A 72089-nucleotide genomic window follows, 5' to 3' on the forward strand; every position below is an offset into this window, starting at 1 on the left:
TCTAGCAAACCGAAAATGTTTCCTTCCAAGAATCATGAATTTTTCGCCTTAATTTTTCTTATAACTATTTTTTAACTTATTGCATGGTGTGAAGTTTGTTATTTTCAGAACATGAAGGTCTTCAAGTACTTCTTCACTACCGGACAGGAATATGAGGCTAATTTTGTCTGCTTCCTTGATGAGTTCAACACCAAGAATTGTGGTTCAAGGATCGCCTATTCTTATGTATTTGTAAGAGATTGGGCTGTGACATTCATCTACTTGAAATATTTTGATCAATTGAGATTTGGATAAATGGTGTGAAATATGACACTTGTTTCTTTCTCTCTATTGTGGTGCAAATATTGAAGAAGTTGTGGTCTTTATATTATTTACAGTACTTGTATTATTTCTGGACTACATATAAAATATTGTTATTCTTTTAAAACAACATTATCATTGATGCTAAAACTAGCGTCAATGATTCCAGCAATGGTGTTTAGCTCAAACAATACATGCACAGAGATGGGCCTCACAGATAATGGTAGAGAACTATTTGACCCTAGCACTAACCTTTGCAATAACAGCGGTCACTCGTTGGACTAAGACTCAGCGCTGGTGCTTATGTAATGCCCGTTGGACTAAGACTCAGCGCTGGTGCTTGTGTAATGCCAGTGAACACTTTGAGTCTGGCAGTTTTTTTAATGCTAGAGTTGTGTTCAGGACAAGTGCTAGCCATTTCTACCCTTGAAAGCATGTATGGCAGATACATATCTAGCACACTTTGTGGCGATAAAATAGCACCATTCTTCTAGTCCACTGGGACCCTTTATGTGAAGAGTTTAACATAATTGTACTGTGATATTTATTTTCTGCATATTATTTATTTATAAGGTTTAAAGGTTCCTAATAACTATGTAAGTAATATATCATGACATGTAAGTGTGTAAATGAAAGCAAAAATTGTGACCCTAAAGAGTTAGGGTTGTCACAGATTACATCAATTTTTCCTTTAGCTGTGAGAAAAATGTTGCCACGTAAAGCTAGTTTTATTTTCATTGAACTATACATGTATTTTAGAAAAATACATTCTAAGGTATTATAAAAAACAAAGTTAAACCAATTACAAGAACATATTGCACTCATACTATGTCACAAAAAAAATGAGCTTCTCGTTATCTTATCTTGACATCATGGTACATTTAACGATTCATATTGTTGAGAAATGCAATTAGGGGGACTAGTGCACTATCGTTGGTACCCAATTGAGAGGTATATTGTATTACTGATTCATGTCATATATCAAATTTATAACAACGACTATTTTGATTTTACGTTCAACATACTATGCAACAGCTACTTAATTACACTATGAAGTTATGTGTGTAACCAAAGCTAAGTGGAGGGTCAATCGCTGAGAATTATTGCGAATAATTTCTTCAATTTTATTCTACATACTTGAATACATTGTAGACTAAATTCAATAGACCTATAAGAAATAATAACAAGATTAAAAGAGTCTGACCGAACATGTTGGGGTTCCCCTAATGGGTCGTGCACTTGGAGTAGTAGAAATTTAAATTTTGGATAATACAACTGTCTTAAGAGGCCGTTTTATAACAGTCCCATTGAACAGAACAGGTAGGACATCCTGTCCACCACACCTTCATCATGTCCATTCTGTTATTAGTGTTTTATGTTCATTGTTTGATCATTTTAAGAACAAAACACAATGTTTGTTCTGTCTGATGTTTGTTTTATGTTTGTCTATTTTGTTCATCATCTCTATTTTGTCTGGCATTTGTTTTCTTTGTACACTGTGTGGTCCATTTTGTTTGTCCTGTCTGTTCTGTCCATTATTTGATAACAAGAACACTCCATTTGGTAATGTAGTTTGTTTTAAAATATTGCTCCTAATATGAACTTGTTTTTAAATATATCATATAAAATAAATGCAAATAATACAACACATTTGGTAATAATATTGAATAAAACTACAAAACATCAAAATAGAAAATGACTTAAAACATTTAACTATTGAAGGTCATACACTGGCATACATCGATACAAAATGCGACATAAAAGTTCATAGACCTGAAAACGACATGACCAAAACTACCGCAAGCAAGCTAACAGCTATGAGAACTCTCTAACAATAAGTCATTTTAGACATGTTGCTCAAATTGCATTTGACTATTATAAATTCATCTCGTCCTCCCCTTAAAAACCACAAGGTATGACCATCTAGTTCCTGCATTTTGAAATTAATAGGATAATGACATAGTTAGATCAGTTGCATGAACTACGAATATAATGATGATATAAATTTTTAATAAAATCTTACTTGAAGCATCATCATTCCACATATAAATAGAAATACAACACAGTTAAACCTACAAGCCAAAAACCTACATGCTACAACAATAGAACATAACAATTATTATCATTATACAACATACATGTGCTGTTTTATATTATTACTTTTGTTTAGAATGACACGATTTTGTGATTGATAATCACTTTAACAAAATTTTAATTAAAACTCTACGCTATTGAAAATTTTACCAACTCAAAAAATAAAATATAAAAAAGATAAAGTTCTATGAGAGAATGACAAATGCAATGTCAAGCACAGTCACTAAGTTGTTGAGGGTTTACCCTCAATTTCATTCTAAGTAAAAGGAGAAAGTAAAACATGATTTCTTCCAAAATACTAGAAGGGACTACAATATGGTGAACCAACCAGTTAAATGCACATTCAAGTGAGCAGAATGGGATCACCTTTAGTTCCAATCTAGTTTCTGCAGCCACTTATTAGAATTGCAGCAGTAACTAAACTTGGAAAATAAAAAAGAGCACCTTCATCATCTTAAATCCCGGCCTAGCAAGGGTTTGGCATGGATTAGCTTCTCCATGGAATAGGTAATTGATTAGCAACAATCTTTTTCTCTGTTGACTTTATAATTTAATTATTATGGCATCGATTGAACTAAAGTTTCGAAACAAAAAAGAGCACCTCCATTGCAATTCATTTGCACTAATCATTTTTCAGGAAGCACTCTTCTTTTATTTGAAGTAGGAAAAAAAAAAGTAAAAAATTTCTTGCTCTCCCAGCTTCGATCAGGATGCATTTGATATTGCCCAATGAAATTTCCATTTTTTTCTCTCTCTAGACCTTGGATACTTTGCATCGAAAGGATGATGTATGTTGGGGGTACATCTTCTTAACATGGAATATCACTGCAAATTAATGGGTCCAGTGTTGTAGAGTTGAAGACTAACTCAATTGAAGCAAACAACAACTAAGTTCTACCTCATAAGGACAAAAAAGTGCACTCACTTGGAAATAAGGAAAATCAAAGGAAAAAACGAAGCAACAAAAGCAACTCATGAGATTTAACCGTGAATTGAAAGAAAAGAAATGAAGAAAATCTCCAAAGATTAGCTGTCTGGAGATGGGAATTTGACAGCCAACCCATCTTGTGGCCTTCCACCTTGGCCAAGGATTCCTACATCAAGTGTCAAGAAGTTGTCACAAATGTCTTTGATGGCATATTCATGATTAGTTTGTTCTACTGAGGCTTCAATTGCTCTAATGGTATGTTCTCACGTTGATTATTTAGTCGGTTCTGCAAATTATTGAACTTCTTGTATACAACTTTAAGACTATGCCTCCAGTTTCTCCACAACCTAGCATATTTAGTCAATACTCATTTCTTGAACTTCCCATCATTGGCGTAATATTGCTGCATTGAATGCATATAAAGTTAAATCAACAAAAATTAAGGTGTTAAGATAAAAAAATAAACATAAAACAACATAACAATGTAACAATACTTTAAAAACTCAATAAGAACTATGTAGAATTTAGCAAAACATGAGATCAAAATTTGAGATTGGGATATTCTAGTTCCCAGACTAACTAAAACAACAATGAAGAGGTTGATTGGACAACCATAAAATTTTGGAAAGTTCACAAGTAACTATCTCCCTAACTATGAATGGAAATTTCACAGATTGAACCACTAGATTAAACAAACATTTTCATGAAAATATAAGAAAGATTAGCAACAAAAGACAATTGTAGCATGTAAAATTCTGTATATCAATACATAACTAATATTACCTTAAAAGGATCCCATAAAGCTTCCTTGTAAGTAGGAGGAAGTTTTTCTCAACTCAAAGTAGTTTAGGGGTGTCTTGTGAGGAACTCGAGCTATTGTCCCGATAAATGTGGTGAGCTTTTGTGCCACATCATCTATAGGTTATGTTGACCATGCAAAATTTCACAATCTTACATGTCATGACCATTTATATGGAATGAACAAAAAATAATCAAAATATTTATTCGCCTCTATATTCTCACTGCGGGAACCCATGAGAGATAGGACTCGACTCGTTGGTACGAGTTCTGACTGTTACTGCCACCTTTAACAGGGCTAAACAGATCAAGGACTAGATTAAGTGTTTAAGGTCCCAAAGTGGGATCATCATCAAAACTAAATGCAAAGAAGGCCCTGACTTTTTAAATAAGAGTATTTAGAATTCTAAGTGGATCATCAATATTGGAGAGCATAAGCTGAAAATTCTTGAATCAAATAACATAGTGCATGATCTATGTCATAATAGACCCAAGCAAGATTTAAATCCTAAGTCTAATATGAATGCATGCAAAACTAGATTCTTTATATAATCGAGATCAAGTTTCTAAGTTTGGGATGTGGACCTAGGAATATTTTGATTCAAAATTCATATCCAAATATTTAGTAAGAATAGTCCAAACATTCAATATTTGATCCAAATATAGGGTTTAGGTTTAGGGTTATTCTAATAGAGTATGAAGTTCAAATCCTAAGCTGAGGGCAGATCCAATTCATAAATGAATCTTTAATTCAAAATTCATAATCTAAATTCAAAATGAGGTATAACGTTATAATTTCAGGGTTTAGATTCTAAAATCCAGAATAAGCATTTCAAATATTGATTCAAATTGTCATATAATCCAAAAGATTGATATGAAATTCAAATCAAGAATCCAATTCTTATTAGGTCTGAATTCAATAATCTGATTCTTCTAATGCAAGTTGTATCCAAATCCGATCTCATATTTAAATATCAAATTTGATATTTAAATACAATTCTTCCAAGATCCCCACGTCTAGCCTTATTATGGTTTGGCTCAAACTTGGCTAGGGTTTGAGTCTAACTTGACTAAGGTTTCGTTTTAGTCTAACGAGAGTATAGATGTATAACATCGAAGGTTCAAAGTTGGGTACAAAATCGTGGACTCAATATTTGGTCTTGGTTAAAATATTGAGAGAATGGTTTAATACTATGGATTAGATACCAATTACGAATGCATCTAGGTTTTATAAAAATCATGTTTGAAATGGCTAGTTTGAAAATATGCATTTGAAAACTACAATTCTGAATTCTGTATTTTTCATATAATCAACTTAAGTACACATATGGGATATCGCTGCAAATGTATAGTTGCTGACCTTAACTTGCTTAATATGAAACCTAAATGTATGTGTATTTATGAAATCAATGAATGCATTACGAAAGAAGGCTATATGAATGCACATAACTAACCACATTATTGAAAATAAAACTAACAAAACAAATATATATGCATGAATGACTGTTTGCATCCCAAAATATTGGTTGGTTTTGGAGTGCTCCAGAAAAATGAGGTTTTTGTTTTGAAAGAGGAAAGAAAGGGACTCGCCCGTCGGTACGAGGATCGACCGTTCCCGGCGCCTTTACCGGGGGTAATCAATCCAAGGGCTATGTTTATCATTGATGCATTTCGTTTTAACTTAAACATCTTTTTGATTCTATATGCGGTATAGAAAATATTGAAGGTTTGAAGTTTCAAACTTTTGAAAAGGTTCCTGAAGAGTTGCTTGAAAATGTGAAATATTTTGAGGAAAAAGTGGAACTAGTAAATATCATTTGAGAAGCTTGTGAAATCATTTTGAAATTACTTTAATGTTCTCTTAAGACTTTAAGTAGGTTTGAGATTTTGCTCTAATTCGATTACCACCTAGCTAGAGCTCCATCTCTTCTTGCTTAAGTTCTTTTGGAGAGGTGTTTGTGATCATAAGTGAAATAAAGTGGGTGAGAATGCATGGATGCATTTACCCTATATGATTGAAATAATGTAAAACATTCCTACCACAACATTCATCTAAAGTCATTCCTACCACAACATACATCTAAGATTTTTGTTTTTGTAAATATGTAAATATCATATATATGAAGGAAAAGTTTTTGAAAATGGATTGATATTGTAGACCGTCAAGCATGATTCCAACATTGAGTCATTACTTGGTTTGTGGTCTTAATGAAGTTGATAAATAGAAAGTTCGTGAGAGGAGAATGTTAAGAAGAATACAAGAGATAAAAGCACTCTTATGAAAAGACAGAGAAAGACATGCATACATGTGTACATACCATAACATATACACATATATGAAAGCTTAAGAGAAAAAGATGTATTGATTTGAAGAAAAAGAGAGATTTTAGAGGAAAAGAAAAATATCATACGTATATATGGGGATGAGAAATTTTATAAGAGAAGATATTTGTCTTGAAAAGAGGAATAAATATTTGAAAGAGAGGAAATGGAGCACATGTACATACGTATTCATGCACATATGAAAATTTATAAAATGGAAAGTGAAAGCATAGAGAGAGAAAGATGGGGGGTCATCATGTTGGCATTGATGTATATAACATGTATATACATCCATACCTTCATAAGATTAGAAATAAAGGAACAACTTAAAATTACCAACTTCAAGTTTAATGTGGGCCGGAGGGGAGCTTGGACTCATGCAAGAGTTTAAGCTAAGTCCCTAAGGCCATATTAGAAGGTTCCTTTTGAAAATATTTTCGAAAATATGATTTATATAAGCATAAAATGTTATTATTTAGTTTGTTGTAAGAGATATATTTTTTCCACCGTTGGGTATGGAAGAAAACAAGCAACATAACGAGACACTCATTAGGGTTCCTAATGGGATGATTAATAAGGAAATTAGCGCAAAATGACATGCAAATGCATATTAACATGTACATTTTCGTGAGGGTATATCTCGGGTTGGAGAAGTCTTAACCTTAAAAATTAATATAAAATAAAGAGTCCCCAAACCACACTCTCATTCTCACCATACATTCACATATAAGTAGCAAGCCAAACAACTATGCATGGATAATATATAGACAACATTCAAGGAAGGAAAGAGAGAAAGAGGATGATAGAAAGTACAAGGTTCAATTAGAAGGGACGACATGATATAACTATGAAATGATATGTCACCTCATATTCTCATGTTCCCGGTGCACTTGAGTATAGCCTCTTGACTCTAAAATAGAGATTGAAAGCTATCTCCTTTGGCCATGGGGAAATAAGAAATAGAGAAAAATAAGAGGAAGCAAAAGAACAACAAGAATGTATTCATGAAAAGAAAGAACATGATTAAAATGAAAGATCAACTCATCTTTCCATGCTCCCGGTGCACTTGAGCATAGCCTCCTATTTTTAAAAAGAGATTGAGTGCTACCTCCTTTAGCCATGGGGAGATGAAGATGAGGAGAAAATGTAGAAAGAAAAATAATACTATATTTAATAAAGGAGAGCATGATTCAATAATGAAATGAAAGATCCTCTCATCTTTTCATGCTCCCAATGCACTTGAGCATAGCCTCTTGTCTCTAAAAAGAGATTGAGTGCTATCTCCTTTGGCCATGGGAAGATGAAGATGAGAAAAGAAAATAACAACAAGTCTATATTGAAGAAAGGAAATAATAATAACAACGATAATATATTCATGAAGGGAAAGAACAACAACAACAAGAATACTTGAAAAGAGCATGATTTAATCATAAAATAAAATATCATCTCATCTTCTCATGCTCTCGGTGCACTTGAGCATAGTCTCTTGTCTCTAAAAAGAGGTTGAGTGCTATCTCCTTTGGCCATGGGGAGATGAAGATGAGAAGAGAAAATGAAAACAATCAACAAGACTATGTTCTAGAAAAATGAATAGCATAATAATAAGAACATGTTAATGAAAAATAACAACAATAAGAATACTTGAAAGAAGCATGATTTAATCATAAAATAAAATATCATCTCATCTTCTCATGCTCCCGGTGCACTTGAGCATAGCCTCTTATCTCTAAAAAGAGGTTGAGTGCTATCTCCTTTGGCCATGAGGAGATGAAGATAAGCCTTCAAGTGAAAATACACTAGAGTTTCTCCCAATGACCAATCTTTCCCAAGAGGGAGGATATGGGGGTATTTATAGAAGATTTTGGAGCCAAAACCCAAAATTTAAATTTTTTTTACCTAAAAAGACTAAAATCATCCTCCAAAAGAAGATTTTTTGGTCAAAATGAAGGGCAAATGGCTCTTGTCCACCCAAAAAGACAAAAATTACCCCCTAAAAGGAGGTTTTTTGGTTAAAAGAAAGGGCAAATGGGTCTTGTCCATCCAAAAAGACTAAAGTCACCATCTAAAAGGAGGTTTTTTTGTCAAAAGGAAGGGCAAATGGGTCTTGTCCACCAAAAAAGACTAAAGTTACCCTCTAAAAGGAGGTTTTTTTGTCAAAAGGAAGGGCAAATTAGTCTTGTCCACCCCAAAAGACTAAAGTTACCCTCTAAAATGAGGTTTTTTTGTCAAAAGGAAGGGCAAATTAGTCTTTTCCACCCAAAAAGACTAAAATTACCCTCTAAAAGTAGGTTTTTTGGTTAAAATGAAGGGCAAATTAGTCTTAAATGATTGATTTGGATCTGAACTTGGGTTTTGGATCTGAAAGTAGTATTTTAGATTTAATTTGGATCTGAAAGTAGTATTTTAGATTTCATTTGGATCTGAAAGTTGTATTTTGGATTTAATTTGGATCTAAGAATAGTATTTTGGATTTAATTTGGATCTGAAAGTTGTATTTTGGATTTAATTTAGATCTAAGAGTTGTATTTTGGATTTGAATCTTGTGCCTAAATTTGAATTTCGCACTTGGATAAAACATCATAGTCCTTTAGAAAAATTTGGGGTGATTACAATGACATGTTATCTTGAAACAATTATGAAATTCAGATTGAAAATAGCGCTTTCACTTGATAAATCAAGCTTATTGAGAAAGGCATATTGCTGCAAGCTCATTCAAAACCCTAAATTTGTCTACAGAAGTCCAAATGCAATATTTTTGAAATAATTCCCATTTAACTATGCATGTATACAATTAATCAGATAAAAACACATCTTAAAGCCCTAAAATGATAATTCACATGATAGTCATGTCAATTTGAGATTTTACCACCAAGAAAGTAAAAATATTTAAGTTAAAGATAAAACTTCGGACGAAAAATATCTATGTAAGAAACAGAAATTTGGCCAAGTCCTAGAAAACTACTATTTATTCTCTACAGCTAATTTGATTTGTCTTAAAAGACAAACAAATGAAATCCAATCTTCACAAAATTTTTTGTATGGATCTCCACATATCATATAATCAGTTCAAAGTGATAAATCAAAAAATAAGATATTGATCAGGAAATCCGGTGCAGAAAACATATTTTTTTTACAGAAAACAAAGTAGAAAACAATTTTACTACCATAAATTTCGCACGACTCAAAACATATCTAAATAACTTAGATTTACTTGCAATTTAGTCTGTAGCTCCGTGACAAAACAGAGAATCAGTAGGAATTTGTAAGTCTGAAAAATAATGAATGATGAAAAAGTTATTGATATGCAAACTTGCTACAAAATTAACAATTTACCGACAGAGTCAGAAATTTGGCCAAGTACTAGAAAATATCAAAACAATTTAATAATCCATGTAGCACGTACTCAAAAGTTGATGTAACAATGTCCAATGAGCACGAAACTTATTATACATACTCTCTATATTTCAAGCTTCCAACCAAATTGAATGAGTTTTTAAGAACAAAAAGATATAGGCTCAAAAACATGGCTATAAAACAGTTCTGTACAGGAAATTAGATAATAAGAAAATAAATCAAATCATGAATTTCAAAGATATGTAAAGTAGGGTTAGGAAACTTATATTGATCTGAAATTTATATTTTAGGCTGTCAACATACTAGAGAATCTACACAAACTTACACATCTAAAAAAAATCTACAACATTAAAATAAGAAAGTGACAAACTTAGTAAACTTCATTTTTTCTATAGTGAACTGTTCAAGCACCCGATTTCGTGATCCCATTTAGAACATATAGGAGATTCTTTTTGGCTAAAAATTTGAAGATGGAGTTATGACAAGACAAAAATACTAATGAACTTGTAAGCATTCGAAAAGCTTAACTACACAAAAAGTAATGCATGTGCAAAGTTGAGAAGAAATAATGTTTTCTGCAGAGTTCTTCAAAAAGTTGCAGAAAATAGATCTGACCAAAACATTGAATTAAGAGGTCAAATCAATATGAAATCATATGAGATTTTGGGTGATGAAACTAGACACCTACGGTGAACTCTTTTTTCTTACAGAACTTAATTTGTACAACTGGATTGAGAGAACTAAGTTGATTAAACCAAGAAAATTTCAAGACTTAATTCTGTCAGAAATTTAAGACATAAAAACCAATTTGTAAAATCGACATGATTGTGAGGTCAAATCATAATGACATACTCAAAATTTGGTAGGCACACACTAGACATATATACAAAATTAGATGTTTTTATGGATAGCAAAAATGATTTCTGGTTTGAGAGATATAGTTATTTGAAGTTAACTAAAAAACTGACTTATGACAGCAAGTCTGATTTTGACCTAACTCAAAATTTAACATCTCTTAAGCTATATTTTATTGAAATCCCCAAATATGACGAAATTAACCATATGAATCAATCAACTAATCACATTAGAACTAAAAGCAATGAAATAAAATAACATCTAAACACATAAATCAAACTAAACACAAATTAAATCAAGCAAAGCAAATATGTATGCATCAAAATCAAGAACTAAGTGCATGTGTATGTGCATTGTGACCAATGTACAAGAAAAAAGCTAATAAAGAACAAAGGATATGGAAGAGAGGGATGATATCCAAGTGAGATCCATAGAAGAAAATAGAAAGAGAGAGAGAGAAAAAAAAAGACAGAAATCATGCCTTTTTCTTCTTCTTCTCATTTTCCTTCTTCCTTCTTCATTTTCTCTTGCTGGTCCACGTCCTAACTCTTTGAAAAACCTTGGAAAAACCATAAAAAAATATATGCCAAAGAAGGGGAATCTAAGTTACCAAAAGAATAAGGAATCAACTAAGTAAAACAATAGAGAGATTGTTGCCCTTACCTTATAAAAATATACCAAAGACGTGGAATAGGGGGTAGCGCGACCCCCAGCTCCTATTTATAATGATTTTAGCTGATCTTCATCTGAATCTAACCAATTAAAATTTTAGAAAATGACAACAAGGATTTATGAGGAGTCAAACAGATCAACAGTTTAGATCTTCGTAGAAATCTGGTCAAAGGCCCACATTTTATGAAATAATTTTGATTTTTGAAATAATTTCAAGAAAATGGGAGTGGGGGGAGTGACACTCCTAGGGTTTGTTCTTTAAAAATGATGAAAAACCCTAGCCAGCCCTAAGATGGATGGCTAGGATCGATCTAGATCAAGATGTATAACTTCATATCTCTGGATTGAAGACCTGATGCTCAATCTGGATTTTGATCTGAATTCTAAGTATGGATTGGATTTTGGATTTAGATCAGATGTTTAGATCTTGCTTCGTATCAAGAAAAATGATTTTGGATATCAGATATGAGATCCAGATCTGTAACAATGCTGATTATAGATCTAGATTGCATATTTGGAGTTTAAATTTAGGATCTGAGATTCATGTATGGGAGCTGGGCACAGCTTGGGAACAAATGAATTTAAGCTCAATGTTAGAAGGTTGACTAGGCTTGTCCTAGGTCTGGGATAGGTTGGACGTAGGTCCAAACAAGGCTTAGGTCAACTGGGTTCAGTTTTTGGTCAAACTGACCAAATTGACTCCATGTTGGGTTCAAGGTGGGTTTAGGCTCTGTGTGAGCCATACTTAGTTCAATCTTGATGCATGAAATATTTAAGTTAGGTTTATGTGGTTCCTAACTTAGAAAAATGTGAAAATAATGCACATTTGGCCAAATGATGATTTTTCCTTTGGTGCAAAAACCATGTTCTCTCGTAGCTGGTTGGCATAGTTGGTTGGGTGAAGGGCAAGTCAAAAAGTAGGTATCTCGTTTGATTTCCATAAGGAGTATTTGCCGGCATTCAAGTTCAATTGTGCACCGCTGCCAACGTTGCTCAGGACCTCAGGGGATAGGGGCCTTTGGGCCTCATTCTAGTCAATAGGATGAACCTCTCTTTTACTGGGACATTTCATAAGCGGTCTAAGTTTCCCAGTAATTTTAAAGTAGATTTTTTCCAATGTTTGTAGGTACTTTACGTTTTATACTTAAAATTTGACAATAATGTTAAGCAAGGTTGTTTATAACAATGTTTTCATGTCTCATATATCCATAATAGGAGAAGTTTGATTTTCTTAGTGACATAAGGTGGTCATGATAAAGTGCGCATTCCAAGAATACTCATACTTCTTCAAATAAGGTATATTGAAGTCCGTCATGGAGGTGTATTCTATTCATTTGTGGATTACTCACTAGGTCCTTACGACTCATGATATTTTTGTTCCATTATTAGGAGTCCGACCTGCATGCCAGAGCACACAAGTGATGCTTGGGAGGTTCTCTCCAAACACTCACGAGGGTTTCGACGAGTTGCCCCTTACAACACTCATTTCTATGCCACCATGACCATGATTTACAGATACATTGGAGAAAACTCGACCCTTCAAGTTTTAAAAATTGAAAATTAAAGAAGAAGCAACTGTAAAATGTAGATACACTTATCATGAACATAGTTCTCAAACATGGAGGTGTTGGGGGGACAAGAAAACGGAGGCTACATCTTCTAGAAGACTTAAAATAAAAAACTCAAACACTTAACCATGATTTGCATTAAGCTCCATCAACTATCTAAATTTCCCAAGCTAAAAGAAGACGTGGACATTTCAAATTATTGATTGCTGCATAGTACCCACACATAGATATAAACTGGTGTAACACTTTATTCATTGGTAAAATTCATAATAGCATTGCTCATCCCCTAAGAGGAGGAGTTAGGAAGCAAAAGGAACTATGCAGGAGAATGTGGCTTCTTCTGCAGAACAAAGAATGCAGTTGGCGGAGGTGAAGGTATGGAAGGAATTAGAGCAGAGAAGTGTTGGTACACTTTGTTTGGGAACCTTTGGAAAAGCTCATCCAAGATGTCAGTGCCAAAATGGTCGCTCAACATTTTCTCACAAATTGCCCTCGAGTTAATGCTCATGCTTTGTGCTAGCTGCTCGAGATCAGCCTCAGTCCCTTCATCTCCTCCCCCTTTCAATCCCCACCCTTGATTCACATGTTCTGCCACATGGATGGTAAAGCACCCGTTCATCTCTACCACCTCTTTGAACTCCTCGATGCTCGGTGCAAACAATGGCATTTGGAACGAATCCAGCTCCTCTTCCTTCACTTTACCCTTCAAATCAAATTAGAAAGCCACAAGTTCATCTCATAACCAGTCGTCAAAGCAAGGACAATAAGGAACATACGTTTTAGTGCATTAATTAGCACTTTCATTGGCGACTGCTGTCTTTTTTATAATTAATTAAAAACAAGGGTATTTTCATATTTTTCTTATTATTTTAATATTTTTACTGGAAGAGTGTTCTTGAGAATATGAGGCAAAAGTTTGTTCTTTTTATTGAATTTCAAAAGTTAGACGCTTATTTGTTATTGGATCTTTTGTTGAGAGCCTACTTATAATTGTTTCTAAAAAGATAGGTTGCTTCACCTCATTTCAGTCTTCTGGTATGACCCAACCGAAGCAATCATTCATCAAAATGGTGCACGTAAATCGGTTGGCATTAGTGAATCTTTTTCTTTGTGATTACGAGATTTCTAATTTTTTTCCAAAAGGAATTATACGAGAATCACATGGAACTTTGGTCCTATAACTAGTTACTTGTTCTTATAACTATCGGATGCATCTCAAACATCATATTTACTTGATTTTGACAATGTCACACTAGCAACATGAGACAATGACCACACATCGGTCCGTTGGGCAAAATAACTTGTGTGATCTGCTCTGGACTCATTTCATGCTATACGATTATAATACCTCGAGATTCAATTGTTAGTTCTCTAGTTTGTTTCTTACTTCGTGCCAAATACTTGAGCTTCATAATGAAATAAAACAGCAAGACACAGCCCCACATGGTTTTTTTTGGGCATTAAAAAGGAAATGAAAAAGAAGCTTCTCTTAAAACCACAAGAGGTTATGTCTCACTCGGTGGCAAAGTAGTTCACTTTCTTAAGGGGCTTCTGTTCAAATCATGAAGTAATCATTGTCACATCTCACTTCCCAGTGTGCTCTTCCTCTGAGCCGTAATCGGTCTCGAAGTATGTTGTGTGAACCTTGAGGTTGGAGGGCACAAGGGGGCAGTGGCCACTTTGAGGGGCAGTGAAATGAACCACTCACCTTAAAGAAAGGTAAAATAAAAAGAAAGAGCTTTCTTGATGCTAGCTAAAACAAAGGATAAATTTCAACCATGGCCTTAGGACTTACCTCCATAACAAATTCTCGAAGAATCGGCTCAACGAAGCTAATCACGATATCATAGCGAGCGGCATCAGGTGCCATGCATTTAGGGCGACACAAGAATTGAAGAATCAGCAGTCCTCCGGTCACTAGTTCCTCTGCCCTTCCACTTAGAAATGCCATCATGTCCAACCTGAACTGTGCAATATAAGCATTTAGAATGTCTGGCCCACCGCCAAAATAGAGTATCCTCCCCTTGTTGGCTACACCATCGGGAGGCTTGGATAGCCAATGCAGCGACATTGAAGAATTAAAGCAATGGATTGATGCTCGGGGAAACAGCCGCGAATAAAACGATCCAGGCACTGCTGCCACACAGTATGTTTGGTCGGAAGGGATGGAATTGAGGAGCAAGTTAAAATCATTCCTGAATTGGTCATTGAAGAACCCCTGGAATTCCACTCCATCCACTTGATCACAGCAAGTTAGTTTTTTCAGTTTCAGCAAGACTGCATCAACAATAGTTTGCATGGTATAGAATGTGTTTGGTCCAACTGAACAGCCAAGGTCTGCGATTCGAATTGTGCCCCCATGAACTGGGACATCAAATTTGTCAACAATTGCTTTACGTACCATATCTTTGACAGCCAAAAAGCCGTTTTTCTGCAAGTTGTATGTAAACTTTCATGGAATATTAATTCTAACACATTTTGAACATGCGAAGAGTTATTAACTGAAGGCAACTTAGACAAGGGGAACTGAATGTCGCACATGTGAATGTAGATTAATGAAACAGTTTACCTCATATTTGGTCATCAATCTTCCTTGAAGCATATGCAAAATATGGCCTTCCATGGCATGACTGTACACACACATATATTTATATTTACATTTATATGTATTTATATATGTACATCTACATCATTGGAAGTCCCTTGTTCTTTTTTGCTTTCGAGTCTTTAGTGATGTTTTACACTTAGATGTCAGTGAAGGTCCTTACTTTAGTGACATCTTTAGTAGAATGTCACAGAAGCTTTTTTTTCAGTGATGCCCTTAGGAAATGCCAATTAAAGTCTGAAATCTTGAGTGACGACTTCTCAATTAACATCAGTACAAGTCCCCTTTCTGGTGCATCTCTAGTGACATTTGCTCAACAAATGTCAATAAAGGTCCCCAGGACAAGCAATGGCTAATCGGGAAACCAGCTACACAGTGCCCGGAATCTACTCTAGCCCAAGTTGATTGTCACAAAAAAAAGTGTGTTTCAGTTTGCTTGGACATTTTGCTACTGAGCTAAATATAGTAACCTTTTTTTTTAGTTGATCATACTCAAGGTCCAGTTAGTTGATTCAACCACTTTGAATGGTTTTATTGAACATGAGATGCTAATAGAATTTGTGTGGGTCTATTGCCACACAACAATATGATTGTGTCTAATACTGTATTGAACACATGCTCAAAAGACTGAAGAATATAAGTTGAAGTTAATATCCATTTCCAATATTGAAAAACTAGATATTATAGTTAATGTGGCTTCTCAATTTTCAAGCTGATGCTAGTTGAACCTGCAAAGTTAATAGTAGACACATGCTTTCAGGTTTCTATATGTCAGTTTATAAATGGAAGACTCCACTCTAAACCGCTCTTCGTAATTGGGAATCCCATTTTCTCTTCCTTGTGCTTCAATTATTTGTTCTCTAAGTAGTAACCAGAAGTTTATCTTTTCATCATTCTGACCAACGTATGTCAGATAATATAGATTTTGTTTTGGATTCCTGTGCAAAGAAACTACATCTACATGAAGGTAATCATTCATGCTACATAGCTTCCAGAAAAACTAGATTTTTTGCACGCTAACTCTTTCTTGTTCTCTTCACTTCTTTTTCTTTTTTCAACTAACTGGAAATTTTGCTTGTTTCTTTGGCCAATACCAAACCTTTACTAACAAAGGCTCCTTTTATCACTATGTAATTCTAGGTTTACATAAATTGCAGTCTTATTTTGCAAATTTTTGCCAACATACCTATAAACTATATCATATAAACTCCATATAGGATTTGGATCCTATGGTGTGCATGATGTCTTTCTTGTTTTGCTAGTAGTTTTCGAAGAAGCATAATGGATCACATGGAGCCCAGTTAGCTCTTGATCAAGGCTTGTCGCATCCTAAAGATACCAGCAGTAAAAATCTCTCTTTTGGAACTGATTTCCAAAAGATTTTATTTGGGAAGAGGAAGGCAGGGAATCATGTTCTATAGCTAAGTTAAGGCAGGACTGAGGCGCCCATAAGAGTCTTTGATTAGAGATGATTTGAGATTTACGTTTTTTAGATCTTCTATTGTTTAACAAGAATCTTAGATATGCTTATGAAAAGATGTTCTGATAGGACATTTACTTGCAGTTGTTGCTTCTTTAAAGCGTAGACCACAAGCCAAACTCCTCCCCTTATGTCTAGAAACTCACTCATGCTTGCAGTTTCCTAAAAGCATATCTTTAATATAGGTCTCATGTAAGACTCTCTTCGAGTTTAAAACCTTGATCTCTAAGACAGATTCCTAACCATTTCAATTACAACAATGATTTGAGACACATCTTTAATCTGCATTAGGAGAAATCTACAGTTGAAGCAAGTTGTGAATTTTACAACTACAGATTTTAGACCCATCTTACACTACATTGTTTGGCATAATTTAAACTGAATACTAATGACTCCATTGTCACAATTTTTTGAAAAGATCAGTAGTAGCATGAAAATTTGAGTTTAGAAGTCATCCATGCACGACTGCGTGCATGCACACACTTACACACATGAATCACAAAATATTTTGGTTTTTCTCATCAAAGGTTTTGTTTGATTTTTACTACATCCATGTGAAAGGGAAAAAATATCTTTCTATTTCACATCATGCACGACCTTTTCTAGTAACTTATTTTTCTTTTTCTGCAAGTATCTTCTTTTATTTTCTCACTTATGTACTTGTTTGTTAAACATATCTTGCTTCCAACTTCCTATCCATTTCATTTTTTCTTAAACATTTATTTTCCTCTTCAGCTTGTTAGAGTCCAGTTTTAAGGCCTATCCATAGTCCATTGACATTATTTATATTTTGTGTAAAGTTTATAATAATATATAGGTAAGAATGAATTAACCAAAACATTAGAATGAATTAACCAAAACATTATGTCAAATCAGATCATTTAATGGCCAAGATACAATAGTTCACATGTTTAATAATTATGAATCATTAAGACGATATATATATATATATATATATATTATATATATATATATATTAAATTTCCATTTTCAATACCAGTTCATAGAATTGACTTCATCGATAATTAATAGGTTCTTAGATTTTTTATTTAGATTGAAGAGATCTTTCACAATATCTAATGTTGCATGACAAATGTCATGGTATGGTGACGCTCGAGTGAAAGATGAAGTGTTGAGACTCCAAGTGGATAGTCTTGCATGGATGAACTTTGATGAAATGCATCTGCCATTTGTAGTAGACTCTCGAAATATACGACAGCATGAACTAGTTTTATTTGAAGTCTTTTTCATCTAACAGTTATATCTTCAATGTGATAGGTTCATCAAACACATGACAATCAAAGTCTACATATATCAGAAGACACTGTACGGTTATTTCAATTCTTGAGAAAATTTTTGTTTAGATATAAAGGTTTTATAACTAATGGATTTAGATCATTTAAAAGATAATGATAAAAATATGAAAAGCTTAAGAGATAGGAAGCCTGTGATTGACGAAGTTGCATATTATGGATTTCCCATGGACATTATAAAGGACTATTACAATAAGAGGCTAACATATATGCTATTGAAATGTGAATGGTATGATGTACTTAGTTTACATGACCCTGACATTAAAGATGAATTTGAATTACATTCATCAAGATCAACTTCAGATGTATGAAAGATGAATTGCTCATTGTACCATCTCAAGCAGGTTTTATGTAGAAGACCACATTGTCAATGATTGACATGTTATTGTGAAAACACTGCCTATAGTTTGTATGACCTTTTGAAAAGAGATGGTATTAAGGATAATAATAGTTGTGATATTGATCTACAAAATTCTCCAAATGTTTAGGTTAATGATGTTGATGATGATGTGACTTGGGACATGGATGATGTAGAGGAGATTCTACATAATCATTCCCTCTGAATTAGGTTAAGAAAATTCATTTGTTGCTTTGTTCTTATATGTTTTCATAAATAGAATAGGTTATGTAAGCAACATTGTATATTTTGTGTTTATTACTTTGCTAGATGACTTCCTAACAATTGTTTGTACCACACAAGTTGATACTTGGGATGAAGTTTGTTTAGGTAATAAATTTATTCATTTATATGAAATCTTCATTGCAAAATAATTGAGTTGGTTTTAATGATGCTTTCTTTCAATTTTTTACAATATCCCCAACAGGAAACATGTGTGGACTGACTCAAGCTCTTGCAACTACAAGTTTGTTGAACAATAAAAAGCACCAGCTCTATGTAATCTTACTTGGTCAATCAATCGGTAGAGAAGCAAAATTTTATACAACATTCATCGGAACACTAGGTCAAGATCCTGAATGTATAACATTGACATTTCATAGGTATTCTGAGTTGCCAAGTAACTTTAAAGCAGATTCCTGGGAATGGGTGCAGGTAATTTATGTTTTATATTTAAACTTTGTCACTATTGTTATGCAACATTGTTCATATCGATGTTGACATGTTTTATATATTCATAATAGCAGAAGTTTGACATTCTTAACAAACATAAGGTGCTCATGAAAAACTGCGCATAGCAAGAATTACTCATACTTCTTCAAATCATGGAGGTATGAATTGAGGAAAATATAAAAGAAGTATCATAGGTTTGTATTTCTTATGCAATGTTACTTAAATTCATTCATAATGTAACTCTTAAAAGGGACACTATATCATATATTATGTTCGGAGTTAAAAAAAATTATGTAAAAAAAAAAATACTTAGGTGCATGAAAAGTGGAAGTACCAACACACTATGTATGCAAAGTTTTCCACAATTTAAGACAAAAAAGTTAGGTTAACATTTGTTGGATTTAATCCATATAATTTTTCATTCAATAAGATTTCATTGTGAAGACTAAAAATATCTATTTTAGTGTGTAGTTTGGAAAAGAAGAACCAGAGCTTTCACGTTTAAGTTTTTTATTGCAACTCGAAGCAGCACTAACTAAAATTATTTTAACCCTGAAACTATTAGTGTTATCGTAAGTATTATAGACTTTTATTTGTCACTTTTGACTATATATATGTGTATATGTACATGTATAAATATATACTAACTTTGTCTGTATGAAATGTGATAGGAAAAACTAAAGGAAAGTAGCTAGTTTGTCTGAAGGAGCATCTGATTTACTTCAAAGGTTATATGCTATCCCAAGTGATGGCAGAAGATAGATAGAAGAAGATAGACATGGATGGATACCCCCAATGGGGCTACTATGTGTCAAGTGTTCACAGTTCTCTAATGCAGGTACAAAAAAGAGTAAAGTTGAAATAGAAAATTCAACATTAAAAGAACAAATCAATCCTTTAGAAGGATAGCTAGTGTGCTTAAGGAAGATATAATGTTGTCAAAGCAACATGTGATATAGTCTTTGAGCTCACAATCTAAATGTGCAAGGGTGGATACGCTTGAAGATCATATAATCAGATTGTGGCATCATTGCTGCGATTGTTTAATTAAGTTATATACATACTATATGTTCTATGTAGGCTTGCCAACACTTCCTTATTTCTACCAATGATACCTGTGGTCCAACCTTGAAGACTCAGTTCATGGACTTGATTTTTGGTATTGATATTCATGTAGAAATACCATCTTCTTATAGAAGTTGGTTCTTGTACTACATTAGTTTAGAATTGTATAAAATTTATGGAAGATGGTTGTTGAATGATGTAGTTATCATCTTATTATCATAAATAGTTGTTGAACTTTTACTTTCATTCTTTTTCTTCTTCATGTCCTCTTACCCTTGCTCTTTGATGTTGAATCTGAATAAAGGTATCAGGCTTTCAAATGTTGAAGATAACTTTAATTTTGTTTCATATTATAAGCCTACTGTGACTGTTGTTGTAAACCATTTCGAATATTTTCCTTATATGCTTCTAAGATGCTTTCCAATCTAATGTAATAATGTTTGAGCCTATGAGAATACTCTAGTTACTAGATAGGTTCTTTGGTCTTCAGTTAATCAATGGCTGTAATCATGTTGAAGCTGAGATGAATCCACTACATTGAACCCATGGTGTCAAGTACTTAGAAGGTAAATTGCAATTATACTCTTACAATGTTTAATTTCCAAAAGTAGGATAACGTTGTGTTCTCTTGTTTACGAAAGAAACTTGATTCATAGGTTCTTCACTCCATCATGCTTATGGTTTGAAGCATGCTATTTGATGATCAATAAGAGATGCATCTTTTCTCCTATGACCTAGATCCGGCTACAGTTTTCATCTTTTCTAATGAATTGCTTTTCTTGTAAACATTTTGTTCTTCTCTTATGAATGGCGTTGAGTAATTAAGGTTATGGAATATGATCTAGTGAAGTAAAGTTTATCTTAAAGAGTACTCCAAGACTTATGAGAGGCAAATGAAGATATCCTTAAGGAGTACTTCAAGATTTAAGATGAAGCTGTAGAGACTGTGACCACGAAAAATAGCATGACAGTGCGTGCCTGTGGATCTAGTTTCATAGCATTTGTAGGCCAAGCATTTGTAGACAAAATCATTTTGGAAAGCTTGATAGGTATCTGAATTAGCTGGACGGTATGTTATTATTTGTAGGAACGTAATCTATTTTGTATATTTCCATTTTTAGAATTTGTCAATATTTTTGACTTAATGAAAAATACATTACCTTTACCTATAGGAAAATAATGTTGATAAAACAGCCTTTACTAATGCTCAAAATCTAACATCGGTAAAGGTGTTCAATCAACACCAACAGAGATAGCATCAGTAAAAAGATGTTATAAACCACAATTTTTACCGGTGTCAATCTTTAGTAAAAGATTAATAAACACCGACATGGCTTTGCATCAGTAAATTAAGGTTACCATACACGAACGTGAAGAGTCATGGGTGAAACTGAAGGTTTATTCACATTAGCGCAAACTCAATGTAAAAGCTTCAACAAACGCTTTACTGACGTTCCATCCAAAATGTTGGTTTAGATTTTACTGGCAATTTTAAAAGTTTATGCCGATGTTTTTCTTGTGTCAGTAAAGATGGTATATTTTTGTTGTGTCTATATATTTTAACACGTTAAAAATAATCTAAACAAGTCTTCTGGCATGCTTATGACTGCTAATCTGTTTCAAGTTATTTTCATGAAAATATTATTTTTTACTACCAAATTATAGTTGTTTTAGGAGACATTAATTTTTTATGATTAAAATAACTCATTTAAAAACAAAAAATAATTAACTTAGGAAATGTTCCTAGTCAAATCATTCTTCATTTACATATAAATTGAATTGGATGGTACATAGAAAAGAACATCGGCAATCTATTTTAATTATGTGGTCTGGTTTATGTGTCTAGTTAACCTAATTCTCTCAACTACTAATGTTCCTCTCTTATATCTGTCATACACGTATAAGAGATATGCAATAGAAAATTTTTTTGGATCATTAGATTAGTGAGCTTTTGTTCATGCTATTAGGATAGTGCCTACCAATTTTTTTGGATCATTAGATTAGTGAGCTTTTGTTCATGCTATTAGGATAGTGCCTACCAAAAATCCAAGCTTTTGATGCAGTCATTTGGAAAATCATCATTTGTTACTTGTATGCAGCATTACTCTGTGCAAGCCAGGGTTATAACAAATGTAGATGGTGTTATATATCCTGAAATTTTGATTCTAGAATCAAAATTCCACCTCAAACTAGAATTGGTATGAAAATTCCAAGACCTTTTTTTTTTGTGTTTGACAATATGAAATTTTGATTCCATGATTAAAAATGACTTGCTTGAGGAAAGAGACTTGAAATTCTAGAAGTCATGAATTAAAACCATTATGCCTTGTGCCTCAAAAGAGCTAAAAAATTTCCAGAATCTGAAATCATAATTCCACATCTAAGGAGGGATCATAATTCCATAATTTCGATTTTGGAACAAGCCTATACTTCTGGCATCAAATTAAATTATTTGTCAAATGATGCAATTCTCATTTCTAAAGAATGAGAACAATAATTCTAAAATTCCATTGATTCCAAGCAAGTCACATGGTTCCTTGATGAAAAGTTTCATGCCTTGAGGACAAAAAGACCAAGGGAGAAATTAATTCACTGTAGATGAGTTAACAGACCTCACATATGCCTATTGGAAAAATCCATGGTGCTTTTTGTGACACTTCTTTAAAGAGCGGTCAAGTATGGTTCTTCCTTAGTACTGTATCTAACAAACACATCTCCCTAAGGCTACCAATCACTCAGTTTTTATAAGTATTGACATTGGAGCTTGATCCTAATTTTTACCTACATATGATCCAATGCACGGATCATAAGCTTTTCCACAGGCATATTCGATAGCACTCAATTTTAAAATATTTTTTGCTTAAAATAAATAAAAAAAAAAATCTCGTTATTATTATGTTATCAGGCTAAATATGTAAGTACCCTGGAATTGCATGAATCAACTGATTTCAGCCGATTTTGCAGGATCTATTTTACCAAATATTATGAAGGAGGTTTTGGGCCTTCCTCCATTGCAGCTTCCAGTCAGAGCTGGTGTTTTTGGAAGAATTGCAGATGAAAGGCAGATGAGATGATGTACTAATGAGGTCTCTATAATCAAGGTACAACTATAAGCCCGCTTCAACTTAATTTGCTAGCTATTTTAAGCCAACTAACCAACCTAGTCAGGTGCATAGCAGAAAGCATTTGAATGCACCAATTGAAGAACGAAAGAACTTATATAATTGGAGTAATTAAAACGAAGCATGAGCTGATGCATGGCTAATTGGACATATATAAACTGTAAGGGTTAGAGTAGTAGCGGTGCATACTTGAAAGGATGAGTTGTGAAAGTAGCCATATCGGCCTTGCCCACCAACCATGGGGGCAGCTCCTCCTTTCTTCATCTTCAAATAATAACCTTTCTTCGATCTTCGAGCTAGGGATGCTGTTCAACGAATTGTATGAATCCAAATTTATAGGGCCGTTCCTCCCCCTCCTCCTCCTCAGCCTATCCAGCATTTCACGTGCCCAACGTGTGGCCCTTGAAATTGTCGATCATAAGCTGAGCAATAAATTTTACTTAAAAGGGTCACTAAGTCAATAACTTTAATGCTTTTAGAGACACTTAAATGTATATATATACAAACGGATATATCAAATTATTAACATAAAATAAATAAACTATTTTAGGGCCAGCCACCATGGGGCTCCGCCACTGTTGTCGATAAAACTTAAAATTCTCATTTATGAGTTCTTTGTGCAAGCACTGGCAAAGCCGATCCAGCCATTCAAAGGAAAAAAGGGGAAGATGCTTTCGACTAGTTTAGGCAATGGTCTTCGAGAATTGTGTTGATTTTTTTTTTTTTTGTTTCCTTGGAAAACGATGTATAACTGCCATGTCATGCTTGTTTTCTCTATTAGGGTTTCTGGTCAAGGCACCTGCACGCCCTCACTTTAGATGCTATTTTAATTATATGGGCTGCCAGAAAATATACAAAATATTTCAAGAAAAATTGTGAAGTAATGACCATTAAGTACATAGTGGGACAGATTTATGTAACAATCACATAGTTTACACTCCAAGGGTCATACAATAGCTGGTCAAGCCGGCTAGCATATAAAGAACACGTCATCAGTTTGATTCTTTTGGGTGCTATTCTTTTGGACTGCAAACAGTGACAGTAGGGCTCTGAACCCCAAAAGCAGACAGTTGGACATTAATTTGTTGACAGTTTCTGTGATTTTTGGTAAGGGGGGTCATGTAGGTCCCCTATTTTCTCACTTTTCGGTTTTTTCATCCCATTTATTTCTAAATTATTCTTTAATAATTGATCGAGGGAAGTTCCCCAGTTATTATTTTTCATACTTTTCCTATTCTTTTTTCTTATTTGCTTCACTTGATGCCTCAGAAAAAGAAGGTTTCGTCACCTTCTTGTATTCACAAAGTAGACACCAGGTTGCATATCAACTTGTAAGTAACAATACGGCCGACATGTTTGGATACATTGCAGGGGTTGTAATCTGACGGTAGAAATAAATGAAAATTTGTTTCTGTAGAATTAAGGTGAATTATTTTCAATACTCACAATATGGATCCAATAAACTTGGATATATATAGCCAAATCGGATACCAGATAAAGTTCAAAACCTGAAATAGCCATCGGCGTTACCTTCCGAGAGCCTAAGAGACTAGCATTTTCAGGTGAGTGGGAGGGAATCCCACTGTTCGAGTCAAAGGTCGGGGTCATATGGACACCCTTCAACTTGAGTGTCATGCATGCCACCATTTGCAATCCAAATGGATAGCAGCCACGAGAATCGAACTGAGGACACATCAACAATGCCACTCGAGCCGACGCACTAAGCTACGCCTCTAGAGACTATCATTAAATGATGAAATTTGCATGAGAAATACAGATCAGGCAGCTAGAACAATTGTCTTTTACATATCTTTAACAAAATAAACACAAAAAGGAAAACCATGGATTATTGTGATAACAGCAGTATGAAATGATTGCTAATAAAAGCATCATGAAATGGTAGATAATGCTATTGAAATTAAATTTAGAACTAAACCATTTTCTCCAACTTTACGATTTCTTTTTGTTCTGTTCTTCTTAAACACCCGACCAGTTTTGGATCCGGTGCCCTTCATGATTCCAACCTGTGTCCCCCACCCACGTTTAGATGTGATATAAACCCCAGCTTTGGATGCAGAACTCCTCATGCATCCAACCTGGACTGTCCCCCACTCACGTGAGATGTGATATAAAACAGGTAGTGAATATAAATGCCAAAGCAACCGAAAGGGCTTTCAATTTCCAACCCCATTCAGCTAAAAATGTAGACGGCTTAGATGTGACTTGGAGATTTTTTTTTTTGGGTCTCAAGAGGCACAGAATAGCTGGTTGGGTTAAGGGTTGCGAAAAGCTGGTATCTAGTTCGATTTCCATGGGTTCTCTACTCCTCCATCTTAAGGCGGTGGGGTGAATTATGTAAGTTGAAGGGTATACTGCCACAAATACTGATGCAGCTCAGAACCCCAGAGGTAGGAGGATGGCAAAGCCCTGGGGCCTCGTTCTCGGTAACAGGAATAACATCTCGCACACCAAGAGATTTTGTTTCTTCTGCAGAAACTAAGTCAATGAGTTTTTAGATGCTAGAAACTGGGTTAAAATGGTCTGCATATTGACATTAACTGGTTTACCATAGTGGCGGAGCCACATGGTGACAGATGTGAGCAGCTGCCCGCACCAGTCTCTTAAAGTTTCTTCATTTTTAAATAGGCATCTTCAAACATTTTATCCTATATATATATATATATATATATATATATATATATATATATATATAAGTGTTCCACCAGATATGAGTATTATTAAATGAGTGTCTTTCCAGCTAATTTTTTTAGCTCCGCCACTGGTTTAGCATCAGTTGAAGAGAGGCATGTAAAGGTTGCTTGCGGTAAGAGACTAAGCGGAGCTTGCAATCTAGTGGAGTCACATGCCACACATCAAAGTGCATACAAAGGAAGAAGGTCCAATTGCTTCAATCTTCCAAGATATTATGGTACCACATAAGATTCTAATGCGGTCAATGAAACACCCCACTTTCATTAAGCTTCAAATTTCTGTCAAATGTGTTCAATATTTCGGTGTCGAGGTACCACTTTTTCCGCATTATCCAGTGTGCCAAACAAAAGCGATACAGGATCCAGATTACACACACCCTCTCTCCTCCCTTTTCTTAATATTTACTCTTCATGATGCATGATGAACCAGTACAGCGAGAAATCAATCATGCAGCACCGCAGCTTATGTTCTCATCATATTCTGAGAGGTATAAACATTTTCAACAGAGCCCTGACCGACTTGCTTGAACCATAAGAATACAGAAAAACTTGAAATGTGGTTTGATGGTTCTTCCTACCATTTTAACTTCATGGAATAGAAAATTTTAGCATGTTTCATTGATTCACTTTCTTTATTTCACAATGGGGATATACAGGTTTATGTTGATTTGGATCTGACATTACATCTAAGCCGGCTACTGCCTGTATAGCCAACAGTTATGCACATAATTTCATCCTTCACAGGTTCTTTTACACTTAGGTGTTTTCCCATTGTTAAGGTATTCTTTTTCCACAATAGGATAAAATCAGTATTGTGATGACAAGTGTTTTTGTGCAGAAATTCACTATTCAAAATGTTTTAAAAAATAGTATGATTTTGATATCTATGTTACCAATTTCTAATTGTTAGTTTATGCTTGTGAATGGAGAATATCCATTCTCAACTGTAGAGTACGGTTCGTTTTCTGTATGATCTTCCATCTCTTTTTCAGCTTTCTTTTTTAAGCATTAATTTTACTTTTCCTTTTCTTTGCAAGTATTAAACATAACAGGCAGCCAAGATAGTTGATGAAGCTCTCATTGAACAGAGTATGTTACTCATGGATCCAAAATGAAAGGATTTTCGGAAATCATTGTAATAGTTTCAGCAGAAGATATTAATAAACATCCATTGACTTGTTCTTTTTTAGCAGAAACGGACACAAGAATACAGAGCCTTTATAAGGCATTGTCTACAAATTCTTTACTTGTTCTTCAATTGCTTATGGAAATACTGACATCATCTGGAGGTAAGACTCATGCATGCCATCAAGTGTGACCTATATATTGACTGCAAATAACACCTGCATCTGCACAATTATTTTTGAAGAGAAAAACACTAGAAACTAAAGCATGTGGTAAGTCCACTGCCACTTATAACAAGTTTTTTCATAAATGATATGCATTTTCCAAATTTATATATATGACTTAGTTATATTTTTTAGTACAATAACAGGGAGGAGTGCTTTTTGTGGAAATATATTGGCAACACTTCACCAATCTATGGCCGGAAAAACCTTTCCTGCAATATTATTGTGTCATTCTTTTGACATTCAGCATGGCATTTATGTCTTTGATGATTCACCATGAAGATTGTTTTTTTTTTCTCTAAAAAAACGAAAACTTTTCCTTCCAAGAAACTTGATTTTTTTGCCTTAATTTTTCTTATATCTATTTTTCAACTGATTGCATGGCATGAAGTTTGTTATTTTCAGAACATGGAAAAGGTCTTCAAGTACTTCTTCACTACTGGACAAGAATATGAGCCTCATTTTGACTGCTTCCTTGATGTATTCATCACCAAGAATGGTGGTTCAAGCATCACCATTGTTCTTATGTATCTGTATGAGATTGGGTTGTGACATTCACCTACTTTAAATTTTTGATCAATTTACATTTGTATGAATGGTGTGAAATATGACACTTTCTCCTCTCCATCCATTGTGGTGAAAATATTGAAGAAGTTGTGGTCTTTATATTATTTTTGGTACTTGCATTATTTGTGGACAACATATAAAATATTGTTATTCTTTTAAAACAATATTATCATTGGCTACACCTAAAGTCAATGATTCCAGCAATGGTGTTTAGCTCAAACCATACATGCATAGGCATGGGCCTCATAGATAATGCTAGTGAAGTATTCGACTCTAGCACTGACCTTTGCAATGCCAAGTCACTCGTTGGACTAAGACTCAGGGCTGGCACTTGTGTAATGCCAGTGCACACTTTAAGTCTCTCACTTTTTTTAGTGCTAGAGTTGTGATCAGGACAAGTGCTAGCCATTTGTACCCTTGAAAGCATGTATGGCAGTCATATATCCGGCACACTTTGTGGCGATAAAATAGCACCATTGTTGTAGTTCATTGGCACCTTTTATGTGACAAAGTTTTAACATAATTGTAGTTTCATATTTATTTGTTGTGTATTACTACTGTGTGAGCAAAAAGGAAAAAGAGACTTTTTTTTTAAATATTAAAAGGTTTAAGGGTTCCTAATAACTATGTAAGTAATATATCATGACATGTAAGCGTAAATGAAAACAAAAATTGTGACCCTAAAGAGTTAAGGTTGTCACATATTACTTCATTTTTTCCTTTAGCTGTGACAAAAATGTTGCCACGTAAATCTAGTTTTATTTTCATTGAAATATGCATGTTTTCTAGAAAAGTACATTCTAAGATATTACAAAAACCTAAATTAAACCAATTAAAAGAACATATTGGGCTCATACTATGTCACAAAAAAATGAGCTTCTTGTCATCTTACCTTGACATCATGGTACATTTAACGATTCATCTTGTTGAGAAGTGCAATTGGAAGGACTGGTGCAGTATCCTTCGTATCCAATTGAGAGGTATATTGTATTAATAATTCATCTTATACATCAAATTTATAACAACTGCTATTTTGATTTACTTAATTACACTAAAAAGTTATGTGTGTAGCCAAAGCTAAGTGGAAGGTCTGTCGTTGAGGATTATTGCAAATAATGTCTTCCATTGTTTTACATATTTGTAAACTTCATTCAATAGACCTATAAGAAATAATGACAAGGTTAAAAGAGACTCACTGAACATGTTGGGGTTCCCCAAGGGATCATGTACTTGGAGTAGAGGGGGTTTGAAAATTGTCCCATTGAACATAACAGACAAGACATCCTGTCCACGACACCTTTGTCATGTCCATCTGTTATTAGTGTTCTATGTTCATCGTTTGATAACTTTAAGAACAAAACACAATGTCTGTTTTGTCTGATGTTTTGTTTTATGTTTGTTTGTTCCATTTGCCATCTCTATTTTGTCTGGCATTTGTTTTTGTATACTATGTGGTCTATTTTGTTTGTCATGTCTGTTCTATCCATTGTTTGATAACAAGGATACTCTATTTGGTAATGTAGATTGTTTTAGAATATTAATAATAATACAAACTTGTTTCTAAATATATCATATAAAACAGATGCAAATAATACAAAAACAACACATTTGGTAATAATATTAAATAAAACTACCAAACATCAAAATAGAAAATGACTTAAAACGTTTTACTTTTGAAGGTCATACACTGGCATACATTGATACAAAATGCGACATAAAAGTTCATAGGCCTGACAACAGCATGACTAAAACTACAACAAGAAAACTGACAACTATGAGAACACTCTAACAATAAGTCTTTTTAGACATGTTGCTCAAATTGCAGTGACTATTATATATTCATCTTGTCCTCCCCTTAAAAACCACAAGGTATTACCATCTAGTTCTTGTATTGTGAAATTAAAAGGATAATGAAATAGTTAGATTAGATGCATGAACAATGAATATAATGATGATATAAATTTTCAGTAAAATCTTACTTGAAACATCATCAATCCACATATAAATAGAAATACAACACATTTAAACCTACATGCTACAACAATACAACACAAAAGTTATTATCATTATACAACATAGATGTTCTGTTTTATATTATTATTTTTCTTTAGAATGACATGAGTTTGTGATTGATAATCACTTATAACAAAATTTTAACTAAAACACTAAGTTTTTTAATTTTTTACAAACTCAAAAAATATAAGATAAAAAAAGTAAAGTTTTGTGACAGAATTCCAAATGCAAAGTCACTAAGTAATTGGGTGTTTACCTTCAATTTCATTCTAACTAAAAGGAGAAAGTAAAACATGATTTCTTCAAAAATACTAGAAGGGACTACAATATGATGAACCAACCAGTTAAAGTGTTGTTCTACAAAGTCAAACATGTTGCCATATAAAATTGAAACTGCACCTACCAAAATCTTATGTAAAATTCAAATTATATAATTTAGCATAAAAAATAGAGGTCCAGTAATAGTTTTTTTAGGTCAGGGAACGTTGGAAACGATATGCTTGAAACTCTTGGATCCGACTACACCAAGCAAGCTGACCAGTTTATTGCAACATCCTTAGGCACACACCTGATAAGAATTCTCAAAATGTCAGCTGTATGGTTCATCAGCATCAATTCTATGAACTATCAAGATGATCATGATCTTCCATATGTCCTAAAGTAATGGCATTCAAGTGAGCAGAGAGGAATCACCTTCAGTGCCAATCTCGTTTCTACAGCCACTTATTAGAATTTCAGCTGCAACTAAACTTGCAAAATAGAAAAGAGCACCTCCATTATCTTAAATTCCGGCCTAGAAAGGGTTTGGTGTGGCTTAGTTTCTCCATGGACCAGGTAATTGATTAGCAACAATCCTTTTCTCTGTTAACTCTTTAATTGAATTATTATTACATCAATAAAACTAAAGTTGCAAAACAGAAACGGGCACCTCCATCAGCAACTCATTTGCACTAATCAATTCTCATGAAGCACTCTGCCTTTAGCAGAAGTAGGACAAAAAGTGAAAAATCTTTGCTCTCTTTGCTTCGATCCTGATGCTTTTGATACCTCCCAATGAAATTTCCATTTTCTTTCTCTCTCTAGAACTTGGATCCTTTGCATCAAAAGGACGATATATGTTAGCGGCACATCTTCTCGACATGGAAGATCATTGTAAATTAATGGGTCGAGTATTGTAGAGTTGAAGATGAACTCACTTGAAGCAAACAACAACTGAGTGCTATATCATAAGGACAAGAAAGTGCACTCACTTGGCAATAAGGAAAATCAAAGGAAAAAAAAAGCAATGAAATTAAATTTCAAAGCAACTCATGAGATTTAACCATGAATTGAAAGAAAAGAAAGGAAGAAGATCTCGAAAGATTAGCTGTCTGGACATGGGCACTTGACAGCCAACCCATCTTGTGGCCTTCCACCTTGGGCAAGGATGATTCCAACATCAAGTGTCAAGAAGCTGTCACAAATATCTTTGATGGTATATCAATGATTGGTTCGTTCTACCAAGGAGCCTTTCATTGCTCGAACAGTATGTTCTCAGGTTGATTATTCAGTCAGTCTTGCAAATTATTGAACTTCTTATATACAACTCTAAGACTATGCCTCCAGCTTCTCCACAGCCTAGCATATTTAGTCAACACTCTCATTTCTTTAACTTCCCATCATTGGCATAATATTGCTGCATTGAATGCATATAAAGTTAAATCAACAAAAATTAAGGTGTTAAGTTAAAGAACAAATCAACATAAAACAACATAACAACATAATAGTACTTAAAAACTGAATAAGGACTATGTAGAATTTGGCAAAATGTTAGTTTAAAATTTGAGATTGGGGAATTCTAGTTCCCAGACTAACTAAAACAACAATGAAGAGGTTGAATGGACAACCTAAAATTTTTGGAAAGTTCACAAGTAACTATCTCCCTACATAGGAATGGAAATTTCACAAATAGAACTACTAGAGTAATTCCACCTCTAAGGAGGGACCATAATTCCATTATTTTGAAATTCTTTGTCTGATGATGCGATTCCCGTTTTTGAAGAATGAGATCAGTAATTCTCAAATTCCATGCTTTCCAAGCAAATCAAACGGCCTCTAGATGAAAATCATAGGGGCTTTTTGTGACACTTCTTCAAAGAGGGCTCAAGTACGGTTCTTCCTTCATACCATCCCTTAAAACACTACATCTCTCTAAGGCTACTAATTAACCAATTTTTTATAAGTATTAACATTGGAGCTTGATCCTAATTTCCTATATATGACCTGACTCGCGGATCATAAGCTTTTCCACATGAATATTCAGTAGCGCTCAATTTTAATTCAAGCCTATAATTCTGCAATTTATCAAATATATCAAATTTTTAATGCAAAAATAAATAAACCTTGTGAAGCGGGTGTTCTCGCCGTTTGCGCCTTTTCCTGACTGTTTTTGTGATTTTTGGCCCTTCACGTTGGTCTCTTATTTTCTCATTCTTCTATTCTTTTATCCCATGTATAATTCTAAATTTTTCATTAATAATCGATCAAGAGGATCTCCCCCAGTTAGAGAAAAGGTTATATTACCACATCTGACCAACTAGTGTTTGCAAAGTTAATTGACAAACTGTACCATGATATTTAGAATCCTGGAAATTCATTACCTGGAGAATCCAATTCAGACTACTTTTCTGGATTACATATATTATCTTATTTGATGGGATTCAGATCAGATATAACTCTTATTAATTATATTTAGTCATTCTGACGATTGTACAGTTTAATTGTGAAGAAGATTCGGATAGGAACATAGAAAAATGTAAAGTTAATTTTTACATGTAATGGGATTTACACTCTAAAGTGCACAACAGCACAAATGATGAGAAATTAATTAATAAATAAAAATATCCACCTTTACCAACTCGTACTTTTACTATTCGTTTTTCTTATTTACCACTTTTACATGTTTTTTTTTTCATAAAGTAGACGCCAGGTTGCATATCAACTTGTAAGTAACAATACGGCCGACATGGTTCCCAATAATAAATGAAAGTTTGCTCCTGTGGAATTACATATCTAGGATGTCGGGTAGCAAATGGAGTTCTGAATCTGATACTGGATATCTAAATCATACAGCAAATGAAGTTCTGAATCTGAACCTTGTAGTTATCCATCGGCGTCGTCTACCGAGATCATGAGAGACTCATTTTCAGGTGAGGGGAAGGCTGCAGTGGATCGAGATTTGGGTCATCATGCAGTTAACTTTGGGTGGAGCCAAAAAAATTTAATAAGGGAGGGCGAATTAAAGTTTCTAAATTTTGACAGGAGCCAAAATATCATTTTTCAAAACTTTTATATAAAACAAGTGAAATTTAAAAATTTACATGTAAATTTTTTTTAAAAACAAAAAAAAGTTGAGGTGGAGCCAATAACTGTGTAGACGCTCCCTTGACTCTGCCTCTGGGTGCACCCATCAACTTGAATGCTACGCTAAATCAAACTGATGACGCATCGTCAGCATCCCACTCAAACAAACCAACTATGATACACCCTTGTAAGCAGCATGAAAGAGTGTCATAAAAATGAAGTTTGCATTGGAAAGACAGAGGCAGCTAGAACAATCGTCTTTTACATATCTTTAACAAAATAAACACAAAAATGAAAACCATGGATCTTTGTTTGTGTTAACTGGAGATTTGTCACAAATGAAGTTATTACTAATAAAAGCATCGCAAAATGGTAGGTAACGCTAGCTACTGGGATCCGGAACTTTTTATTTCATGGACTTTTTTTTTTTAGAAAAATAATATTAGTTTGTGTTTGGTGGGTAATTAGGAACTACATGATATAAAGCGAGTATTTTGACTAACATATGTCAATTCTCGATCAAATACTATATATTCAAATTAAATTTAGATCTAAACCCCTTTCTCCAGCTTTTCTAGCTTCCTTTTGTGTCTGTTCTTCTTAAACACCCGACCAGTTTTGGATCCGGAGCCAGTTGTGCTACCAACATGTGTCCCCCACCCACGTGAAATGTGATATAAACCCCACCAGTTTTGGATCCGGAACACGTCATGCTGCATCCAACCTGTGTCCCCCACTCACATGAAATGTGATATAAACTCGACCAGTTTTGGATCCGGAACACGGCATGCTTCCAACCTGTATCCCCACCCACGTGAGATGTGATGTAAACCCGACCAGTTTGGATCGGAACCCCATTCAACTAAAAATGTAAACGGTTTAGACATGACATTGAGATTTTGTTACTCGACTTCTCCCCTCAGTAAAAGTTGTACGTTTCAAAAAAAATTGCTACTCGGTATCATGCTGAGCCAGCAGTATCACATAATAGCCAATAAGTATCCACATTATTTCATCTTTCACAGGTTCTTTTCTACTTGAGTGGTTTTTCCATTGTTAAGGTAGTCTTTTTCCACACTATGATATGTTTGAAAATTATTATGGTGATCACGAGTGTTTTTCTGCAGAAATTCACTGTTCATAATGTTCTAAAAAATAATATAATGTTAGTATCTACATTCTCAATTCCTAACTGTTAGTTTATGCATGTGAATGAAGAATTTCCATTCTTAAACTGCAGAGTACTGTTCATTTTGGTAGAGAACTGTATGATCTTCCATTTCTTTTTCGGCTTTTTTTCAAAGCACTAACTTTACTTTTCCTTTTTTTGTTATGTCTTAAACATAACAGGTAGCCAAAACGAAAGGATTGTTGGAAATCATTGTAATAGTTTCAGCTGAAGATGTTAATAAACATCCATTGACTTGTTCTTTTTGAGCAGTGCTAGTCAATTTTGACAAACTCATTGGATCATGCCACCTTAATTGCAGAAATGCTCTCTTTGATAACCTGCAAGCACAGCTCTCGACAAAAGAGCTTGGTCGAAGTCTTATCTGAGTGAACTCAGGGAAATGCTATCCCGTTTGGGCACTAGAATACAGAGCCTTTATAAAGCATTGCCTACAAATCCTTTACTTGTTGTTGCAACTATTCATGGAAAGCCATCGTCCAAAGGTATGATTTCATTCCATCAAATGCGACCTATATATTGACTACTCTTTGCTTTTGTTATTCTACGTTATTTATGAAATGGATGCAATTTTGGGATGGGGTTCAGCCACTCTCTTTTTCTACATATCAAGTGATTCACTTCTATATATTATAAAAAGAGGGACAGCAATAGGGTATGAAAAGTCCAGTGAACTCTGTCAATTATATATTTGTAGCTCCTTGTTTATTCATAGTGCAATAATATTGCAATCTCCTTTGTGCCAAGATCTGTCATGTTAAATCATTTTCCTTCTTTTTTCTTTTATATTGTTAAGAAGCAAGATACCCACACACACACACACAGAGACGCACACGCTCCCTTGTTGCATGTTTAACAGACCTGATTTTATTCAGCTTAACATTTTTAATATACAAATAACACCTGCATCTGCATAATTATGTAAAGAGAAAAACACTAGAAACTAAAGCATGTGTTGAGTCCATTCCCACTTGTAACAAGCTTTTTCGGAAATGTTATGCCCTCCATTTTCCAAATTTATATTTTTTGTGAAATGTATATGTAGCCAATCTTTGGCAGGCAAAACCTTTCCTGCATTCTTGTGTTATTCTTTGACATTCAACATGGGATTTATGTCTTTGATGATTCACCAGTAACGTTGGTTTACTTTTTCTAGCGAACCAAAAACTTGTCCTTCCAATAATCTTTTTCTTTTCAACTTAATTTTTCTTATACCTTGCATGGCGTGAAGTTTGCTATTTTCAGCACATGGAGGTCTTCAAGTACTTCACTACTGGACAGGAATATGAGCTTCATTCTGATTCAAGGATAGCCACTGTTCTTCTGTAGCTGTATGAGATTGAGCCGAAACATTCATTTATTTGAAATATTTTGATCAATTGACATTTTGTATAAATGGTGCGAAATATGGCACTTGTTTCTTTCTCCCTATTGTGGTGCAGATATTGAAGAAGTTGTGGTTTTTACACTATTTCTTGTAGTTTTATTATTTGTGGACAACGTATAAAATATTTTTGTTCTTTAAAAAAAAAAGTAATTGGCTCTAAGCCTAGCGTCAATGGTTCCAACAATGGTGTTTAGCCCAAATTGTACATGCGTAGGGATGGGCCTCAAGTGCACTATTCAACTCCACACTGACCTTTGCAGTGCCAGTGGTCACTTGTTGGCCTAAGTCGCAGCACTGGAGCTTGCATAATGCCAGTGCACACTTTAAGTCTGCCACTTTCTTTTAGCACTAGAGTTGGATCAGGACTAGCGCTAGCCCTTTCTGCCCTTGAAAGTGTGTATGGTGGTTACAAATCTGGCACACTTTGTGGTGATAAAATTGCACCAAAACTGTCGTTTACTGGTGCTTTTTATGAGCCAGAGCTGAACATAATTGTAGTGTGATATTTGTTTGATGCATACTATTATATCAGCAAAAAGGAAAGAAGGTTTTTTTGAAAGTATTCAAAGGTTTAAAGGTTCCTGATAATTATGTAATTAATATATCACGCAATGTAAGTGTAGATGAAAGAAAAATTGTGAGTTAAAGAGTTATGATCATCGCATATTACATCAGTTTTTTCCTTTTAACTGTGAGAAAAACATTGCTACCTAAAGTTAGTTATATTTTTATTGAACTATGCATGTTTTGTAGAAAAATATGTTCTAAGATATTATGGAAACCTGAGTTAAACCAATTACAAGAACATATTACTATGCTCATTTGTGTCACAAAAAATGAACTTCTCATCATCTTATCTTGACATCATGGTACATTTAAGGATTTATCTTGTCGAATGACTTCAATTTTGTTCTACATATTTACATACTGTAGATATAAATTCAATAGACCTATAAGAAATAGTGACAAGGTTAAAAAAGTCTCACCAAATATGTTGGGGTTCTCCTAAGGGACCATATACTTGGAGGTGTGGAAATTACAAGTGTGAACAATACAACTATTTTAAAATACATAATAGGTAGAGTATATTTTTTCCATTGTACGACCATATTTTAAATAAGTCCTTATGATTAAGATCAAATGCATTATGTAAGCTAACAAGCCTCACTCTTATTAAATTATTGTGGTTGTGATATGGGACACTTAGAGGGTATTTGGTTTCAGTTACACATCGTTCCTAGAATGGCTGCTCTTTGAATTTTTTAATGCCACCCAACACTTACACAAAACCAAGGAGGACAAAGCGTTCTTGTGTCCTCGTGAAAGCAAAAATGTGTTCTTCCTTCAAACAACACCACTTGTGGAACGAGAGGGAGATTTTTTTTTTTTTTTTTTTCAAAATCCTTGGCTCGAAACCCTAGGATGATTTCACTCAAATCTCACTCTCTCTGTGCAGGTACTATGCAAGTAACCATCTCTCTCTCTTTTTCTCTCCCCATCGCTGTTTGTGTTCCTCAAAGACCGTCTCTGTCTTCTTCTTCATAGCTTCCTCTTCATTGGCGTCCTCCTTCTTCATTCACCATTCTAGTTTGACTTCTTCATTCTATGTTCCACCTCCTCCTCCTCCTCTTCTTTTTCATTCATTGTTCTTTGTATCGTTTTCCTCTTCTTCTTCTGTATCGTTCCCCCTCCCGCTCTCTCTTCTCAATGGAAACTCAGTGATCTGATTTCTGCTAGAAGCTCGTGCAGAATCCATGGAGCAAACCAATGGCAGTCAAAGCGAATGAGGAACAAGAGTCTTCCTCTTCCTCACTAGGGAATCATTCAGAATGAAGAAGATCTAGGGTTCCCACACTCCAAGGTGTGGTAAATGCATCTTGGTTTCCTGTGCATATTGCAAGGAGTTTCGATTGGTCTCCTTTTATGTAGAGGAGCATTGAATCCAAAGACTATGAGATGGTTATTCCTTGACATTGTCTTGGCAAATGAGGGATACTCTTTTGGCTGATTTTGGGAATCGAATGTTGGATAGATTTTTTTGATTTTTTTCTTTTATTAATTTGTTGATAGTTAATAATTTTGTTTCCATTTTTAAACATCAGTTCTTTTCAGTGTGCATGAAGTTTTAATTGAGGGGGGCTTTTTTTCTCTTCCACTTTATTTCTTCAATTTTGGCTCTCCAATTCACGGAGGGAGGTGCCTGAATTGTCCTTTTCTGGCTGCACAAAAGTACATACACATCAAAGGAACTAAAAGTTTTAGTTGGTTAAAAGATGAAGTTGTAAGTAGAAATCACTTGTGTCATGTTCTTTTCTTTTACTTATATTGCACTAGTACATCATGAAATATAACATGCAGTTTGTTAATTAGGTCCTAGCAAGAGATTCTAAGCCTTCTAGTGCTTAATTCTGGATATAGACATGTTTTATATCCTCAAACATGCATTATCATAATGTAGAGATAGAAGCAATGATTGTGAGACCAATTTCATTTTTCCTAATTGTAATATGCATGCTTCCCGTGGTTTAAATTATTATTTTAACGTGATTTCATGTAAAGAATTTTACCATGTGTAGGAGAAGATTAGAGGAATGACGACTACAATGACAGAAGGGGAAGCAGATCCATAATCCTAGATAAATGTATTGTCTCAAGCACTTGGTGAAGATAAATATGAAGTATGCACACTTGTGAAATTGGCGGAAAAATATATAGAAACGCCTATTTGTTATGACCTGTGGCACAGAATGCTAAAACTCACAACGTAGAAAGGTAAAAATCGAATCTTTTGAAAAAGAGGTTGCCAAAATCCCAGCTTTACAAGAGAAAATAGAAAGACTTGCTATAGAGGCTAACATCAATCAACTTTTCTTATTGAGGGGCGAAATCTGGCAATTTTTTCCATAGGTAAACATCTTACCTCTTATACATGATCTAATTAATCATATACTTTACGAATTTCACTTCCATATGATTTTATAACATGCTTCTCATTGCTTATGTGCCACTGGAACATTGATGCAGTCTGCAGCATTGAACCACCTTTCCAATTTTCACCATACTAATGCATTGTGGAGCTGCTAGGTGATATCGAGATATGGTTGTTTTGGGGAAAAACTTTACATTTCATTCTATAATATTTTTGTAAATATGATATAAACCTTTTGCCATGTTCATCCCAGCAGAATGCAATAAGATGATTTGTTGAAATGGTATGTAGTTACCTGTTTATCCTTTTTGTTTTTTACTACTTTAAATCTTTATGGTATCTACTATAATGAATAAGAGAAACACTACTGTGCTTTTTCTCAACTGACAGTTTGATAGTTCTCATTTTCATTTCAGCTTCAATTATTGATATTTTTCTTTGTTTTGTTCATTGATAGATATATATATATATATTATGGGGCGAACCCTTTTCCCTTGTTTTGTTGCTTTCGTTATCTGCTATAGCTTTTTTAATATGTTGTGATAGAAGGTTGAAAAAGTCAGGCAACAATTCGTACTTGACTATCTGCAGTTGGACGACCGTTTGTTTTTATGGACCACATTAAGTATGTTTAGTTTTCTATCTTATTTTGTTGCCAAGGTTACATTTAATAGTAGCTGAATTCTAAAAGAACGTTCAGAGTTGTTCTTTGTTACGGGCATTATTATTTTTCTATGGTAGTAGTCACTACAACAATATTATTTTAAAATTGCTGATGTCTTACAGTGCCGAAGTTTGGGGGCCACCGGTAAAAGTTTCGAGGGGAATTTTATTGCCAACGACCCAAGCTGTTGGCAGTTATTATTCATTCCCGACAATTGTAGGCATCAGGAAAAACGTCCTTCATTCCCGACGGCTTCAACCATTGGTAATCATTCCAGTTCGCGACCGCTCTAAATGTCAGGAATTATTTGCTTTCCCAAATGTGTGCGTCATCAGGAATATGAATGTTCTCCCAATATTTTGAACCGTTGGGGAATTTTTTTTTTATTCTGCCACCATTTGAACCGTTGAGAAATTGTTTTTCCCCAATGGTTCAGCCATTTGAGAAATATATGCTTATCCCAACAGTAGAAACCAATGGGTTTTATCTGCTATACCTGTGGAAATTACACTGGACATCCATTCCTGAAAGAACATCCCTAGGATCTAGTTCTGTGTAGCTAATGATATAACAAGGGCTATAGCAAGGCTGACATGCTTGAGCTGTGCAGGCTACCCATGAAATTGGAACTGTGTAACTTTGTCTTGTGCTTCCTTTAGAATAGCAAATTCCTGTTGAATTAAACATGAGAACGTTCAAAACCCTAAGCTAAGCACCATATATTACATAATATCAAAATGAGCTACTCGTCCTGGTCTTGATTAAAAATGAATCCAACAGTCTCAGTGCACATGGACCTTACATTATACAACAAAAAGACCGAGGCTGCATCTCTAACTGACATATCCAAGAAAACATAAGAAGCTCAGAAGGCTGTTTTGCTATCTTTTGTCAAACGAAAAAAGAAGGTGATCTTAATGGTAAGATTCTTGCTGCTGAGAAGAGCTTCATACTTTCAACTGCGTTCGATGAAACCACTTCAACGTAAGTCTATTTCTCTTGTCGAATTTCTTGGTAATCATATAGAAAATAAACGTGTAACTGTTGGGAACTTCTGCAGCCAACTTTTGCTGCTTCTGAAAGATCACCTCCCAACACAGGGCACCTTACTCGAAAACAAGCTCATTCAACCTGGGAATACAAATTGCCAGATTTCAGCACACCTCCAGGTGAGCTTTCACATTGTTTTCTATGTGGTATATTCTTTTTACCCGTTTATATTTGATGTCTGCTGTGAAAAATATAAAGGTGGGTTTAGGCTCCAGATTAGGGAGGAAAGTTTTGATAGTGAGCAATATGATTCTGCTTTTGCGCTTGGGGCTTTGACTTTGTGAACTGTGTGGGATTTTGGCTATCACGCTACGAATGAATTTTATCTTGGGGCAACAAATCTTCTGGATATGTGTTGGATAAGCACGGGTGTGTTATTGTGGAAAATATGTAAAAATATTACTCTGGGCATTACTGGGATCAGTGAGAATAAACGGGAATAAGGGAGCGCGAAAACTGACACCACACCATTGAACATTGACATTGGCGTTAATTGGTGCAGGGCCAGTAGCAGTCATTGCACCAAGCTGCAGGCCGGTTAAGACCTTCATTTGTGGCGCTAGATTAGCATTAGACATGCGCAGTCACTGGCGAAAGCTTCTTCCACCAAAGAAAAGAGCAGCTGTGGTTTGAGCTTTCACACAATTTCTGGCGCTAAAACAGAGATCCTGTTCAATGGCGCCATTTTAGCACCAGAGCTGATGTACCTATGTATTACAAATCTGACATAAACCGTTGGAAGTCAAATCGTACCTATGTATTGCAAATCTGACATAATTGGATATGGTAGCTAAAGTTATATGGACCGAACCAACGTTGGATGCAGACACTTTTCCTTTCCATTTCATCCCTCCCTTTCTTTCCCTTTCTCTCCATCCAAACAAGCTTTTAAGGGTCATTTGGCACCATAACAAATTGATACTATCTAATGAATTTGCCCTAAAAATTGAACACTTTGCTACAATGTTCCATGAATCTACCATAATTTTGGGATAGACTCATGTGAAGTAACATAGCATTACTATTGTCAAATAGCCCCAAAGATCCGACAAAAATTTTGGAAGAGAAAGGAAACGTCTTATTCATAAATCTACAGATGCTACTTATTGCCAACTCCAAGCATCCAGAAAAGATCAGACAAAAATCAGAATTTACCATCAGATTGTTCCAAAACACTCTACAAAGCTTTCACCACTAACAAGCTAATCACCATGTCAAGTCTTCAATGCCTTACACAGTGACAGGGACGGCTTCATCAAGAGCCAGAACTCCAGGAAGAACCTTCCCTTCCAACAACTCCAAGCTAGCACCACCTCCTGTAGAGATGTGGCTCATCTTGTCTGCAACTCCTACTTTCTCAACTGCAGCAACCGAATCTCCACCACCTATGATTGTTGTCACTCCTTTGCCACTCAGATCCGCAAGTTGCCGAGCAATGGCCTAATTTTTCAGAAAAGAAACATGTCAACTTCTGATAAAAAATAAGATAGAGAGAGATTTATGTTAACATTGCTGTTGCAGTAGGAGAGGCGCGAAGGTCACTAGGACAAGGAAATACCAATAGCATCTCAGACACTATAATTAGTTATTTCATACCTCAGTTCCCACTGCAAATTTGTCAAACTCAAAGACTCCCATGGGACCGTTCCATATTACTGTCTGAGTAGTGTCCAATGCCTCACTAAAAGTCTTGATGGAGTCAGGACCAATATCAAGTCCCATCCAACCATCAGGGATCGCAGAAGCTGGAACAGTCTGAACAACAAACAGTAAATCAGAAGGCAAGTAAATAATATGATTTCAGAGAAACTACTCTTTTTAGTTGCCAGTCACAAATACCATTGGTGCTTTGGCATGGTAACAAAAAGATATATCAAAACAGTCCCTATACTCTTATGCATAATTATCAGGCCTTCTATTTGTAGAATTCCACATTGCAGAAATCATTCATCTCTATTGGCAAGTTTTCTCAAAGCTTTACTTAAAGAACAAACATATAAATATGAACAGACAAAATTATGAAGTTATGGGTTTTCTACTATTTTCTGAAAATAATATTAATAGAAATTCAAAATAGCATTTAAAAATCTCAAAGAGACAAAAATTATGAAAAGAGATACATTTGAAGAACATCTGACAAAGGACCTTTTTCAGAAGGAGAAGGAAGCCGTGTTTATGAGTTCACAAGTTTCTCAAAATATCATAATATTTAACAAATAAAAAATGTTTCTTTTTGTTAGGCTATCATATTCCAAAATGTTTTTAAAACATTGGAGATATTTTTGTGACAAAGTATTATACAAATCTTTCCACATCTCAAAATTTCCACTATATAAGCTAAAATTCCATATTCTCCCAACATTGTGAAAGGAAAACCATTTCTAGGTAGTTGCTGGAGAAACATCTCTTGCCAAGAGAAACACTAACAAGGTTTGTGACACTTGCCACAGGAATAGACATAGTCTTGAATCTGGAAGCAGAACAACAACAAACCTTGCTGTTGGCATCAGGAGCAAATTTGTCAGCAATAACAACATCAGTGGGCAACAAGAGAGATACTCCTTTGGCTTTGGCTTTCTCAAGAAGTGTGGTTGCAAGATCGAGCTTATCCTCTTCCACTAGTGACGATCCCACTGAAAGACCTTGTGCCTTGTAAAATGTGAAGATCATTCCTCCACCAAGAAGAAGAATATCAACCTTTTCCAATAGCGACTCAATCACTCCTATCTTCGATGACACCTTTGAACCTCCAACAATGGCAGCAAATGGTCTCTTGGGATTTGAAACAGCACCAACAAGATAATCCAGCTCCTGAAACAAGGCCATGCATTATTCCATGAATCAGAATTTCAATAGGTGCATTTTCTTCCAATATTTTGACGTAAGAAAACAAATCAATGCAGACTTGATAATAACAGTATGTTGCAATTGCGGCAACGATACCTTCTGCAAAAGGAATCCAGCCACTGAAGGCTTCAAGAACTTTGTCACTCCCTCTGTTGAAGCATGAGCTCTATGTGCAGTACCAAACGCATCATTTACATACAGATCTGCAAGTGAAGCCAGTTTCTTGGCAAACTCTGGATCATTTTTCTCTTCTTCCTTGTAAAACCTGACATTTTCTAGAAGCAAAACAGTTCCATCTGGAAGTGCAGCCACCTGCTTCTCTACTGCTTCACCAATGCAGTCATCAGCTTTGTCAACCTGATCATTGAATCGACAAGAAAAATTAGAACCACTAGAAGCAAATACCAGAATGAGCAACCTTGTGATAACTAAGTATAGGGACAAACCTTAATACCAAGGAGTTCAGACAACCGGGGGACAAGAGGGTTCAAGCTGTACTTTGGTGTGACACCTTTTGGACGTCCCTGAGCACAGAAGGCTTGCAAAATTATTAATTGTCCATTTGCAGCACGAATAATAATAATCTTTATTGTCTTAGAGCAATAAACATAGAGGAGAAAATTTTATGGAATTAAAACATGCATGGAAAAGTGTAGAGGAGATTTGACAGAAAGACATGGCAACATAAAGACACATACACGCTTATCCATGTAATTTAGATAAGACCGCCACTGAACAGAGACCCCAGTAAATCATAACATCACATAAAATGCATTCATGACTAAACAGAAGAACAACAGATGATGGCATTGTTGAAAACACAATAAGGGAGATTGCAGTGAAGTCAGAAATGGGTGCACAGGATCTGATTTGGAAAAACAAAGAGACCATCCGACAAATTTGATACATTTGCATAAAATTCAGCAAGTAAAGCCCGAAAATTTAGACTGCAACCTAAGGAGAACAGTCCATCCATAAAGAAACGCGCAACTTGTGCAATGAACATTGTCTATCCAATGTGAAATTGCCGAGAAAAAGGAAGAAACCACCGAGAAATTTGACGCAGAATCCAACAAATCAAACCGAAAAAATCAGAGGGTATCCTAATGGAGCACATTCCATCAATACTCTCACAAATGAATTATTTAACTACTGAAAAGCGCAGAGAATTGGACATGAGAGGTGCTTACCAGATGGCTGGAGAGAATGACTTTGGCGCCATTTGAGATCAAATGCTTGATGGTCGGAACCGCAGCTCTGATCCTCGTGTCATCGGTGATATTCTGGTTCTCGTCCAGGGGAACGTTGAGGTCCGCCCGGACGAAGACCCGCTTCCCCTTCAAATCTGCAGCGGAGAGATCGCCGACGCTCTTCTTAGCCATTGAGACGACGAGGCCGCGGGCTGGCAGACCAGAGCGAATGGGAGAGCGGATGGCGGCGAGGAGGGAGTCGGCGGAATCGGAGGCAGAGAAGCGGAGGGAGGAAGGGGAGAGCGGGGAGGAGCGGAGGCCACGTCCCGCAAGGGGCTTGGACCAAGAGAGAGACGAGGAAGCCCTTGAAGAGGAAGAGGAGGAGGAAGAGGAGGCTGCGGCGGCCTTGAGGGCAATGTGGGATGAAGAAAGGGTAGCAGAAGCCATGGCTGACAATACCTTGAGGACTCGCACTCTGGTTCTCTCTCGATCGAGTACTACTACCTCGGCTTGTGAATTTGGTTTATGTGGGGAGGCAGGTTGTGGGTGTGGGGACGAGAGGGAGCCGCGTGTGGACACGGGCGCTTGATGAGGGTTGCCTCTTATCGACGTTGTGAGGCAGAAATTCAGATCGTCATCGGCATCACCATTGTCACCGCCGTCTCTCTCTCTCTTTCTCACATGTGGAGTCACTCACCAGCTTTCGATGCCGCAAATTAAGTACCCCTCTCTCTCTCTCCTCTCTCTACACCAAGTGATGATAACGGTATATACTTGCTTTTAAGGCCTCAAATTATTTACCCCTCTCTCTCTTTCTCTCTTATTTCCCATTTTATCGGCCCTCTCTCTCTTTTTCTCTCTCTCTCTCTCTCTCTCTCTATACCAAGTAATGGGTAGCATAACTGATAAAGCTGTGGTTTCTCTATCAAGTGATGCGTAGCATAACAGATTAAATTATGTTAACAGATTAAATTGTATAGCACCTTGACACGATTGTAGAGGATACTATATTAAGGTGTTGAGATTGTATTGAGAGTTTGTTGATTTAGGTTGAAGGCTGTTGTTCTTGAAATTAATGTATATAATTCTCTGTGAAGTTTTTGTATATAGATAATATGTCCGTGAAGTTTTTGCACATAGGTAATATGTCAACATGCATATACTACATAAATCTCCCAATAAAAGCACTGACGTGCACATGTTTGCATTTGCGGTCTACATAGAAATAACTTAAGCTGGTGAGTTAGTCAAAAACCTAATCATCAGTTTAATTCCTATTGGTACCATTCCTTTGTTGTAGTTGATGGGTATTTCACTTTCCCCTCAAGTCCCAAAGCAACGCTATCCCAGGCATAAGAGGAAAGAGGTGCAGTTACTCATGCATTGAATCACTAGAGTAAAAATACACCCACACACTTGCCTTGGTGGCCTCAAATCAATCTCTCTCTCTCTCTCTCTCTCTCTCTCTCTCTCTCTCTCTCTCTCTCTCTGTATATATATATATATATATATAGCATAGGGACAGACTTTGTACCGTGGTCGTGAAACTGCTCGAGGACAACACTATTGAAAAAGTTGGTATTTCTAAGGAAAATATAAGCTCTCTCACTTCGTCCAGTGGAATACATGGATTTAACATGATTTGTATGTAAAAATCAATCCTACTCGGAAATAAGAAAAACGATTTATCTATCGAACATCGTAAAAATCATAGCCCGTTTTTTATGTAAAAATGAGGTAAAAGAACCCAGAACGTTTTGAATAGTCAAGACAACAGGATTATCTACATACCAGGAACCCTATATTTGTTATACACGGCGGAGTGAATCAAAGAACCATAAAATGATGCACAGCGAATCATCCCACTGAAACTTTCAGAACTCATCCATAACTCAGTTGCAGGGTCGCTTGATCCCATTATCGACAGAAATAGCATACTAGAAACTCATGCCCCAGCTACTAGTGGATCTTAAGTACGGGTACTTGGAGATTGCAAGTCCATTGTCAAAGAAATGAATCATTTCGTCTTCTTCCTGCACAATTGGCCTCCTACCGCATGTCCAACTAATTTCATGGCATTTTTATTTGAAGAATTAGAAGCCCTTTTATTGCCTCAACAGAGAGAAGGAAGAAGATCGAGACAGAGATAGAAAGAGCGAGAGAGAGGGAGAAAGAAGAAGAAGATGAAGAAGAAGAAGAAGAAGAAGAGAGAACCTGCAATAACCACAAGAGAAACAGTAGACATGCCAAGTGCTCCAAAAGCACGTAAACTTACAGCCTTCATGCTAGCATCCCGTCGAACTCAGTCCAGATTCTGATTTCACCAAATTGGAGTGATTTTCTAAAAACCAAATTCGAAACAATACCAGCTTAAGATCGGACATTAGTTCCAAGTTTGAACAGATATGTCGGATTCACTGGGTTCAGATTTGACTTGATAATTAGATACATCCGACGGATTGACATGTCTACCATCTGAAACCATCTCTTTACTCCTTAAATTAGATGTGGGCATAGGGAAATATTTTATTCAGGAAACAGAGGCCTTGAAAGTCGATAAATTAATCGAATAGATCCCTACACTTCCTTACTCAAGTATTATCACACGGAGGACCATAGTTCCCCAGCTTGTTCATTGACAAAAATAAGAAAGAGAAACGTTGGCAAAAATTTGGCAAGGAAATGCAAGAGGAAGAAAATCAAAAGCTTACATTGTTCTCATATCTCGAACGGTTGCCGTTCCAAGACATGGTCACCCTCTGTAAAGAATTTGCCACCATCTATCCATCTTCAATTAGGTTGCTGGTCAGATCCTAAAGGAAACCAAACAAAATTCTGTACTGCTGTGAGCTTGAGCTAAAGCAAGAACTCTTCAAAGATTCATCAAAGCAACACGAGCTGCCCTTTCTGCCTTTTCTCAGAGTCCATGATGCACCTGATGGCAAACCTTAATGGCTCTAGGTTGATATGCACCTATCAGCAAGGTAAAAGCTCCAATGGCCTGATTATGGAAGGTTGTGATCACGCTGCACCCTGAATCCAGACTCAATAGAAGAGTAGAGTCCTCCTGAACTGAAAATTTAGTGTAACAGAATTTAGCTGAGAATTTTCTCTTTTTGCGATGAAAACCAGTAGCACTTTTCAGGCATGCAAAAGCAGCTAAATTCATAGTAGCAGTTCCACAAACCTATCAACCTAAACTACCACTCCAAGACCTCTAATCGACAATTCAGCAATTAAAAATGTCTTAGAAAATCAGCTACCTTCGTACTCCAATCCTCTGCTACTTCGTAGGGTGCTGGAATCCGGTTCAGTGAGGTTTTCAAGAACCATAGTCGCCAAAAGAACGTAAATCCTGCTAAGAGTCCAACCTCTATCTAGAAAAATAGGCTCGAATCAGTTGAAGGTTGGCATATTCAACAACTAACCAAAACCAAACATCTATGCTGCTGAAACAAGAATAGTTCACAATACCGTGAACAAGTAGGTTCATTAAGCAGCATGAGATAAACATTCATTTAAAGTTCTTGCCCATACTTGTTAAAAAGGACATGACTACCTCGTCATTTATCATCATCAAGCTCCATAACCACCTGCATAAGTGGAATTAACTAAACGGATTTTCCCCCCTTTAATCACTTATAGTGTGACATGATGATACTCATTACTACGAAAACATAATGATTATGGACCTAAAATTAGCTCACCTTACCATGCATCATGAACCATGGATGTAAAACAGACCCTCAAGGGACCCGAGCCAGGCTGCCCAGCTATGAGTGAGCTCCGAAGATTCCATTTCAAACTCTACTCCATTTGATACAGGTAATTCTGCAGGAATGGATATATCTCCTCATAATTTACTAACATCAAATATAGGACACAACCTATCAATTTTTCACACGTGAAGAATAAAGGTCAAGATTGGGTACCATCGCTAGCAGATAAGACACTTTCATTCTGCGGCCAGCACATTGCCACAACTGGAGAAGAAGAAATTCTTGAGCCATAAAGAATCTCCCCTGTCTTAATGTTCCAGATACGCATACAACAGTCCTCTCCTCCTGGACAAATACACTAGATCAATTCACTAGATGCCATGCAGACAAATGAAAATGCATTAAAGAGTACTTGCCGGCCAAAAAAAATGTTTCTGTTGGATCAACACCAATATGCAAACGGCTATGGGAATTCACATGGCCTTCATAATGATGAACAGCACCTCGTTGAAGAAGACGTGAATCAAACAAGCCAAGCTGTACACCAGACACAAGCATCTCTTATGAGTTCCCTGAAACCAATTACATATTGAAGCATCTACAATCGCCATCTTACAAGGAGCACCCAGAAACATGAGATACAATTCATAACTGCAAGCAATTCCAATTGAGTCAGCCACACAGCACGATGAGAACTGAGAAGAAAAACTGTGTCTTAGCTAAAGGAAAAGTTTCAGAAACTGTATTTCCAAAATAGAAATAGACAAGAGAACGCTCTCGTGCAGACCACAGGCAATCATGAATTTATAGAAAATATGTCTGTGTGCGTATTATACTTAGAAATATCACCAATATTTTGAAAATAATGTGTTTTTATCAACAAACTGAAGAAATTTTTCTTGTACAAAATATATCACAAGAATAAATATTACTATAACAAATGTAACATTTCTGTTGAAAAAAGACTTACTGACGCACCTTTAGAAATTTTAGAAAGTAGAAAAACTGTAAAGAAAATAAAAGGGCACCTTAGGTATTCAAAATATTAGGTATAAAAAACCAAATGCGTTATTAAGTGTGCCTTGCGTGAAGAATGAATCACTCGTTTAGGCATGCATAAGTTTTTATTTTTATGTTCAATTGACAACTTGGCAAAATAGTATGACTTATGAACTATATAGCTAACTTATGCATATGGTTATTTAGTTGTTATTGGTAATCATTTTGTGCTACTTGTTATTCGCTTGTCCGTTGGTTGTTACACAACTTGCATACTACTTGTTTAACTAACAAAACTTTTCTTCATTTACTGACTTACCTTTACATTTCTTATGTCTTTTTTTTAGTTTTACACATATTCTAATCCAATTTTTAGTCTCTTTTCCTTTTCTTTAATGAAAATTACCCAGATTTCCCCAAAAAAAAACAATTGTGCTGAAAAAAATGTCCAAATGTTGTGTGTGCATGCCATAGACACGTGCAGTCCTGACCCTACCACATTTTGGACCACCAACTCGAGTGCCTTCTTCAGCACACTTTAAAAAATTCTTACTAGGTGGACAACGATTATAAGGGAGCACATCGAACAAGAGCCCTGACCATATCCACTGAGTTAAAGCACATGAGGCTAAGAATTAGGAAAGGCAAAGAAGAGAAAGACATTAATAGTATCATTGATCAAGGTTCTAGTGTCCCTGAAAATCTTACATAGCAAAAGGACAAAAAAACTAACCGATCCATCCATCGAGCTTGCTAAAAAGTAATGGCCATACGAATAAAGAGAAGCCAAGCTGCAAGAAGATAGGCTTAGATCAAAATAATAAAGACAATTAGATGCACTTAATTAAGCTAAGCATAACACATCATTTACCTACAAACAGCTGAGGGCATGAATGCTGCCCCAAGGGGCCTCACATCTCCTTTAAGCTGCGAAGTTACAACAAGAAGTTGGCCATCACCAAAAGATTTATTTCACATGGTATGGGTGGAAAACAGTTGAAAAGAAAAGCTTATTATGAGAGCCTTGCTGAAACTGACCCAAAGAATACCATTACCCTATTTTCACTACAACAAGGATCTCCAGGTCAACAAGCACCCTGGACAAGCTAAGGGTCCTTGGGAAAGCTACTGCACTTCCAGCTTGTTTATGACCTGTATCACTGTATGTTTGTGAGCAGAACCTGTGCCACAAGTATTGCACAAGATTCCCATGCATAGTGAGTCCAGTAACCAGAACCAGAGATACCATAAGTACATCCCTCGTGCTCAATCTTCGAGTTTCATTTAAAAAACAAATTCACAAAAGAACTTGCATAATAATCTACCTCAAGAACTTAATCATCTTAGGTCCAAATTCCATATGATAAATAGAAAACTCGTTTTCGAAGCCAAGCTAAACGGACAAATGAACAGTTTTGCCTCATTGATAATTTACATGTATACATTTGTATGTATGCATGCACGTATGGGTGCAATTTATGCAGATCTTTTTATTAAGGACCTGATTCCATCAATGTCCAATAAATGCACATAAACTACGTATGCACATGCACATGAATATGACTAACAATTTTACCCGTCTTACCCAGGTCCTGAGGTTCTTAGAAACTTGTAACCCATGATTTGACTTCTGATCCATTGATGACCATGCTCTACTAAAGTTGTCAAGAGAATTCAAATGCCTTTGGCGAATGTCCATAACTATAATTGCTCCATTTCTAAGGCCACATAAAGCAACGTTTCCCTGCAATCAGAAAAACAAAGATATTTAGCCAACCACAGGGGGACATCCATTTTTACTGCCTCAGTATTCCTTAAATGAGGAAGAACTTAAGCTATGCAATGAAAAATAAAAAACGTTTCCGATGCTCATTCAGGATGAAGTTTGATATGCAAACACATTTGACATGACAAGTTCGCATGGAACAAAGAACCTCTTAGCAAATACACTAATATATCATACTTTCAGAATGCCTATAAACCAAACAATTGATTAATGCAATAACAAGTTGCTCATGTGGAACAAGTCAAAACACTCTTGATGCTGCCATTTTCCTTTTCGACAAACAAAGTACCGAATCAAGCAAACAAAGAAAGCAAAGGGAGAACATTGATGATGTAATCAACTAATGCATATAGATATACTATTTAATTTGAAGTTCTTGAAAGGAAATACCGAATGGTCAAACTGCAGAGAGAGTATATCACTTTTAGTCCGACAAATCCATGACAACTCTTGTCTTTCCAAGTGCAGTAAAGCAGCTCCTCTATTTGTCCCTATCCAATGAATCACAATAGAATTAATAATACAAAAACAATTGCTTACCAAACATATGCTCCTGCACACGAGCGAAGCAAGAAGTGAACTTGGTACTGTTACTAGGATAAACCAAATTTGAAATCTAATTATAATCATGAAAAATTTAAGTGAGAACCTACTCCTTTTCATTGTTTCAGTTGTAAAGTTCATGGCCTACCTTGGCTAGCTTTCTATTAGTTCCATGTAGCAAATACAAAATCTTGATCACAAAAAATCTTAAAGAGTTTTCAGGTTCTCACAAGAAAACTTGAGTCTTGACATAGTGGGGACTAAGCTGTCAAAACCAGAAGTTGGACATAGGCTGTTAAAGGCCCTAAAAGCATTAGTTAGGACTTATAACTAGTTACTCCCAATCAATCCAAGTCAATTGACCATATTACATATATAGTCACAAATACTGTTTCGTTGTTTTGAACAATGAAGTTTTTCTTGGGTATAATGTGACGGGCTTCAAAAATATGGGAAAAAACGGTATTTTTTTAAAATTTAAAAACTAAAAATGGGAAAAATAAATAAGTGAGCAAAAAATAATGCAAAAATCAAAAGATAAGTAGATTTGCAACAAATAAAAAAAAACTGTTGGGAGATTTGGCGTTAAAAAATGAAAAAAAAATAAAAAAAGGTGAAAAAAATGCGTTTTTTTTAAAAAAAAAAACGTGTTTCTTTTAAGTTTTAAACGGCATTTCATTTCGCGTTTTTTTCGAAAATAACGTGTTTTTTGTGACCACGATATATATATATATATATATATATATATATAACCATTTCGCATTTTAAACAGTGAGGTTTTTCTGAGATATAATACTAAGGCTTGAAAAAAACTGGAAAAAACAGAAAAAGTTTTTTAAAAATATAGAAATCCTTAAAAATTAGGGAAAAATAAAATAAATGACAAACTAATAAGGCAACATCAAAAAATAAGTAGATAAGTAACAAATAGGAATTAGAAAATGGAAACAAACAGTTTGGCATTTTTTCTGTTTTATTCGGCTGATTTATTTTTTGCATTTTTACACGATATATATATATATATATATATCATCCTTGGATTTCTCCAGCTGGGTTCAGATGGAGAAATCATTTGGCCTCTCATAGCACACTGCCCGATGCATTCTGCCCGATATGCATCGAGCAGCCGTGATTAGACATAGATGATTTCACCTCCTTTGTATATACACATACATATATATAAAACGGAAGCATATATAGCTCTACAAAAGTTACATAGTTGACCAACTTTACTAGTCAACTAGTTTGACCAACGAGTTGATAACTGACTTAACCATCAGACCAATTAGGATTTGACTACAAAATATGGGGGCAGTACCAAAGTGCTTCACTCACGTCACACAGACATGCCTAGAAGGACGCCATACCCATGTCAACATGGTTGGCATTGGATGCAGGTACGAGACATGGAAGATACATATTATTATTTCTGTTAGAATATTTTCATAGATTATATGTACATATACAGTTGTGTCCCTACCGAAGTTTTTTTGAAAAATGCTCCGCACAGGAGTATGCACCCACACCCATGTGGCATTCACAAATGTTCCTTGAAACACAAGTTATGAAGACCATATCTTCTAAAATATATTAAATCCAATTAGAAAAAGCACACTTATTTGTGGCTACAAGAACAAAAGGAAGGATTAGCAATTACCAATTTCAAAGTTCACCTATAAGATTGTTCCTGACTAGAAGAATGAAAGGAAGATGCAATAAAATAGATAAGATTGTGCAGAAGAATGAAAGGAAGATAGAATAAAGTACAAAGGAAGAAAGGTCAAACACAAAATAAATATTAAATATTCTCATATTGATAAAAGGAAAAGTTACTTGATGTATTACAAATTTACAACTGACGATTCAAAACCATCCAGTGCTAAAAAATGGAACTTCTGCATACCAATTATAGCTTTTGTACCATCACAGTTGCTATCAGCAGACCAAATTGTACAATTGGTAGAAGCAACCTTGACCAATCTACTGTGAAGTGATGAAACATCTTGATGAAGATCCAATGGCTTAGCAAAATCTAGAACATATACAGATCCACCAGATCCTCCAGATCCAAGACTAGACACCCTTTCCCAAAAGTCAAAGTGTAACAAATGCATAGAACTGGAACACGAAAAAAGAGGACATCCATATGGAAAGGTGAGACAAACAAAAGCTCAGCCTGTCAATCAGAAAAGACGAAATTGGAAGAATGAACCAAATCTCAAAGGATACAATGCACATGAATGATTAGATGAAAACTGATCATTTGCTGAAGATAGCATCTTCTTCCTTCTTGTTATGCAAGAGACACTGGAGAATAATGGTATTACATAGCCCTCACAAGCCCTTATATATTCAGGCCTTCCTCCATCCTGAAGAGCTCTATGAGGCCTCAGGCAAACTGGCGTACGTGCTGTTGCAGAACCAAGATGTCCAAATTTTCCCACTTCATAAATGCTGTAAAGTTGAAAACATCACATGTGACAATCTACTCCAGCCTCTAGGAAAACAAGCTAAATGGTTCAAGAAACAATGCTCAAACATGAAAATTTATGTGCCATTTATGACCTATCGATCATGCACTGTATGATTTTAAACGTTAAATCACAATACTAACATAAAGATACTTGTTAGTAAATAACAATTGCTATGTAAAGCTAGACTTGCTTAGTTACAAATATATTATGTGCTTATTCTAAGAAGGAATGTGGTTATTTTTAGTTATATGTTAACACCGAAGAATGTTCACTGATCACTCTAATCCTTTCAAGTAACAAAGTCAACTCATTGACCCATACATCAACTGTTTGGCAGTATGAGACCGAGTCACTGAGTCTGCCAGGAGGTATGCTGTCCCTTTCATAATTTTTTTTAACCATTTTTTTCTCAGATTTATATTCGGTATAACTGTATTCACTTTTCTCTTTAGCAGATGTCCTGAATGAATGGAAACATGCAAGACTAGAAAGCAACATACGCTTTGTCGACTATACATAGTCCAAAAACTATCCTATTCCTAGCAAGGTGCTATCTGATCCCATGTTCAAGCTTGTGAAAGCTGCAACAGTTTGAAAACCACCTTTTAGTTGCAATAGTTCAGAACCAATGGAATATACTGATCTCATTCCTTTCTTTACAGCATTCCTTGTCTCCGGGGTAAAGCAACATACTGTACAGCCTCATAAGACACATTCAACATTGATTGACTTCCCTTTTGTAGCAAGAGATATACATCTAACGAAGACATGTACATCAAATCTTCACAGGCACACAACACATTACAGAGAAGCAAGAGTAAGCTAGTCCTCGCCTGATGGAACCAGCCATATTGCCCATAGCTAGAATTCCTGTTCTCTTTTGTCCTTCCGATGTTTGAACAAAAGAAGTAAAGTGCTCCATGGAACTGTCTACAATGCCATCAGTCCTTCGGTACTTCCACACCTACAATATTTAATGCAATAAAATTGTTAAATGACCAACAAGCATGAAACAAGAGGAAATAAAAAAATTAAAAAAGAAAGAGAAAAAAAAATCAACACTCATAAACAGCCAAAATAACTACGAAAAGACACAAAAAATAGTTCATGACTCACGAAGTAAAATGTACTTGGATTTCTAGCAATAATTTAGAAAAATATTTACAAATCCACATTCCACAGTTTTTCATACAGGATGAATCTGCAGTAACAGAAGTGTCATTGAAGCTAGTCATTGTCCAAGGAAGCCAATGGGTCACCCACTACATCAGTAGGTAGTGGCCAGACATCCTAGTCATGAATGCACCATACCAAATGCAGAACAACAAACACCTAGTCTGCGATCGGCAAAAACCAATGGCTAATCCTGCAACAGGCTTATGACCATCACAACATTTAGTTAAATAACAGGCTGGTGAGGAAAATAGGAAAAATAAGCAACCAGTGTGTCACATTTTATGGAAAGAGAGACCATAACTAATACAAAGTCATGCACAATGGCCAATACCTATTCATTGAGGAGACCTACGATTGTTGCAAATTTGCAATATTTAGTCATACAACAGGCTTATCAAAACAAAAAAGATAATGACTTTTAAGTCTTTAAGCAATCATCATGACACATTTTCTGGAAAGAGAGATCAGAACATAACTAAATTGGAATTCAAAAATAGAGATGGTTCAAACTTCAAAATGGGGTCAAATACACTTTCCGTTAAAGAAATGCTTTGTGAAAGAAGGGACAGAAAGGAGAGCATACAGTAGGGGCCGAAGCTTGTGATATCTGATACTGCTGCTGAAAACTGAACTTCTTTGATTGAGTGACAGAAAACCTCCCATGCAACTCTCTACCTTCCAGTAGCTTCAATGTCTTAATATAATTCCTATTGTATATTTCTCTTTCACAACTTAGCTGCAGAGGAAAAAGGAAGCATGGTTAGATAAGACGTAAATAAGTTTTATTGGAGCTCAGGTGAGAATCTTTCCCTCAATTTGGTAATCATTACAGAATCTGGTAGGCTTGCCTTGACATAATTGAAGTAAATAACCTCACCAACAACCGCAACTATAACATGACGCTAATCACTGTAGAATTTGGTAGACATGTATGAGTTAATTGAGTTAAACAAACTCGAAGCAGCTGTAGACGACAACCTGATGATAACTAATTTTAGGAAATATACACAAGCTTAAAAACTTAACATGTTAAACTTTTGTCATTCGGTGTCGAAGGCGTTCATTTTTTAATAACTTAACAATCAAAAAGTTAAAAGTAAGTCGACTTGGTTCTTTTTATTACATATTACTGTAGATTAAGATCATTGCAAGGTGAAATAAACTTATTTACAGTGCAATTTCAAAAATTGTCTAATCGAACTAGAAGAATGCTATTTCTTTCTCTATCTTCACAACTTTCATTATTAAGCCTTAAAAGTTCAACTCCACATCTTTCACTAACTTTATCCTAAAGGGTAGAGATTAGGACTGGTACTACGGGAACAGGAGTAACAGAAAAGCGTTTACAGAAGACGTGGAAACTAAGAACCACATAACCAAAATCTAAAGAATCACAGAAAAGTGCCACTGAAAACTCTAGTCTCCAGAGAGTAAGCGGGGCAAAACAGGAGAGCATTTTCAGAACTGAACCGCACCTCAGGTTGGTTAGAATGTGCCGGCGCAGCGGTCGACGGCGCTCCGCGAGCCTTCACCGGGAAGTATCGGTTCTTCACGGGATCGTAATACAAACCAGGAAGATCTGAGACCATTAATTCATAAAGACAAGACATAAACGACAAACCAAATAGGAAAAACAATCAACAGGCTCATCTTTCCACCTTTTTTTGCTCATTTTAACCAGTAAAAAGAAGAAGAAGAAGAAGAAAGAATGAAAAGCAGAGGGGAAGGTCGAGCACCTCGCGGCATCGTCGGTTGGCCAATAAGAACGCCGGAGAGCACGCAGGAGAGAGTAGCCGGCAGCCGAGTCCTGCCCTTTCTTTTTTCGCACCGCCAAACCTTCCCCGTGGTGGGTTCCAGTTCAACTCTTCAAGCCGGCGATGTCAAACGGTTCGGGTTCAGGTTTTCTGACAGACAGGAACTGAATTCGGTGATTGGGGGTGCGCATTTGATATCGAGTTTCTGTTGGAACTACGATCTTAATTTGTGGATAATAAGGCCGATTGATATCAGAACCAACACGTTCAAGTTCATAGGATAAAGAAACAATAATATCCAACTTAGATTTAATTCAAACATTAGCTATCGAAGATATCTCAAATTCTCTTTCTTTTTCTTTATTTCCGGATTTAGGGTTGTTTCAAAACTTAGATGGAGTGTGGAACATTAGCTACAGTGTCGCATATTCACCTTCTACCGTTGAAAAAAGTTACCGCCTTCAAACATTAGAGCTGACCTAAAATGTTGATATGAATGAGATAAAACTTACACCCAACAAACTAGAATTATCCAATTCACCTCGTTATCATCCTTTGTTAACCATAATAATAATAATAATAATAATGGCAACAATGGCCCCAAATTTTCACCTATAAGATTGTCTCTATACAACTTCACCCAATTAGAAAGAACCCTTAGCTAGCTGGCCAGAGGATAGCCGGGTTGAGTCCAGCTGGGTACGATGGTCGAGTTGGGATCACAAGTAATTGGTAAAAATATCCTTTCTAATGACCACCTAAGGTCTGTTTGGCATTAATGGGTCAGATTCACGAAATATGTCATTGTTATTAATTGTCCTCTTGGTATTCAGTCAAGTATCGACTCCTATAGGCTGTTTATAAAGCGAAGACATGGGTATAGCGCTGGTGAGCTTTCCCTTGGACCACTGGTGGCAGTTATGATTTGCATGCATACACCTACAAGTACACCTACCTGTGTCACACATCATCATGAGCGTCGACATACAAGTGAGTCTCTCTCTCTCTTCTCTCTATCTCTCTCTGGCACCTCCTCCTCTCTCTTTCGCTCTCTGTCCAGCTCGGGGGTGTGGAGCGTGGGTTGTCCCTTGCCGGGGATTGGAGTCTTCCTCACCGGTGCCCAAGTTCCCCACCACCTTTCCGTCCTCTAGCTGAGGCATCAGTTGGGCGCTGGTTGAAAGAGCCTGGTCACCGCCCAAGTAAAGCTCCTTTCTCCCTTCGTCTCCTCCAGCTGTCTCTCCTCCACTCGCCCGTCTCTCCCGCCCGTCGCTCCCACCCGCCTGTCTCCTCACCTGTTCCCCCGCCTGCTCGGCCGTCTCTCCCACCCGCTCGTCTCCTCACCTCCCACCTGATCGCCTACTCACCTCCTATCTCATCTTCAATTGTTTGCTTAGCCCTGTTGATTCTTCCTCCCCTATCACTTCTGGTTCGTCTATATCTGTTTTTCGCTCGTTCGTTGAAGAGTTCGGTCTTTTTGACGTGCCTCTGAATAATGGTGAGTTTACTTGGTCCAACAATAGGAATCATCACATTCTCCGGAGGTTGGACCGTGTCTTTCTCTCGCCTGAGTTGTTCTCTACTTTTCCTTTGTCCTCCTTGGTTTTAGGACTAAGGCACTTGTTTGATCATGCTCCGCTGCTCCTTTCCCTTCTTCGGGGTAGGGCTAGTACCGGGCGCGCAAGGTTCCGTTTTGAGCTTTGGTGGCTCTGTGATAAGTCCTTTGTGGCTGCCGTCCCTAAATGGTGGGCTCGCATCATCAATGGTAGGTGGGCTGCTTTTAGGCTCTCATGGAAATTACGCTCCATTAGGAAGAAGGTATTCGCCTGAAACGCATTTTCTGGAGTGGCAAATTTTCTGAGGTGGTCATTTGAGATGAGGAGATCTTGTCCATTCAGTCTTCTGACAATATTTCTGCGGATCAGTCTTCCCGTCTCTTTTGTCTCCAGTGTCTTGCTCAGGAGTGGTGGAATAGGGAGTCCATCCATTGGCAGCAGCGTTTTTGGTTGGGTTGGCTTTCGAATGGAGACCAGAATTCTAGATTATTCCACTTGGCCGCCTCTCAAAAGCGCCGCCAGGCGTTGCTCTAGTCCATGGTTATCGTGCAAAGGGTTTTTCTTGGTGATGACATTCTCCCAGCTTTGACTGCTCATTTTCGAGATTTCTACTTTAAGCCTCTTCGCTTCACTGCCCCGTTGCTAGACTTTCACCTGTCCTCCATCTCCGTCTCGTGTGTGATCTCTCTTGAGCGGCCCTTTCTACACCAAGAGATCAAAAACGCTCTATGGGCCCTTTGCTCTCGTAAGGCGCCCAGCATTGATGGTTTCCCTATTGAATTTTGTCGCTCCTTTTGGGAGGCTTGTAGCGCTAATGTGTTTGCATTTTATGATGAATTTGCCTCCAACTCTGGCTTTCTTAAAAAATTTAATTGAGCCACCTGCGTCTTGGTGTCTAAGCGTCCTAACCCTACGGACGTCACCCTTTTTCGCCTGATCTCCATCTTAAGCACACCTTATAAGATTATTGCTACGTTGCTTTCCTTATGGCTTGCGCCTGTTTTGTCTTCTATCATTAACCTCTTCCAGATTGCTTTCATCAAGGGTCGGCATTTGCATGATGCGGTTGTCCTCACCAATGAGGTTGTTCACTCCCTATACTGTCTGCGTCTTCCTTCCTTCATCCTTAAGTTGAACATCTCTAAGGCATTTGATTCGGTTAGTTGGAAGTTCCTTTTTAACATCCTTGCCCGTCTTGCTTTTGGTCTGTCATGTATGCAGTGGATCCTTTCACTTGTTACTAGGGCCCAGCTTGCGGTTTCCTTCAATGGGTTGTGTGGTGATTTCTTTTGTCTCGGTCTTGGCTTTCGTCAAAGTTGTTTGTTATCGCATTTGCTTTTTAACTTGGTTGCCAAGTGTTTTTCTGCTTTATTTCATCACGCTGCGGTCGTTGGCTTCCCACACCGCATTCACTCTCCCACTTACAGACCTTCTCCACCCTTCAGTATGCTGACGATTTTCTTTTGTTTGGCAATGCTTCTCGCCAACAGATTGTGATAACTTGGCTTATCCTTCGAGTTTTTTAGCTCATTTCGGGTCTTTCTATTAATTCATCTAAGTGTTACTTTTCCCTCATCCATGCAGATCCGGCCACGGTACTTCTTGTAGAAGCTTGCTTTGGGTATAAGGTTGTTGGCCTGCCTATGGACTATTTAGGTCTTCAGATTTCGTTGTCACCTCCTGCACTCTCCTTTTGGGATGGAGTGGAGCAAAAGCTTGTTGATCGCCTTCAGTGTTGGAAAGGAAAGCTGTTTTCTCTCCCAGGTCGTATTACTCTTGTTAAATATTGTCTTGCGACTGTCCCCCTCCATGCTCTGGCGATCTTTCAACCTCTTGTGGCTGTTCTGAATATGTTTGACAGAATCATTCGTAATTTCATCTGGATGGTGATCGGCCTTCGAATCGCCTTGCGTGCGGGGATATGGTTGCCTTTCCGCGCCTTCTTGGGGGTGCTGGGCTTACCAATCTTAGTCGGGCTTGTGAGTCTTCTCTGTGTTCTTGGTGGTGATGTCTGACAACTGAGCACTCTCCCATCACCCTATCCATTTGCTCCAAATTTGACCTGTCTTCTCATAGTGTTTGGAATGGTTCGATCTCCCACACATCTCCCTCTCAATTTTGGTGTGACCTACTTTCCACCCTTCCTCTTTTCCTCCACCTTACTGACCTCCCATCGTTTGCACCCCCTTCCTGGCCTCTTTCACTTTCCCAAAGTTTCACTTTTTCTTCTTGCTACCTGGCTTCCTTTGGCTCTTCCGTGGCGTCGCTCCCACCCCGATCCCTTTGGTCCCTTGGCCCTTCTCCTCGTGCCATTGCTTTTGCATGGCTTCTTCTTGCTGGCCACATTAATACTTTTGACCACTTGCAGTGCTTTGGCATCAGTTTAGCTAACTAGTGTCCCCTTTGTCTTGCCGCGGCTGAGTCTCGGATCCACCTTTTTACCTCTTGTCCTTTCTTCTTTAGTGTTTTTGCCTCTGTCTGGCCTTCCCTTATTAGTAGTCTTCCAGACCCACCTTTCATTCATCTTCTTTTTCTCTTATGTTTTTCCCCTAACTTGGTTGTTTCTTGGGTTAGTGTTTGGAGGTTGTGGCTCATTTCAGTTTGGTGGCGCATTTGGGAGGAGCGCAACAACAGGGTCTTCAGGGGCACCTTCTCTTCGCCGGAGTGTGTGGCTCGTCTTGTGCAGGGAGATGTTCGTTTTGCCATTCGGTTGTGGCGTCGTCGTCCTTCTGCGGCTGGGTGATGGCGTTGTTCCGTCCTTCCACTCTCTTTCCACCCCTCTTATTTTGTTTTTTGTGAGTTGTATTGTATATTTTCTCTTTTGCTTCTATTTTATGGTTTGTTACTGTAACTAGGGGACTACCTGTCCCCAATTTTTGTATCTAGGGGACTTATTGTCCCCAAATTTTGATATACATTCCCATTTTATTAGCTCTCTCTCTGCGTTGTTAGTTGCCATGCTGGCCGCTCTACATGTAAGAAGAAAGGAGGGAAAGCATGGAGGTGGCTACAAAATAATGTTCTAGTTCTTCATGTCTCTCGGAAAGAAGATTAAGTGTCCCTTGGAAGTATTCTCATTCGCTGATTCATGTTGGCTTGATGATTGCAACATCTAATGTAGGAGCACACCGCTTGACAGGTTCACTGGACTAACGATGGTCTGATCTTTCATTGCTCCCAATGCATGCATGCCTGCTTGAAGCCAATTTTGTAAGATGTTAACCAAACATCTGGCAAGCCAACACTACAGAAAAAGATGGTTTCATGGAAGTGTGAAAAATACATCGGTGAAAGTTGACTTTTATCGATGTTCGGAGCTAAAGGTCGATAAGTATAAATTTCCACTGATGTTTGGAGGTGGACGTTAGTTAAAAGAAGTCTTAACTGATGCATGGAGCAATTGTGTCGTTGAAGTTTCACCTTTATTGATGCATTATAGTTTTCGAGTCGATTAAAGTTTTTGACATTGAAGATTATTGACATCCAGTTGAGTGCATCGGTAAAACATATATGTATTGATCTAATTTTACTGACATGTGACATTCTCTGCATCGTTGAAATGGTTTCATGGCCGTGTGAAAAATGCATCGGTGAAAGTTGACTTTTACCGACGATCTGAGCTAAAGGTCGATAAGTATAAATTTCCACCGATGTCTAGAGGTGGACGTCAGTTAAAAGAAGTCTTCACCGATGCATGGAGCGATTGTGTCGTTGAAGTTTCACCTTTATCGATGCACTATAGTTTTCGCATCGATTAAAGTTTCTGACGTTGAACATTATTGACCTCCAGTTGAGTGCATCGGTAAAGCATATATGTATTGATCTAATTTTACTGACATGTGACATTCTCTGCATTGTTGAAACATATTTCCATTCAGACATTTCCGACACGAGTATTGTGCATTGTTAAAACTTTACATTGATCGACATATTAACTAGGGATGTCACTAATGCCATTTTCACCAACACACTCTAGATGTTAGTAATGTTTATTGTACAATATTACTGACGTTTTTAAGTAACACCTTTACCGACGTGTCTTACGCATCGGTAAAGGTAAGGGTGAACAAGAGCCAAGTTGAACTCAAGTTCATTTAGCTCGAGCTTGGCTCAACTATTGAAACCTTGGGGCTTGAGCTCAAGAATAGCTTGATGGAAGCAGCTCGAGCTCGACTCAGCATTTACGTGTTGAGCGAACTCGACTCGATTAAGGCTCGACAAACTTTTTTGAATAGAATTGATTTTCATTGTTACATGTTGAGCTCGAGCTCGACTCTATTAAGGCTCAATAAACTCGTTCAAATAGAATTAATATTCATCGTCACATGTCGAGCTTGAGCTCGACTCTATTAAGGCTCAATAATTCATTCGAATGGAATTAATATTCATCGTTATGTGTGGAGCTCGAGCTTGATTCGATTAAGACTCGACAAACTCGTAAAGTCGTTTCAATATATTGACTTGATTAAGTTCGACAAACTCGAATAAGGCTCGAGCTCGACTTGGTAGTTACGTATTGAGCTCAAACTCAACTCAATTATTTAAATGAGTCAATTATGAACTTGAGCTCGACTCATTAAGCAAATGACTCGGCTCGAACTTGTTCACGAGCCAAGCTTTAATGAGTCGAGCTCGACTTGTTGTTCACCCCTAGGTAAAGGTTTCCCTAACTTATTACCTCCACCCAAAACCTTCTTCTCCTTCCTTCTTCTTCCATCTTTTCTTTTATCAATCTTTCTCCTACTGGCAATTTTTCAGTGACCACTTCTTCTTCATCGTGTTTTTGAATTGCTTGAAGTTATAACATGCTCGTAGGGTATATATCCAAATTTTTTCATCAAGATCTCACCATTTTCTGCTTAGGTCATGAATCTTTATAAACATATTTGTTGACTTTAATACCTTCAATTTGATATATTAATTGCATAAAATTTCCACACAATCATAAAGCCCTAATTTTTTTAATTTTGGCCATCGCTAGATTCAAGTGGATTGTGGCTGGATTTGAGCGTCAAATTTGGATCATGTCTAATTCAAGTACACATATTTATTTATAGAATATTAGTTTGATTGGTTTACATTTGAATGTTTTTTTGGATGTTTGAATATTTTCAATCTTTAGCCTTTTTAGTCACCCCAAGTGTTCGACAAATTGTTTAAACGATTGAAAAGTTATATTTTTCTTGAACTTGGGTTCTAGAGTCATTTAGGAATTATATAGCATGTTATATCGCCATATGGTGTAATAAATGTTTTGTTAATGATATTTATGTCACATATATGTTAAAGGTGTCACGTTTTGACATTGTTTGAAAGATGTAGGATTATCCAAATAAAACATTTAGGTACTTGTTTGAAAGTTTGCGTGATGAGGTTTGTAATGAGTATTCATTTGCATGAATTAGGAACCAAATGCTTGAAATTTAGTATTGACAATTGGTTGTATAGGCTTATTAAAAATGGATAATCGAACTTGGATCATGAAAAGAACAGACAGTTTAGAATATATAACTTGTGTAAAGCAATTTTTTTACTATGCTATCACACATAATGTGATGGTGAATGGAAGAATGAGATGTCCTTGTATAAGATGCATAATTTCCTCACTCAGGCTGCTAAAGATGTCATCGATCACATCATATGTAATAGTTTTATACAAACGTATCTTGTTGAGAATATCATGGGGAGAGAAGAAGTTCACATAAATGTGCATCAAAAATAGTTACAAAAAACATTCAAGGGTTGCTATCAAACGTGTTTTATGTACAACCGGATGCATCATCATCTAAGATGGCACATAGAACAAAAGATAGTCAGTTCAATAATGATTATGAAAGATTGATTAAAGATATTAAACATGCACTTATATCAATTACTTATTTAAGTTGAAGAGATATGTACGCAATAAAAGTCAACCATAAGGGTTAATGTGCAATGGGCTATTTGGCAGATAAATATATGACATTTTGTTCAACATATTGTTGAGGTAGAGAATCAAGAATAAATAGACCTCAAAGGAATGCCAAAGACGTCGGTAATAATCCAGAAGATGAATCCAGTTTGGAGAGAGTGAGGCACCAATTAGGCATATCAGAGTTGGTAACCATGGACACACCACTAACTCGCCAACAAGTGTACACATACATATTATTTAATCACAAGGCTGACATTACGTAAGAATATTTTGAACTTCACATCTATATGTTCATACAATATATTGTGATTTTATTACATCTATTTTTTGTGTTATAGGCTACAGTTGAAGTTGATAAACAAACAATGCATGACGAATCAAAATGCCATACAACATCTCCATAAAATAAAGTTCTTAGATTGGTTTGAAAAACATGTACGATTCACACATATTCTTGTAACTATATAGATTTAGATTTACATTATGTATAACATTTATATATCTATATGTATTGTTATAGATTAAAAAAACATGAACAAGGAAATCAACATATACTTGAAGATGTTGTTTGGTGGTCTCAATCCCAAATAGGAATGCATTCAAATATAAAGGGCCAATATCTAATGATTTAGATTTCATACAAGTGTGATATAAATGCACAAAATTCATCAAATAGTCAAGCTGTCAACGAAGAAGATAATATCCGTTGGGTTAGAGATTGTCCAAACAAGCAATATTGGTTAATAATTGGTATGATTATATATGTTATAACTTTGATTGTATAATTCCATTTTACGAATCCATTCATTTCTTGTTGTACACATTATTTTCTTATCGAAATTTTATATTTTGTTTTGAAACTCATGTATATTTGTGTTGTTTATGTGGTACAAATAAATAGTACATATAGGAGAAGACATGTCATTCTTTTGACATATGAGACTAACTCACATATAGATGAAAAATACGAGACCATGGAGATCTAAGATACAGGCAGTGAATAGCAGACAACAACAACTGATGCACATACTTCTAGTAATGAATATGAAAGAATTTAGAGTTCATTAGTCTATCACTCATATTATGATTCATATGTATAAACTTTAATCCATTTTCTTGAAGGCCTTTTACGTAGGGATACACGTGGCATTACTCAACCTTTGATGACTGCAAACTTAAGAGATGACTTAAAACACAAGATTAAGATGAACCTGTTAGGCCAACCTATTGAAAGAGAGACACAATATTTGATGACATTCATCAGTACACAAGTGCATGATCCAATTGCCACAAATATATAGTTGCATGTACAAGCATATAATATTTTTCATACAAATTGTTTATGTTGAAGTATTATATTGACATCCACTTTCATATATGGAAACATGACAAATATGAATTCTCAGAAGAAGAAAGAACACCTCTACATATGTGGGTTATGCAAGAATATGCATGACTATACAGGTATTGGAGGCATGAGTATAGGAAATTATTCAGAGAACCTGTAGGTCCTCAATTTGATACCACAGTAGCAAAATTTATAAGCACGTACAACTTCCCACAAGATCATTGAGAGTCTATTACCAACTATTTTGTTGAAGATAAGTCGAAGGTATGTATACCACATTCTTATATATATATTAAGTTTGTAATATAAAAAAAACATTACATAGAAATATGAATATGCATTTCTTATATTAAGTTGTTTTCATGTTTCAAAAAATCAAGGGAAAAAATGCATAGGTGCATGCTGAACAGAAGTACGTGCATGCAACTGACGCACAAAATTTTGCACGTTTCATGAAAAAATACATGTTATCTTTTTTTAAGTTAATATGTAACTACACATATTAGTTGATATGAGCAGCCTTCACGTGTTGAGCAGTACATTGCTACTAGGACTAGTAAGAACCCGAACTACTCCAACCCTAAAACCAATCATGCAATATACACTGGAATGTAATGATGTCTACTCTAGGGTGATGGGACAAGAGAGACATGATAAAGTACAGATGATGGAGTTTGGTGTTAGTCCTTCTCAGTTTGGATCATCCTCTAAATCGAGCAAAATATGTACTCTGCGGGAAGAAAATGCATTACTGAAAGATAAAGTTTCTTCACTTGAGTCTCAGTTTCTTCAATTTCAAGCTCAAGTTACTCAATTTATGGCACAACAACAGGGTGATACAAACCTAGGTTACGTGACATTTTATTTGTTGTAATGAGTTATTTTTGTTAAACTTCATTTCCAATTGAACTAACATATTTTCTTGATGTTCATTATAGAACGCCGACACTACCAAACTTTGTACGATTTCCACCTCAGTGATCAGATTAGCGTGGGAGCACTTGTGTTCATGTAAACATTTGTTAAAAATGTTTTTGCAACTTTCAACTGTAATGAATGAGTTGTTGTAATATAAGAGTAAACATTTGTTATACCTAAATGTTTGGTTCATGAACATGTAATTGTTTCATTTGATAGATGAAAAATGTAAGTAGGTATGTTGTATATGTATTTTTGATTTTCGAAAAAATTATGTCATACTCACATGAAAAAAAAATTAAGGACTTTCACCGACGCGTAAATTTGCATCGACAAATAATAATAGAGACGTTAGGCAGACGTCGATTAAACTTTTACTGACGTCTAGAGGTTTGTCAGTAAAAAATTTTACTGACATTCATGTACATTGTTGGTATAATTTTTACCAACGGCCATAACGATGTCAGACATAATTGAATATTACTGACACGGTTGGACGTCAATAATTGACAATATTTACTTACATGTAGACTGTTCCAGTCATATTCTACATCAACACGCCCATCCAATGTGTTGGTGATGATTTTTACCAACACAATCTTCAACGAATGACATAACGAAACATTGGTAAAAGCATTACTGATGTGTGTCTTTGTTTTACCAACATTTTCATGCCGTCGGTAATACTTAGCTTTTTTATAATGCGGAAACAAAGGTATGGATGAAACACAGTTGTTGGCATCGGGATTTCCTTATACTTAAAAGGTTTCATAAAGTAGAAAATAGCACACAGAAGATCAATGCAGAAAAGACTGTCTTCACATCCATGGAGAAAATAATTTCTCAGTTTTTTTATTCTTTCTCTCTCAGATTTATACAGACTTTACATTCTATTTTTATACATTCAAGATAATTGTTTGAAGTTCCAAATCTTCTCCAATGATATGTTTGGCATTGGCAACCAGGACCGAGTTCAGTTGTTAATAAGAGTTAAGTGCTTTATTTTTCTTAGGGGTTTTCAATGATCACTAGCAAGGCTTTTTGGAGAGTATTGGAATCAGTGTCAACGTTCAGATTGGATGATGCAGATAGGATCAATGGGTGTTTTGTTGCAACATGGGTCTCATAGTTCATGTATTCTTTTGCATTCTTTTCAATTGAATAAAAACACTTTCATTTTGAAACTTGAGTATCTTCTTCAATGGTAAGCTCTCATGAGGAGCAGTTAATCATGTACCACTCAAAATTGAAAAGAGTCTCCATGGGAAATTATTATGAGAAGGGCTCTTTGACATCTTCTTAATTAAGCTTATGTTTAATAAAACAGACTATTGTGCAGGGTATTGGGTAGGAAGTTTGGCCATCCATGTACTCAATATGCCTAAGCCTGACCCGAACTAATTAGTTACAAGCTAGGTAAAGAACCCACCAATTACATATTCAGGCTCACTGGACCCTTATGATGTGCTCGGCTTGATGCCCAGCCCTAGCTTTGTTATTAAGAAGCTACTAAATTTTATAAGAGATTGTTAGTTACGTGGAGAATTGAGTGACTACATCTATCTAAATTTTTATAATCTCTAATTAATACAAACAGTTTATCTTAATTTCACGAATGACACAAGGAAAAAAAGAAGAAACAAAGATAGAAAGGTGCCAGGAAGAAAAAAAATCAAAGAAGCTGATTTGCTTCTTCATAACATAATTACAGGTCATATTCACTTTGTTTTACAATTCGATCATCATTATGTGAAAGAAGGCTGAAGCAACATCATTAAGAAAAGTAATGATTTCTAAAAAGGCTTTGTGAAAGTAAAGTAACAACTGCGTGGAGGAACATTTATGATGTTACTACTAGGCTCCAAAACAAATATTAACAAGTACGTGAAAGGAAAAAACATAAGAAAAACAACAAGTTTTGAAGGAATTGCGTAACAATAAAAGTAAAAATAAAATTACAACATAAGAAAAATGATCTCAACATACATAAACCACAAACTACATAAGCTAAAACACTTTCTACTTGCACTAGTAACCAATAAGATCATATGGAGAGAATATGCATGGAAGATCAAGTAGAAATGGCACTTTAATCCAAATAACAAAACAAGCAATATCCACAACAAGGATACCCATAATATATCCTCTAGCTTCAACTTATAATCTCTTTGTATTGTACATAGATGTAGACACATATTTTTTGAGGAAATGGAACAACATAAAGAGCTACACTAACAAATACTAATCTCCTTTGCAAATAGCATGAAGTTATCAGCGTTAACCCACACCTTACCAATGCAAATCTCAATATTTCAGAAAAACCTCTAGCTTGTACAATCAGGGAAGGACAAGAAGTAGAAAAAATAATAAAAAACACGTTGTAGATGATAAACTACAATGTTTTCTGAGAACATTTGAATCAAATGATTCCTCTAAAAGTTTGGGTTAAACACGAGTTAAGCATTGGCAAATCACTTTTCATTTGCACGGCATTCAATTATATCTACAAAGCATCTGATTTTACCATTGGTGTTCCCTTTTATCTGCAAAGTCATATTTGCTCCCATTTTTTCCATTTTTTCATGGCTACAAAGGTTGGTGCCTCTTTACATGAAAGAATTCTCTCTTAGGTCTGGCACATTTACTTCCACTTGTTTAACTACCAAGCATCCTTCAACCCCATATCAAAGAAGCCCCAAAGCACAAAAGGAGAATGAAAGTCCTAGGGGCAACAATCACAACTGAACTTTCGGAATAAACTAATTGTGAAACATGAGTTAGGTTTGCATATAGGTGAAGGAATCTCAAGGTACAATAGTGGCACAATACAAGTTTAGTTTATAGTAATATCATAAAAATGCAATGACATAACAAAGAGTTAAGGGAAAAAAAATAAAATTATGAAAAAGTGAAGGGGAAAGAATCAAACAAAGAAAATTACTGGTTGTGAAAATTTGACTAGGACAAAACGAAGCCCAAGCACCTCTCCATGGTGTTGAGGATATCTAAAGAGTGGGCTTTGCACAAAAGGAAGCTAACGGAATGCAGAAGCAAGCCCTCAAATGAATTTTTAGAAAATTTACCTCCTCTTCACTGGTGATGCCCAAACAACAGTATCATTCCTCTTTAATTTCAATGACATTCATAGATTCCCTTGGATGTTTACTCCTCTTTAATAGTATAGCATGGTTGTTGAGGTCTTCAAACAGCTATGGTGGCCATTACCTAACGCATACCATAGATTGAGTTGACAATGGTGAGCTATCTGGCGTACTAGAGAAATGTGTTCTTCAACGGTGCAAGGGATTTCTCACACCATTGAATGCCTTATTTCTTGTAGTGGATAGAGAGAGAGATGTGGAAAGTTTAAGAAAAGCACTTATTTGGTAGAGACAGACGTGTTGCATTGCTTCTAATGGTGTTACAAAGACGTTTTAGGACAAAGTGATGTAGATAGAGCTATTGATCATTGATCACTAGTTTGAATCATCAGTCTTCACCATGTAGGATAATAAAAGAGGGAGATAAGAGAGGGAGTGAGCAATCACAAAGAAAAACCGACTCATTCTATGCCATCTTGTTCCATGGTAAACCATGGAACACAATAGAAGGGAACCCCATTTATACAATGGGTCCTCTAGTTCTACCCATTTCATGAGTTCTATGTCTGACATTTGTGTCAAGTTCGGTTAAACAAATGGGCACATTCTAGTCCATGCCATTCCACACCAATCAAATGAATAGAATTGACATTTTTAGATGCCAAAAAGAATCCACCAAGTATGACCGTTTTATTCACCTTGCTTGCAAAGGATGAGCCACTATTTACTGCCCATTAAAAAGAAAATCAACCCAGTGGCCCAATGCAAAGATGGATACTTCACTAAGGAATTTAGTGACTTGTCAACTAAAAACTAACATGTCACTAGTGAAATTTGTCAAGATGGGTAAGAGTGGAGTCTCAATCCATGAAATTATTTCATGAACCCTCTCTACTTGGTTTAGATAGTACAACAGTCTACCCCACTAATTCTAATACATTAAATTGACAATTTGTCTCTCTTCAAGCATCAATCGTAAAGGACACATATATTCTCCAAAGTCGGCATGTGGGTAGAATTTAACTAGACCAGAATTTCCATATAGAAGACACCATACGACATTAGAAAAACACAAATTTCTGGTGTGTTTATCACTGTGACATGAAATAAACTATTCACACTTGTCCTTATGAAATCTAGAAGCTTCCATGACTACCAGTTAAGCACATATTAAATGCATAAGAAATCTAAACACATGAAAATGCATTGAATATGCTACAATATGTACATCACCTTCACATGAATATATATTATGCCTGCTTTAGTGTATGATCTGTGTAAAATTGAATGAAAGTGGAGAATAAAACAAATAAAAAAAAGTGAATCAATCAAGTGAAAGAAAGTTAAAACACAAGGCAAAATTTAGAAAATGGTGAGTTTTTTTTTTTAAAAAAAGGAGAAGGGGAAGTTTTCAACTTGCATTAGAACAATTGGTCAAAAGAGAAAGAGAGCGAGAGAGATCCACTCCTACAACTTTCATGATAAGGGATATCAAAGGCACTAGGTGAATGCTTTCTCTTTAGTGACTTGCTCTTTTTCACAAGGGCCTTATTTGATGTTGAAATGATGAAACAAAGACCCTGTTAATGAAAGAAGAAAAAGTTGTATTGTGGAAGAGAGCTGCAACAAATTAAAATGCAAGGAAGAAGTTGCAGCAAAGAAAAATGCAAGGAGAAGGCCTGGTAGGGAAAAAGTTGTAGTGGAGAGAGCAGTGCATGATGCCCTAGGGGTCTAAAAGATTATTATGCAAAAATAGTCAGACCCATAGGTCAATTTTTTTTTTTCTAAAAACATTATTATGAAACTGTTAGTTGATTAAAGAATTATTTTACCACATTTTATGGTAGTGAAGCATGTTTTTTTTTTCAAACAAATTCTGGATACATAGTGTTTTTCACATGCATCATACACACCCTCATCAACAAATTTAATTTCAAGAAACAAATTACAAGGACTTGGAAGAGGGCAAATATACCTATCAACAACAATAAAAAAAGGCAATTGATTTGTGAATTAGATAC

General features: G+C 35.9%; 3 protein-coding genes and 1 long non-coding RNA gene across 25 annotated transcripts; 1 reads left to right on the forward strand and 3 right to left on the reverse strand.

The window, feature by feature from the left end:
* Nucleotides 1-13115: 13115 nt before the first annotated feature.
* Nucleotides 13116-23894, reverse strand: LOC116264550 (farnesoic acid carboxyl-O-methyltransferase-like). Its single transcript, XM_031644845.2, has 3 exons — nucleotides 23735-23894; nucleotides 14687-15322; nucleotides 13116-13594 (listed from the first exon to the last, which is right to left on the reverse strand). Exons 1-3 carry the CDS (start codon nucleotides 23807-23809, stop codon nucleotides 13208-13210), a joined length of 1098 nt encoding a protein of 365 aa, XP_031500705.1. The 5' UTR covers nucleotides 23810-23894; the 3' UTR covers nucleotides 13116-13207.
* Nucleotides 23895-40058: 16164 nt separating this feature from the next.
* Nucleotides 40059-41725, forward strand: LOC126410531 (uncharacterized). The gene is made up of 3 exons (XR_007574702.1): nucleotides 40059-40680; nucleotides 40757-40865; nucleotides 41249-41725. It is a non-coding gene; the product is annotated as an uncharacterized LOC126410531 (long non-coding RNA).
* A 143-nt stretch (nucleotides 41726-41868) lies between these two features.
* Nucleotides 41869-45467, reverse strand: LOC116264415 (phosphoglycerate kinase 3, cytosolic). The gene is made up of 6 exons (XM_031644612.2): nucleotides 44784-45467; nucleotides 44040-44117; nucleotides 43690-43950; nucleotides 43240-43557; nucleotides 42343-42501; nucleotides 41869-42186 (listed from the first exon to the last, which is right to left on the reverse strand). Exons 1-6 carry the CDS (start codon nucleotides 45228-45230, stop codon nucleotides 41977-41979), a joined length of 1473 nt encoding a protein of 490 aa, XP_031500472.1. The 5' UTR covers nucleotides 45231-45467; the 3' UTR covers nucleotides 41869-41976.
* A 1824-nt stretch (nucleotides 45468-47291) lies between these two features.
* Nucleotides 47292-57401, reverse strand: LOC116264522 (uncharacterized). 22 transcript variants are annotated; one of them, XR_007574742.1, is made up of 16 exons: nucleotides 57217-57401; nucleotides 56956-57059; nucleotides 56064-56216; nucleotides 55138-55268; nucleotides 54060-54284; nucleotides 53734-53912; nucleotides 51678-51778; nucleotides 51087-51245; nucleotides 50373-50428; nucleotides 50235-50292; nucleotides 48919-49039; nucleotides 48716-48847; nucleotides 48496-48614; nucleotides 48343-48376; nucleotides 48047-48156; nucleotides 47292-47855 (listed from the first exon to the last, which is right to left on the reverse strand). XR_007574742.1 is itself a non-coding variant. In XM_031644801.2 (14 exons), the coding sequence occupies exons 1-13, from the start codon at nucleotides 57224-57226 to the stop codon at nucleotides 48502-48504; spliced, it is 1542 nt and encodes a 513-aa protein (XP_031500661.1). In that variant the 5' UTR covers nucleotides 57227-57401; the 3' UTR covers nucleotides 47292-47855; nucleotides 48491-48501. The 22 variants fall into 22 exon arrangements, 1 of the variants encoding a protein (XP_031500661.1); XR_004174876.2 differs by having other exon boundaries at nucleotides 48047-48160; XR_007574741.1 differs by having other exon boundaries at nucleotides 48321-48376.
* Nucleotides 57402-72089: the final 14688 nt, after the last annotated feature.

The sequence above is a fragment of the Nymphaea colorata genome, chromosome 11 (genome assembly GCF_008831285.2).
Source record: "Nymphaea colorata isolate Beijing-Zhang1983 chromosome 11, ASM883128v2, whole genome shotgun sequence".
Taxonomy (NCBI): Eukaryota; Viridiplantae; Streptophyta; class Magnoliopsida; order Nymphaeales; family Nymphaeaceae; genus Nymphaea; species Nymphaea colorata.

What these genes read in the sequence shown, in the direction of transcription:
- LOC116264550 (XM_031644845.2), bottom strand. Translation starts at nt 23,809, where the DNA reads ATGAAGAAAGGAGGAGCTGCCCCCATGGTTGGTGGGCAAGGCCGATAT. An exon ending in TTCACAACTCATCCTTTCAA is followed by an intron (nt 15,323 to 23,734) that starts GTATGCACCGCT and finishes TACAACTTGCAG; the next exon opens with AAAAACGGCTTTTTGGCTGT. An exon ending in TTCGAGAATTTGTTATGGAG is followed by an intron (nt 13,595 to 14,686) that starts GTAAGTCCTAAG and finishes TTTGATTTGAAG; the next exon opens with GGTAAAGTGAAGGAAGAGGA.
- LOC116264415 (XM_031644612.2), bottom strand. Translation starts at nt 45,230, where the DNA reads ATGGCTTCTGCTACCCTTTCTTCATCCCACATTGCCCTCAAGGCCGCC. An exon ending in CTGGATTCCTTTTGCAGAAG is followed by an intron (nt 43,558 to 43,689) that starts GTATCGTTGCCG and finishes GCCTTGTTTCAG; the next exon opens with GAGCTGGATTATCTTGTTGG. An exon ending in CTCCTGATGCCAACAGCAAG is followed by an intron (nt 42,502 to 43,239) that starts GTTTGTTGTTGT and finishes TTTGTTGTTCAG; the next exon opens with ACTGTTCCAGCTTCTGCGAT.
- LOC116264522 (XM_031644801.2), bottom strand. An exon ending in CACATTCTAACCAACCTGAG is followed by an intron (nt 56,217 to 56,955) that starts GTGCGGTTCAGT and finishes TTTCCTCTGCAG; the next exon opens with CTAAGTTGTGAAAGAGAAAT. An exon ending in CAAGCTCGATGGATGGATCG is followed by an intron (nt 49,040 to 50,234) that starts GTTAGTTTTTTT and finishes TCTGGTGTACAG; the next exon opens with CTTGGCTTGTTTGATTCACG.